The 72,089-nt window shown below is 40.3% G+C and overlaps 1 protein-coding gene across 7 annotated transcripts; it reads left to right on the forward strand.

The window, feature by feature from the left end:
- The first annotated feature begins 26,538 nt into the window (after positions 1 to 26,538).
- On the forward strand, positions 26,539 to 40,804 carry LOC103101350 (zinc finger protein OZF-like). 7 transcript variants are annotated; one of them, XM_016432942.2, is made up of 5 exons: positions 26,543 to 26,988; positions 27,697 to 27,817; positions 30,679 to 30,805; positions 35,848 to 35,943; positions 36,792 to 40,804. In XM_016432942.2, the coding sequence occupies exons 2-5, from the start codon at positions 27,785 to 27,787 to the stop codon at positions 38,462 to 38,464; spliced, it is 1,929 nt and encodes a 642-aa protein (XP_016288428.1). In that variant the 5' UTR covers positions 26,543 to 26,988; positions 27,697 to 27,784; the 3' UTR covers positions 38,465 to 40,804. The 7 variants fall into 7 exon arrangements, with proteins under 7 accessions (XP_056676345.1, XP_016288428.1, XP_016288426.1 ...); XM_016432940.2 differs by having other exon boundaries at positions 26,543 to 26,776; XM_016432939.2 differs by having other exon boundaries at positions 26,544 to 26,761.
- The last annotated feature ends 31,285 nt before the right edge of the window (positions 40,805 to 72,089 follow it).

Raw genomic sequence — 72,089 nt, forward strand, 5'->3', positions numbered from 1 at the left:
TAATAGAGAGTAGTAATCACTGAAACCAGCTGGTATTGTCTAAGAAACCCAGGTTAGTTGATGGAACAGATGAGCCATCCAATATATTGAAGCAAATGAATCACAGTATCCTAAGTCTGATAAACCCCAGCTACTAGAGGTAAGAACTTACTATTAATAAAGCTTCCAGGAAAACTGGAAAATCGTCTTGGACATTCAAGGTATAGGACAAAATTTTATATGAAAAGCTAATAAAATCTAAAAATAAGTACAGACATAAAGGATGATATAAAAAAGACATTTGAGTAGCAAATAGAAAAATGCTTTTCAAATTAGTTAGGGAAAGAATTCATAACCAACCAGAGGATCAATAGGATCATAGAAAATAAATGGACACTTTGATAACGTAAAAGTATAAAATTCTCAGAAATAATGGCATTTAAGATAAAATGAGAAGAGAAATAGGTAATTGGTCAAGAAATCTTTGACATAAACTTCTTGGATAAAAGCTTCATTTTCAAAATATTTGAGGAATGGCTTCAACTTTTTAGGAAGAATATTTATTACCCAATTGATAAAGAATTAAAGGATGCAAACACACAGTTTTCAAAGAAAGCCATGGGGGGGGGGGGGATCATCAAAATCACAAACAATGAGAGAAATGTAAGGGAATGCAAAGTCAACATTCTACCTTATGTTTATCTGATTGGCAAAATTGTCAGTGAATAAAATGACTGATGTTGGAGGGGCTATTGGAAAGTGACACATTACTCTGGCACGGAGGAAGGGTTTAGTTCTTCTGGAAAGCAATTTGGAACCATTCCTCAAAAGTTACTAAATCAGGGGGCAGCTGGGTAGCTCACTGGATTGAGAGTCAGGCCTATAGACAGGAAGTCCTAGGTTCAAGGTTGGCCTCAGCCACTTCCCAGCTGTGTGACCTTGGGCAAGTCACTTGACCCCCATTGCCTAGCCCTTACCACTCTTCTGCCTTGGAGCCAATACACAGTATTGACTCCAAGATGGAAGGTAAGGGTTTAAAAAAAAGTTACTAAATCATGCATGTTCTTTGGAAAAAAATGACAATACTACTCAGCATGTACTCCAGCGATATCCAAAAAAGGAAAAAGATCCATGTGTAGCAAACTGTATATAGCAGTTCTTTTTCTCTTGAACAAGAACAACTAAGGAGAGCCCCATCAATATGAGAATGACTGATTCAGTTATGCTTTATGAATGTGATGGAATATTATTGTTTTGAAAGAAATGTTGAATAATGTAGTTTCAGAAAAACATGGGAAGTCTTGTATGAACTGACACAAAACGAAGCACAGAAAACCAGAAGCACAATATATAGTAGCAGTGATATTGTAATGATAATGAGCTCTGAGAACATTTTGTCAACACGATGACCAACCACAACTCTGAAGGACTCATGAGGAAATATACTTGTCCGTTTCCAGAAAGCAACATGATGAAATCAGATACAGATTGAAGCATGTTTTGTTCTATAGCTTTGTTTTTCTTAAAACACTTAAATTGGATGCTTAAATTTGTCTTGCATTTCCAGATATATTTTTAATAAATGTTTTCATTCTCAAACAGTAGTGGAGGCAGTGGAGAGAGGGTGACAATCAGAAATTAAAATAAAGAAAAATTAAATTTAAAAATAAAATAAAACCAGTGGTTCAAGTAGTATAGTTTCCAAAAATGGAGAGGGAACGACAGAGACCTGATTAATCAACAGTTCATTTGAACTAGCTTGGGGGCTCTACCACAAATTCCATATCTTGAAATATTATCCTGATACAGTTTTTATGTTTAATGTTATTTAACATATAGAAAACCTTTTTACATTCTAAACAGATACATGCTAAATGTATCTAATTGAATTCTCACCTGGAAGAAGCAACTAGTTTCATTTTTGAGGACAACTTGGGAAGCTGGCCAGAAAGGTTTATCTTCCTGGGATGAGAGTGTGACACGGTGCAACACAGATTATGCCCCTGTCAAGCCAGCAGAAAGCCATGGGGACAAGGGCAGCTTCCAGAGCCCTCAGCCCAGTGGTAGAAAGAGGCTGGACAACTGGTCCCACTATTCCAGAGGAACCTTTCCTATTATGGAGCAAAGGACTTAGTTTTATCCCCTAAACACATCTTAGTCAGAGACTCACATCAAGGAGGATCCCTAGTCCTCTAGGAATGCTGCCACAGTAGAGCATGGACCTTTATCTCAATTCCAGGGTAGAAAGAAGTGCTTTTGGTCATTCACAATTGAAATCAATGGTCAGGAGAATAATAACTACACCTATCCTTTGTAAAAATGGAGATTTCCCTATAATATCACCAGAGTCCTCACCTGGCCCAAGAACAAAATGGGTATTTAAACTGACTACCGCCTACTTTCTCTCTGCTTCTGCTTCTAGCACATGCGTCTCTCTACCTAGAAGGCAGGATGTTGTGAATAGGTTACACATGTTTTTCTTATTCTGTCTTTCTTTAATTCTAATAATCTTTAATAAATCTCATAAAACATAATACTTTTAGTAGAGAAACTAATTTAATTTTAACACCTAAGATCATATTTCCTGGGAAGAAGGAAAGACGTACACATCCCCAGATATAGTTCTAAAAACAAGAATATTAATAATCTGATGATTGGGACAGTGACCCCTTCATCCCAGAGGCAGAGTCCAATGATAACCTGAAATTAAAAATCAAGATAAAGACTAGAAAAACAAGTAAACAAATAAAAAATCCTGACCATAGAAAGTTACTATGATGATAGGGAAAACAAGTCAGCAACTTAGAATAAGACAATAAACTCAAAATAACTGGGGCCCTATTGGCATGGTCATCCAAAGGGAACTAGATGGCTGCCATACTGATGGGGAGGAAAACTGTCGTGTTTCAATTGGTAGAACTACCAGGAGAAAAAAACGCTAAGATTTGGGAGGCAGTTAGGTGGCTCAGTGGGTTGAGAGCTAAGCTCAGAGAGAGAGGGTTTTGAGTTCAAATCTGGTTTCAGATACTTCCTAGCTCTGACTGTGGGCAAGTCACTTAATCCCCATTGCCTAGCCCTTACCACACTTCTGGCTTGGAACCAATATACAGTATTGATTTTGAGACAGAAGATAAGGGTTAAAAAAAAAAAAGAACTACCAGGGGGTTCTAGTTGAAGTACCTAGGATTAAACACAGACTGGAGATTGAGCCAGTGTAAACGGGGATTACATCTTTCCCTGAATTATAGAAACTGGAAAAACTAAGCCCAGGAAATAAAATGGCGAAATCTGGGGCATTATCATCCACACCCCAGGAACAAAGTCAAACTCTAGCAATGAGTTAACAATTATTTCTATTGGTTTGGCCATTGATTAAAAAAAAAAAACAAACAAATAAGCCAACTTATGGTCAAGATGGCAGCTTAGAGGCAGCAAAAGTTCAGACCTCAGAAAACCCTTCCTTACAGATCACAAACTGAATGCTCCTAGGGCACTGAAATTCAAACTGAACAACAGGACAGACCCTGGGAATACTCCTTCTGGACTCGGATCAAAAGGTATGCCCCCCAAAAGCCAGAATCCTAGAACACTTGGATCTAAGGGGAAGGCAGAAGGAAAGTCCCAGGACCCATCCCCCCCCAACCCAGAGTGCTGAGCCTGAGGCAGCAGCGGGAACCGCAGGGCTGGCAAAATGGCCTCAGGGCCTGCTATTCTGAAGGACGCACCTTGAAAGCAACCTGGTCCAGTCTCGGGGGCCCCCAACACAGACAGCAGGGAAACAGAGAGAGATGGGGGGAGCCTGTAGCCCCCTGGATGGGTCGTTCCATCTGAGTCGGTTCCTGCTTCCATCTGAGCAGATTCCTGCTTCAGGGCACATTCAGTTCAACCCAGCTGAACCTAATCCCATCAGGAGCCCTCAGAGCTCCTGAAAAGACAGAAATCTCAGGGCCAGCAAAGGAGTTACTCCAAAGGGTGAAGGGCTTACCTTGAAAGTAACCTGGGCCAGCCTCAAAGCATCTAACACAGACTGCAGAGGAGGTTTCCTTTGGTTCAGGGCTCATTCAGCCCAACCCAGCTGAACTTAATCCCATCAGGAGCCCTCAGAGCTCAGGGAGGCCACCACCCCTTCCCCCCCCCCGCCCCCCCTTAGAGTGCATGGTCTTCTGAAAGAACAGAAACCTTAAGGCCGGCAAAGACATTGAGGTACCTTGCAGACAGTGCTGTGCCAGGCTCAGAGCGTGGAAGTAAGGCAGTGGAGAAGCAAATAGAGGGAACTGAGAGCAGTAACACCCAAAAAGCTGGCAGGCAGGGGAGGTAAGGCTCTGGGCTTCCCTGGGAAGACAGAACAGCTGTGGAGAAAGGACAATCTGCCTGGGGCTAAAGCCTCGGACCATCAGAAAGATACATGAAGAGCCAGTCCTCCTCCCTCAGATAGAGATGGCAAACAGTACAGAAGTACAAAAGCCTTCAAACACCAAGAAAAGCAAGAAGAAGGGGGTGACTTTGGACACATTTTATGGAGCAAAAATACAAAATACAGAGGAGATAGAAGAGGAAACACAAGCAAATGCTCCAAAACCCTCCAAAGGGAATGGAAACTCTCCACAAACTCTTGAAGAATTTGAATCGGAAATGATCAAAAAGAGGGACGCCTTCTGGCAGGAAAAGTGGGAAATAATGCAAAAGGAAATCAACAATCTGAAACACAAAAAAACGCAACTACAGAAACAGTGTGACCAAACTGAAAAGGAAAAATCAGGATTTAAAGGTCAGAATCAGGCAACTGGAAGACAATGATCTTGCAAAAGAGCAAGAATTAATAAAGCAAAGCCAAAAGACCAAGAAATTAGAAGAGAACATAAAATATCTCACTGACAAGGTGAGAGACCTGAAAAATAGAGGAAGGAGAGACAATTTGAGACTAATTGGCCTACCTGAAAAGCCAGAAATAATCATCTCAACCTCATAATACAAGAGATAATCAAAGAAAATTGCCCAGAGATTCTAGAACAAGGGGGCAATACAGCCACTGACAGAGCTCACAGAACACCCTCTACACTAAATCCCCAAAAGACAACTCCCAGGAATGTAATTGCCAAATTCCGAAGCTTTCAAGCAAAAGAAAAAATCTTACAAGAAGCCAGAAAAAAGACAATTTAGATATAAAGGAATGCCAATCAGGGTCACACAAGACCTTGCAATTTCCACTCTGAATGACCGTAAGGCATGGAACATGATTTTCAGAAAGGCAAGAGAGCTGGGTCTTCAACCAAGAATCAGCTATCCATCAAAACTGACTATATACTTCCAGGGGAAAGTATGGGCATTCAACAAAATAGAAGATTTCCAAATTTTTGCAAAGAAAAGACTGGAGCTCTGTGGAAAGTTCGATTTCGAAAAACAAAGAGCATGGAATATCAGAAAAGGTAAATATGAAGGAAAGGGAAAAGGAGAAAAATGTTATCTTTTTCTTTTATTCAAACTCTCTTCTATAAGAACTACATTTATATCAATTTCTATATATATATTAATATGTGGGGGAAATGTAGTGTGTTACTCTCAAAAATTTCATGCATCATTAGAGTAGTAAGAAGAATCATGCATAGGGTACATTGGGAGCATCAAGATGATATGGAGGAAGGGGGGGATAGAAAGAAAAAGGGAGGGGGGAATCTTGATGGTACTAAGATATACTCCAAGAAATGGGGGGGGGAGACTAAATAGAATAATCTTTCTCACAAAAAGATACACATGGGAAAGGGAGGGGAAGAAAACCCCTATAAGAAGGAGGGGAAGAGAGTTTTTACTTAAACCTTACTCTCAGTAAAATCAACTCTGAGAGGGAAGAGCATCTAGATCCATTGGGATCTTGAATTCTACCTTATCCAACAGGGTAAGGGAGAAGGGAAAACCAAGGGGGGTAGCGGGGAAGGGAACACAAAAAGGGAGGGAAGGAGAGGGAGGGAGGGAACAAAACGGGAGGGACAAGAAAGGGGAAAATATCAAGGGAGGGGACTTGGGGGACTGATTTATAGTAAATCCCTTGCTTAGAAGGACATAGCTAAAGAAGAAAGGTCAGAATTAGGGGAAGATATCAAAATGTCAGGGAGTCCACAAGTGACAATCATAACTTTGAAAGTAAATGGGATGAACTCACCCATAAAACATAGACAAATAGCAGAATGGATTAGAATCCAAAATCCTACCATATTTTGTCTTCAAGAAACACACATGAGGTGGGTAGACACTCAAAAGGTCAGAATTAAAGGATGGAGTAAGATCTTGTGGGCCTCAATGGATAGAAAAAAGACAGGAGTTGCAGTCATGATATCTGACAAAGCCAAAGCAAAAATAGACCTGATTAAAAGGGATAGGGAAAGTAAATATATTTTGTTAAAAGGGACTTTAGATAATGAGGAAATATCACTGATCAGCATGTATGCACCAAATAGTATAGCACCCAAATTTCTAATGGAAAAACTAAGAGAATTGAAGGAAGAAATAGACAGTAAAACCATATGAGTGGGGATTTGAACCAAACACTATCAAATTTAGATAAATCAAACCAAAAAATAAATAAGAAAGAGGTAAAAGAAGTGTTAGATTTAAAATGGTTGAGGTCTTAAACTGTAGTGAGTTAAAATGGTGGAAGATACAAATTGTGATAGATATAAGAGAGGGTGAGTAAATTTGACCGCAGAAAATATGTTTCACTACAGTGTCTTGGTTTTTAAATCAAATATAAGGTGGTCGCCAGGGAAATATTCCCAATTATTCAAATACCCAAGTCAACTGGGTTTTATAGAGATTTTAATTAATACAAATGTGGAATTAAAGAAAAGAGAGAAAGAGAGAAAAAGGAAATAAGTATGAAGGGTCTTAAGCCAACATGGCCTAGACCTGAGTCTTAAGAGAGAGAGATCAGTCAGTCAGTCTTTTAACACTCACCACAAGGTCTGCCTAAGCAAGAATTCTAGTGACACCAGGCCAGCATCATCTCAGCTGCTTTTACCAGCTCCCTCCTCCATCTGCATGTTTCAGAATCAGTCCTTCCTCAATCTGAATGTTTCAGAATCAGTCCTCCTCAATCTGAATGTTCAGAATGACTTTCAGCTCTTCTCTGAGCTGTTATTTTTAAGGGCAAAATCTCCTATTTCACCTCCCCTAAGTCCTTACATCTACCAATCACTGTAGATGTTTCTAAAGGACCGCCCATTTTGAATTCACAGCTGAGTAGATTAATCTCTTTAGTAAGTCAGAAAAAAATGCTGCTGTGTCAACTAATTTCATTAAGAGAAAACCTCTGAGTAAGTTTTCACCTTTTAGGTCTAAGTAGTTTACAAGTTGCCCCACCTTTATAGGCACTTAGCATCCCACTGTATCAATTCCAAAAATAGGCATGGCTCAAAGAACTCCTTTCCTTTATAAGTATGGTTTTCAAGTACTTTCATTGTTTAGCAAGGAGTTTTCTGCCCTAAAGCATTCTTAAGTACGGGTGGAATAGAGGTCCTCCCATAGCAAGGGGTTTTCTCCCCTAAAGCAGTCCCAAGTAGGGATGAGGTAGAGATTCTCCCATAGCAAGGAGTTTTCACATTCAAGTAGAGTTCTCACTATCTGGTAGGGAATTATTTCAAGTAAGGAACTGGAGGATTCCTCAATGTGGAGTAAAATTTTTAACATTCATAACTCTGTGAAATTTTAAGGTTTACAATAGTGAATGAAATCTTAGAAAAATTAGAGTTAATAGAAATATGGAGAAAAATAAATGGGGACAAAAAGGAATACACCTTCTTCTCAGCACCACATGGCACATTCACAAAGATTGACCAAACACTAGGTCGCAGAAACATGGAATACAAATGCAGAAAAGCAGAAATAATAAATGCAGCCTTTTAAGATCACAAGGCAATAAAAATAATGATCACTAAGTGTACATGGAAAACCAAATAAAAAATTAATTGAAAATTAAATAATATGATACTCCAAAATCGGTTAGTTAGAGAACAAATCATAGAAACAATCAATAATTTCATTGAAGAAAATGACAATGTTGAGACATTCTTTCAAACCTTATGGGATGCAGCCAAAGCAGTAATCAGAGGTAAATTCATATCCCTGAGTGCATATATTAACAAACTAGGGAGGGCAGAGATCAATGAATTGGAAATGCAAATCAAAAAACTAGAAAGCAATCAAATTAAAACCCCCCAGAAGAAAACCAAACTAGAGATCCTAAAAATTAAGGGAGAAATTAATAAAATCAAAAGTGATAGAACTATTAAACTAATAAATAAGACTAGAAGCTGTTACTTTTTAAAAAACAGACAAAATAGACAAAGTACCGGTAAATCTAATTAAAAAAAGGAAAGAAGAAAAGCAAATTAACAGCATCAAAGATGAAAAGGGGGACACAACCTCTAATGAAGAGGAAATTAAGGCAATCATTAAAAATTGCTTTGCCCAATTATACGGCAATAAATATACTAATCTAGGTGAAATGGACGAATGTATACAAAAATATAAACTGCCTAGACTAACAGAAGAAGAATAGAATTCTTTAAAAAATCCCATATCAAAAAATGAAATCCAACAGGCCATCAAAGAACTCCCTAAGAAAAAAATCCCCAGGGCCTGATGGATTCACAAGTGAATTCTATCAAACATTCAAAGAACAGTTAATCCCAATACTATACAAATTATTTGACATAATAAGCAAAGAGGGAGTTCTACCAAACTCCTCTTATGACACAAACATGGTACTGATTCCAAAACCAGGCAGGTCAAAAACAGAGAAAGAAAATTATAGACCAATCTCCCTAATGAATATAGATGCAAAAATCTTAAATAGGATACTAGGAAAAAAACCTCCAGCAAGTGATCAGAAGAGTCATTCACCATGATCAAGTAGGATTTATACCAGAGATACAGGGCTGGTTCATTATTAGGAAAACCATCCACATAATTGACCACATCAACAAGCAAACCAACAAAAATCACATGATTATTTCAATATACTGTAAACCTTAAAATTTCTTAGACTTATAAATGTTGGAAATTTCACCATTGGGAAATTTCATACTTGGAAAATTTCTTACTGATAGTGTATTGGAATGTGAACCCCATTGGCATGGGAGGTTCCTTCTCCTCCCTTCTTAAGATTACTTTAGGACAGAAACCTTTTGCTGAACAATGGAAAGGACTTTGACCTATGCTTAAGCACAGAACAGGAATTTCTTTGAGTCATGATTGATTTTAGAATTGATACAATAGAGATACTTGGAATGACAGAATCAGGTCTTGGAAAATACAATTTCCACCCCACTCAGTCCTAACTTTTTTTTAGGAAGGGCTACAGCATAGATCAAAATTTAATTATTTGAGAATATGACCTCCAACAGACATGTGCAAAGCCCAGACCTCTGGGTGGTCCTGGGTTAAGCTAGAGCCTCCATTGGCACAGGGAAAATGATGGACAGTGATTGGTAGATGTGAGAACTGAGGGGAGGGAACTTGGATGGTTTCCTTAAAGAGAAAGGGGTCTGAGGACTGGGGGGTGGTTGGAGAGTTTTGGCTCTGAGTGGTTGGAGAGGTGCTCTGAGAAGCTTGCTCTGAAGGAAGCTGAAGGTGGGGGCCTCTGAGACTGTTTCTCCATTTTGGTCACGTGAGTAATAGGGACTGATCTCTTTTCTTTGCCCCAACTATCTAAGGGCTTGGGCCTTTGGGCCCAGCCTAAACAGAAGGGGTATTTAAGCCCTATTCCCTTCTCTCCCCTTTCTCTCTCCCTCTCTCTCTCTCTCTCTAATTCCTTTCTTCCTCCTGTCTGTAATTAAACTCTATAAAAGGTTGACAGCTGACTTGAGTTTTCATTTAGGAATTACATAGCTGAATTCCTTGGCGACCTTAAATTAATATATATCAGTCTTTTAAAAGTGATTTCCTTGTCACAATACGCAGAAAAAAGCCTTTGATAAAATACAACACCCATTCCTATTAAAATACTAGAAAGCATAGGAATAGAAGGGTTGTTCCTAAAAATAATAAACAGTATATCTCTAAAACCATCAACTAATATCATCTGCAATGGGGATAAACTAGATGCATTCCCAATAAGATCAGGAGTGAAACAAGGATGCCCATTATCACCTCTATTATTTGACATTGTACTAGAAACACTAGCAGTAGCAATTAGAGAAGAAAAAGAAATTGAAGGCATTAAAATAGGCAAGGAGGAGACCAAGTTATCACTCTTTGGGGATGACATGATGGTCTACTTAAAGAATCCTAGAGATTCAACCCAAAAGCTAATTGAAATAATCAACAACGTTAGCAAAGTTGCAGGATATAAAATAAACCCACATAATTCATCAGCATTTCTATATATTTCCAACACAGCTCAGCAGCAAGACCTAGAAAGAGAAATCCCATTCAAAATCACCTTAGAAAATATAAAATTCTTAGGAATCTATCTCCCAAGACAAACACAGGAACTATATGAACACAACTACAAAACACTTTCCACAAAACTAAAGCTAGACTTGAGCAATTGGAAAAACATTAACTGCTCATGCGTAGGACGAACCAATATAATAAAAATGACCATCCTACCCAAACTCATTTACCTATTTAGTGCCATACCTATTGAACTTCCAAAAAAATTTTTTACTGATTTAGAAAAAACCATAACAAAGTTCATTTGGAATAACAAAAGATCAAGGATATCTAAGGAAATAATGGAAAAAAATACAAAGGAAGGGGGCCTTGCAGTCCCAGATCTCAAACTATATTACAAAGCAGTGGTCATCAAAACAATTTGGTACTGTCTAAGAGACAGAAAGGAGGATCAGTGGAATAGACTTGGGACAAGTAACCTCAGCAAGACAGATAAACCCAAAGATACCAGCATTTGGGACAAAAATGCACTATTCGATAAAAACTGCTGGGAAAATTGGAAAGCAGTGTGGGAGAGATTAGGTTTAGATCAACACCTCACACCCTACACCAAGATAAATTCAAAATGGGTGAATGACTTGAACATAAAGAAGGAAACTATAAGAAAATTTGGTGAACACAGAATAGTATACATGTCAGACTTTTGGGAAGGGAAAGATTTTAAATCCAAGAAAGACTTAGAAAGAGTCACAAAATGCAAAATAAATAATTTGGAATACATCAAATTAAAAAGTTTTTGTATAAACAAAAGCAAGGTAACTAAAATCAGAAGGAAAGAAACAAATTAGGAAGCAATCTTCATTAAAAACCTCTGACAAAGGTTTAATTACTCAAGTTTACAAAGAGCTAAATCAATTGTACAAAAAATCAAGCCGTTCTACAATTGATAAATGGGCAAGGGACATGAACAGACAGTTTTCAGCCAAAGAAATCAAAACTATTAATAAGCACATGAAAAAGTGCTCTACATCTCTTATAATCAGAGAGGCAAATCAAAACAACCCTGACGTATCACCTCACACCTAGCAGATTGGCTAACATGACAGCAAAGGAAAGTAATGAATGCTGGAGGGGATTCGGCAAAGTAGGGACACTAATTCATTGCTGGTGGAGTTGTGAATTGATCCAACCATTCTGGAGGGCAATTTGGAACTATGCCCAAAGGGTGATAAAAGACTGTCTGCCCTTTGATCCAGCCATAGCACTGCTGGGTTTGTAACTCAAAGAGATAATAAAGAAAAAGACTTGTACAAGAATATTCATAGCTGCACTCTTTGTGGTGGCCAAAAATTGGAAAACGAGGGGATGCCCATCAATTGGGGAATGGCTGAGCAAATTCTGGTATCTGTTGGTGATGGAATACTATTGTGCTCAAAGGAATAATAAAGTGGAGGAATTCCATGGAGTCTGGAGCAACGTCCAGGAAGTGATGCAGAGCAAAAGGAGCAGAACCAGGAAAACATTATACACAGAGACTGATACATTGTGGTACAATCGAAGGTGATGGACTTCTCCATTAGTGGCAATGCAGTGTCCCTGAACAATCTGCAGGGATCTAAAAAACACTATCCATAAGCAGAGAATAAACTGTGAGAGTAAAAACACCGAAGAAAAGCAACTGCTACAGGGGTGGAGGGGATATGACTGAGGAAAGACTCTAAATGAACACTCTAATACAAATACCAACAACACGGAAATGGGTTCAAGTCAAGAACACATGTGATACCCAGTGGAATCATGGGTCTGCTATGGGAGAGATGGTGGGGGTGGGAGGAAGGGAAAGAAAATGATTTTTGTTTCCAATGAATAATGTTTGGAAATGACCAAATAAAATAATGTTTTAAAAAAAAGGAAGAAAGAAAAATCAGTAGCTAGGAAAATATATCAAGGAGTGGCAACAAAAAATTTTCGGGGAACCTGGACATTATGATTTTTAAAAGGGGATTTATACAATACTCCAAGAAGTCATTAAAGAAATTAAGCCTGGAAACTCTAGAAATGAATGGTAAACTATAAATTGAAATAATTCATTCATTCATCACCCCTACAAAAGGAGCCTAAGAAGAACATAAATGGACAGAGATATCATTGCTATGTATCATAGTCCCCAAGTTAAGGAAAAAATACTACAAACCAAAAGAAAACAACACTTTAAATACTGTGGAGTGAAAGTAAACACAAGACATTAATTTCAACATTAAAAGGATGATAAGCATTGGAAAACAGTACTTTCAAGAACAAAGGAGCTAGGTTTGATACCAAAAATAACTTACCTAGAAAAGTTGAGCATAATTACACAAGGGGGAAAACTACTTATTTAAGGAAGTAGCTGAGACTTTCCTTTTTTTACCCCTAAAATTGTTTCTCCTCTGTTTTGGATAGGTTCAGGTCAAAACTGAAACCAGTGTTACAGCTTTACATTCCTGAAAGTAATCTCAGAAGTCATCTAGTCCAGCCCCTAATTAGATTTGAATACTGTGTGCAAATGCTCTGTTTATACTGAAGCAGCTTTTCCTTAAAGATGGACATTGAAGGAAACACTCTACCTGCCAAGGCAACCTCTGCCCCTTTGGGCTGGGTCTGGTCTTTAGAAAGGATTTCTTGTTATTAAATATTAGAGAGGTGAAGCCAAGAAGAGAGCATAGCAGAAGCAGAAGCTGGACCTGCCCTGAGAATGGCAAAGCAACATTAAAATGTGCTTTTTTTAATGACTAGAGTCAAAGAACAACCTGGGTAAGAGTGAGGTGACTCTCCTGAGGGAAAACAACTTAATAGTCAGAAAGGGTGTGTTTTGAGGAATAAGGAGGGAAATGGAAGTAAAACTGCACACAGAAGAGTGGTATGAACAAGGTGGTGGTCAGCAACACCCTGCTATTATCTGGGGTCCTACAAGGGTCCTGTAATGGAAAGTAATGATTCCTGCCAGGGATGTGGCAAAATTGGGACATTAATCCATTGCTGGTGAAGTTGTGAATTGAACCAGCCATTCTTGATGGCAATTTGGAACTACGTCCAAAGGGCTTTAAAAGACTACCTGCCCTTTGATCCAGCCACACCACTGTTGGGTTTATACCTCAAAGAGATAATAAGGAAAAAAGATGTGTACAAAAATATTTATAGCTAGGCTCGTTGTGGTGGCAAAAAATTAGAAAATGAGGGGGTGTCCCTCGATTGGGGAATGGCTGAACAAATTGTGGTATATGTTGGTGATGGAATACTATTGTGCTAAAAGGGATACTGAACTGGAGGAATTCCATGGGAACTGGAATGACCTCAGGAATTGTTGCAGAGTGAAAGGAGCAGAACCAGGAGAACCTCATATACAGAGACAGATACACTGTGGTACAATCAAACGTAATGGACTTCTCTACTAGAAGCAATGCAATGATCAGTACAATTCTGCTGCACTTATGAGAAAGAACACTATCCACATCCCGAGAAAGAACTGTGGGAGCAGAAACACAGAAGAAAAACAACTGCTTGACCACATGGATCAGATGTATGGGGATAAGACTGGGGTTGTAGACTATAAGAAGGGCAACTAAATCAAAAGGATCACTGACACAGATAGTAACTCATGGCATCGATGGCAACTTTATATTTTTTTAGCTTAAACATTAATTTATTTGGTCATTTCAAACCTTATTCATTGGAAACAGGCCATTTTCTTTTCTTCCCCCACTCCCCCCTCCTAGCACCCATCTCCTAGGTGACACGCGATTCCACTGGGTATCACAAGTGTCTTGGATTCAAACCCATTTCCATGTTGTTGGTATTTGCCTCAGGGTGTTCATTTAGAGTCTCTCCTCAATCATATCCCCTCAACCACCATAGTCAAGCAGTGGCTTTTCCTCATTGTTTTTACTCCCACAGTTTGTCCTCTGCTTGTGGATAGTGTTTTCTCTCCTAGATCCCTGCAGAATGTTTAGGGACATTGCATTGACACTAATGGAGAAGTCCATTATGTTCGATTGTACCACAATGTATCAGTCTCTGTGTATAATGTTCTCCTGGTTCTGCTCCTTTCGCTCTGCATCACTTCCTGGAGGTCGTTCCAGTCTCCATGGAATTCCTCCACTTTATTATTCCTTTTTGCACAATAGTATTCCATCGCCAACATATACCAGAATTTGCTCAGCCATTCCCCAACTGAAGGTTATCCCCTCATTTTCCAGTTTTTGGCCACCACAAAGAGCGCAGCTATGAATAGTCTTGTATAAGTCTTTTTCCTTATTATCTCTTTGGGGTACAAACCCAGCAGTGCTATGGCTGGATCAAAGGGCAGACAGTCTTTTATCTATTGCCCTCCAGAATGGTTAGATCAATTCACAACTCCACCAGCAATGAATTAGTGTCCCAACTTTGACTAAGGGTCCAACAAGCAGGTGCCTATCTGAGTAGTGCTGACAATCCATCCCCCAACTACTGCTCTAGGGTCTGCACTTGGGCACAAGCTAAAAGGGAGACTCTGTTAACTTTCTTTAGTCTAAGTTATTAGAGCCTTCTATGCCCAACCCTTGGAATACAAAGGCCTGGCACAAGGCTGTAGTAAGGCCCCAAAGTCACTTGGCCAGTTCAAGCCTGTTCTAAAGCCTGTAGCCTCAGGGCAAAATAGGTCCCAGTTCTCTGAGCCCTACAAGCCATCAGCAGTCTCTCAGAGGTGAATAAATCAGCAGCTTTCAAAGTGCCTTGTGCACTGGCCATGGTACCACCTTGGAAGAAATGAAAGTAGCAAAAAACCTGAACTTTAGCTAAGAGGAGAAGCTAGGAAAAACAAGTTAAGGAAAATATTTATTTGTAAGTATTAAAATTATTCTCCTTATCATAGTACTTTGAAGAAGCATAGGTCCACCAGTGGGGGTGATACTAAAGTGTTAAGGAACATAGGCAAAAAAATAAAAAAATCAATGGATAAAAAAGAGGATAGCATGTAGAGAAAAAAGAGAGAAATTAAATGGGGTATATATTATATGAAATAAAGAGGCCTGGGAAGGAAAACTTTTATAGTGGAGAGGACATTGAGTATGGTGACAGGCAATCAGTAAAACATTCTCATGGGGAATAACAGACTTATTTGGGTATAGAGTATAGAATCTTATCTTACTCTATACAGCTGAAGAAGGAGAATAAGAAAGGTGGTGGAGGGAGGGAAATGATATAAGAAAGGTGGAATAGGGGGAGTGATTAAAAGGCCCTACAGAGAAGTAGGAGGAGAATAAAAAGGGTGGTGGTAGAGAGGGGAAATGGGGGAGTGATTAAAGGGGAGCCATGTGGACAGACAGTGAAAGGCCAAAGTGTAGGATCAAAAGAGGAAAACAAAGGGCAATACAGAGATGGTCATTATAACTACAGTTATAAAAGAGATGGACTCGCCTATAAAAGAAATAGATAGCAGAGTACATTAAAAATATGAATCCTGTGTGATGTTTTTTACAAGAAACATATTGGACATACACAAGTAGATATATAGAGAGTAAAATAAGGCGATTCTTGTTTTAAAAAAAATTTTTAAAAATATGAAACTAACTCAGAGCCCCTCTTTCTGCCTACTCTCACTGATTTATTCTTATTCCTCTTTCATTCTTCCCTCAAATCTCAGACCAGATTTTAGGAATGGAAAGAAAGGGAATAAGTATTTCAAAATACCTGCTCTTTGTCCTCTACTGGGTAAATGAGTTCATAATTATCATTTATTTCACAACATCCCTGTGAGTTTGATAGTCTTCTTGTCTTGAATTTATAGTTGGGAGGCAAACTGAGGTAAAATTACTAGCCCAGAGGCACCCATGTGGATTAAATTTGCTTTTCTAACTCCCAAGTTCAGATCACTTACCCCTTCATTACCAGCTGCCTTTAATTTCTAGAAAATGGAGGTTGTGGACTGTGATTAAAGATGGAATTTTCTTATTACAGGTGGTTTCCAAGATCTCTGCCCTCCTGCAGATGGATGCCCCAACAGTGAATAAAACAGAAACTATTCTGTAGGCCTTACCCTTTCCTTTAAGAGGACCATATTTGTATTTTTCTCTCCTGATCCCTTCCTTCTTTCTTATGCCCAGGGCTTCCAGTAACTAGAGAACAGTTAATCTCCTGTTTTCAGCAAGGGAAAGCACCATGGCTGCTAGAGCAAAAGGGCGGAAGGAGCTCCTCTCCAGGTGAGTGAGTTGAAAGCAGGTATATAAGGACTATTATCCCCAAAGACTTTTATCTGTTGTGGTGATGGGAGTGCTACACTTTGGGGCCTACACACCAATGCTGAAACATGCTGCTGTTCATTTCCTGTGAAATGGATGTTAAACTCAGTATAGGGCATGAGACATAATTTATGTTAGATTGTAAAATAAGATGAATCCTATTGTAATTAAACTCCATAAAAGATTGAAAAAAGATAAAAAAAAACTATGTGACAAGGGAATCACTTTAAAAGACTGATATATATTAATTTAAGGTCGCCAAGGAATTCAGCTATGTAATTCCTAAATGAAAACTCAAGTCAGCAGTCAACCTTTTATGGAGTTTAATTACAAACAGGAGGAAAAAAGGTATTAGAGATAGAGAGAGAGAGGGAGAGAGAAAGGGGAGAGAAGGGAATAGGGCTTAAATACCCCTTCTGTTTAGGCTGGGCCCAAAGGCCCAAGCCCTTAGATAGCTGGGGCAAAGAAAAGAGATCAGTCCCTATTACTCACGTGACCAAAATGGAGAAACAGTCTCAGAGGCCCTCACCTTCAGCTTCCTTCAGAGCAAGCTTCTCAGAGCCCACACGAACCACACTGACCAACTACTCTCCCACCCCTCGAGTCTTCAGACCCCCTATCTTTAAGGAAACCCTCCAAGTTGCCTCCCCTCAGTCCTCACATCTACCAATCACTGTCCATCATTTTCCCTGTGCCAATGGAGGCTCTAGCTTAACCCAGGACCGCCCAGAGGTTTCTGGCTTTTGCACATGTCTGTTGAAGGTCATATTTTCAAATGATTAAATCTTTGCTCCTTTGCTACAGCCTTTTCTAAATCCTGTTAACCTGAGTAGGGTAGAGATTGGAATAATTAAATTTTGATCTAGGCTGCAGCCCTTACTCAATCCTATTAGGACTGAATAGGGTGGAGATTTATTCCAAGTATCTCCATTGTATAAATTCTAAAATCAATCATGACTCAAAGAAATTCCTGTTCTATGCTTAAGCATAGGTCAAAGTCCTTTCCATTGTTCAGCAAAGGGTTTCTGTCCTAAAGTAATCTTAAGAAGGGAAGAGAAGGAACCTCCCATGCCAATGGGGTTCCCATTCCAATAGACTATCAGTAAGAAATTTTCCAAGTATGAAATATCCCAATGGTGAAATTTCCAACAATACCCAATTCAGTCTGGTATTTTATGGTAATTTAATAACTATAAAGGGAAGAAAGGGGATATAGGATTTCTCCCGCCTGGCCTGTGCCAGGGGCAATTTAAAAAATCCCTGCCTCTAGGTCTCTGAAGAAGATTAGAAGTTTCTAAGAGGATAAAGTTGGAAAGTAAAGGAGGAAAACTCAGCCAGAAACTCACCACTGAACTGGACAATAGTTTGTAGCCATGCTAAGATGCCGAGAGGCTTAGCACTCTCCTCTCAGCTAACTCTCCACTATCAATAAGGGAAAGAGAGTCATTTCGATCAAAAACTACCTTGGAGATAACAAGGGAGCCAAATATATAGACTTTCATCCTTGTGTCTCCTCCTCTAAATTTTCACATCTACCAATCACATCAAAGGCTTTCTCCAGGACTGTCCACACTTTTAGTTCTCACCTTCTTTGATTAGATTATGTCTTTAGAGTTACTTCACACTTCTTTGTTAACTTCACCTTTTGTCAGTTACTTGACCTTTTGGTGATTAATTTAACCTTTATAGTTACTTAACACCTTTTTGTATTAGGATACTAAAAATAGACTTAGCTTAAAGTTCTAGCTTCACTATAAAGTGAGAACTAAGTATCTTCATTGTTCAATCAGGAGATTACAACTTTCTCTTCCCCCAAAGTAAGGGTTAAATGAATTCTATCAAACATTCAAAGAACAACTAATCCCAATATTAGAATAAGTCAAGAAGGGGTTCTACCAAATTCTTTTTAGGACACAAACATGGTACTGGTCCCAAAGCCAGGCAGATCAAAAACAGAGAAAGAAAACTATAGGCCAATCTCCCTAATGAATATAGATGCAAAAATCTTAAATAGGATACTAGCAAAAAGACTCCAGCAAGTCATCACAAGGGTTATCCACTATGATCAGGTAGGATTCATACCAGGAATGCAAGGATGGTTCAATATTAGGAAAACCATCCATATAATTGACCTTATTAACAAGCAAACCGACAAAAATCACATGATCATCTCAATAAATGCAGAAAAAGCCTTTGATAAAATACAACACTCATTCCTATTGAAAACACTAGAAAGTATAGGAATAGTTGGGCCTTTCCTAAAATTATTAAACAGTATATATCTAAAACCATCAGCAAACATCATCTGCAATGGGGATAAACTCGAAGCCTTCCCAATAAGATCAAGGGTAAAACAAGGATGCCCATTATCACCTTTATTACTTAATATTGTACTAGAAACACTAGCAGTAGCAATTAGAGAAGGAAAAAGAAATTGAAGGCATTAAAATTGGCAATGAGGAGACCAAGCTGTCACTCTTTGTGGATGATATGATGATTTACTTAAAGAATCCTAGAGAATCAACCAAAAAGCTAGTCGAAATAATCAACAACTTTAGCAAAGTTGCAGGTTATAAAATAAACCCGCATAAGTCATCAGCATTTCTATATATCTCCAACCCATTTCAGCAGCAAGAATTAGAAAGAGAAATTCCATTTAAAGTCACCCGAGACAATATAAAATACTTAGGAATATATCTGCTGAGACAAACACAGGAACTATATGAACACAACTACAAAACACTCTCCACCAATTAAAACTAGACCTAAACAATTGGAAAAACATTGATTGTTCATGGATGGGACCAGCTAACATAATAAAAAAATGGCCATCCTACCCAAACTTTTCTATTTAGTGCCATACCCATTGAACTACCAAAAAACGTTTTTACTGAATTAGAGAAAACCATAACAAAGTTCATTTGGAAGAACAAAGGATCAAGGATATCTAGGGAAATAATGAAAAAAAAAATACAAAGGAAGGTGGCCTTGAAGTCCCAGATCTCAAACTATATTATAAAGCAGCGGTCATCAAAACAATTTGGTACTGGCTAAGAGACAGAAAGGAGGATCAGTGGAATAGACTGGGGGTAAATGACCTTAGCAAGACAGTTTATGAGAAACCCAAAAAGCCTTTGATAAAATACAACACTCATTCCTATTGAAAACACTAGAAAGTATAGGAATACTTGGGCCTTTCCTAAAATTATTAAACAGTATATATCTAAAACCATCAGCAAACATCATCTGCAATGGGGATAAACTCGAAGCCTTCCCAATAAGATCAAGGGTCCCCAGCTTTGGGGACAAAAATCCACTATTTGATAAGAACTACTGGGAAAACTGGAAGACAGTATGGGAGAGATTAGGTTTGAATGAACACCTCACACCCTACGCCAAGATAAACTCAGAATGGGTGAATGACCTGAATATAAAGAAGGAAACTATAAATAAATTAGGTGAGTAGTCGTAGTCTCTCGGAAGCCAAGAATGAAGATTGTCTTTGTGTATCATCATCTATTGATGTACCCTCATGTGGCTTTGAAGTCCAAAGGCTGAGGCGCAGAGTTTGTGGCACATGGGGCATGGGACGCCAGTTGTTACGGGAAGTACGGTTGTGGCCTGGTGTCGGCGTTCATACTCAGTGGCAAGATGTCAACGTCGCTCATCTTCAAAGGTGGCAGCGGCATGGTTAATGTGGGTTCGCCAGCTGCTTCTGTCAGAGGCAGCGAGTTCTAGTTGCTTTGGTGTCCTGCCAGCCCACTTCAAGTTGGACTTTAGCTGATCCTTGAATCTTTTCTTTGGTCGGTCTTGTTTCCTGAGTCCAGCTGACAGTTCACCATAGAATACCTGTCTTGGTATTCGCTGTGGGTCCATGCGGATGACGTGTCCAGACAATTGTAGCTGGGTTTTGAGGACCAGGACTTCGATGCTGGTGGAGTTGGCTCTGTCGAAGACTTCCTGGCTGGTGATTCTCTCCTGCCATCGGATCCTCATGATTGACAGGAGGGAGCGTTGGTGGAATTGCTCCAGCTGTTTCATGTGCTTCCGGTACAGTGTCCATGTCTTGCAACCGTACAGGAGCGAGCGGAGGACCACTGCGTTATACACTTTGAGGTTCGTCGCAGTGCTTACACCTCTGTGTTGGAGGACTTTGGAGCGCAGCCACCCGAGTGCCTGGCTGGCCTTTTGGATCCTGGCATTGATCTCGTGGTCTAGGGACCCGTCGTTGGCGATGGTGCTGCCCAGGTACTTGAGAGTGTTGAAGTTAGAAAGCTGCGTGCCGTCGATTGTAATGCACGGCTGGTTAGTTGGCCTCCCTGGTGCAGGTTGAAACAGCACCTCTGTTTTGCTGAGGCTGATAGTCAGGCCAAACAGTTTTGTTGCAGTAGAGAACCTGTCCACAATGGTTTGAAGATGATTTTCTTTGTGGGCCATGAGAGCACAGTCATCTGCGAAGAGAGCTTCCAGGTGAACACAGAATAATATACATGCCAGACCTTTGGGAAGGGAAAGACTTTAAAACCAAGCAAGACTTAGAAAGAGTCACAAAATGTAAAATAAATAATTTTGATTACATCAAATTAAAAAGTTTTTGTACAAACAAAACCAATATAACCAAAATTAGAAGGGAAGCAACAAATTGGGAAACAATCTTCATAACAAAAACCTCTGACAAAGGTCTAATTACTCAAATTTATAAAGAGCTAAAGCAATTGTACAAGAAATTAAGCCATTCTCCAATTGATAAATGGGCAAGGGACATGAACAGACAGTTTTCAGCCAAAGAAATCAAAACTATTAATGAGCATGTGAAAAAGTGTTCTAAATCTCTTATAATCAGAGAGATGCAAATCAAAACAACTCTGAGGTATCACCTCACACCTAGCAGATTGGCCAACATGACAGCAAAGGAAAGTAATGAATTCTGGAAGGGATGTGGCAAAGTGGGAACACTAATTCATTGCTGGTGTAGTTGTGAATTGATCCTACCGTTCTGGAGGACTATTTGGAACTATGCCCAAAGGGCGACAAAAGACTGTCTGCCCTTTGATCCAGCCATAGCACTGCTGGGTTTGTACCCCAAAGAGATAATAAGGAAAAAGACTTGTACAAGAATATTCATAGCTGCGCTCTTTGTGGTGGCAAAAAAATTGGAAAATGAGGGGATGCCCTTCAATTGGAGAATGGCTGAACAAATTGTGGTATATGTTGGTGATGGAATACTATTGTGCTCAAAGGAATAATAAAGTGGAGGAATTCCATGGAGACTGGAACAACCTCCAGGAAGTGATGCAAAGCAAAAGGAGCAGAACCAGGAGAACATTATACACAGAGACTGAGACACTGTGGTACAATCAAACATAATGGACTTCTCCATTAGTGTCCATACAATGTCCCTGAACAATCTCCAGGGATCTATGAGAAACAAACACTATCCACAACAGAGGACAAACTGTGGGAGCACCGAGGAAAGGCACCTGCTTGACTACAGGGGTGGAGGGGATAAGATTGAGGAGAGACGTTAAATGAGCACCGTAATGCAAATACCAACAACAAAGAAATGGGTTCAGTGCAAGGACACATGTGATACCAAAGAAATGGGTTCGGAGCAAGGACACATGTGATACCCAGTGGAATTGCGCATGGACTGGGGAGGGGTGGAGGGGGTGGAGGAAAAGAAAATGATCTCTGTTTCCAATGAATAATGTATGAAAATGACCAAATAAAATAATGTTAAAAAATAAATTAATTAACTCTTTCCTCTCTCTCTCTCTCTCTCTCCCTCCTCCTCCTTCTTCATTCCTTCTCTATATATAAATTAAAAACACCATAAATTCCAGCTCACTTGGGTATTTTATTAATTAAGATATCCCATGGCGACTAATAATTAAATATAGTTTAGGTCACAATGCTAAAATTATCTTTACAGTTTCCTACCTGGACCTTATTCTTCCTAAAAATGGTCCTTATGGTGAATTCTCTAAAGGATCCTACATGATCACATTGTTCATGATCAGTGATATCACGGTGATGAACAATTCCCCCTTGACCAGCCTACTGGGAAGACCTTCAGAGGAGCCTTGATGAGAATTTCTTTACCCAGAGGGCCATCTTTATTAAATAGGTGCAATCCAGGACAAGCATTTTCTTACCAGGATGCAGAATACAAATATACAATCAATAATAATATCTGATTACATTACTTTGAAGTCAAATCTGTAGGAATATGTTAGAGATAGAATAATTTTAGGGATTAGTTAAAAGAAGGGAATTTTGATACAAGCCCTGGGAGAGGATGCTGCGAAGGAGAGAGGAATTGTGGGAGTTTTGACTGTTTTAACTGTCATCGCTTCCTACTTGGATTTCCTCTGAGTTGGAAGGAGGTTTTACTCTCTGCCTGGATTTCCACCAAGCTGGAGGGAAGTTTTGCTCTGAGATATTTTCCCTAGATAGTCGTGATTTAGTGGAGAAATTATTGATTTCTTGGTAGAGAATTTACTTTGGAGAGAATCATTTTCCTTGGGTCATCTGCCAGTGATCCATCTGCCAGAAATCCTCTTGTGCTAATGTAATCCAAAGATTTTCTTCTAGGACTTTGGGTTACTTGGGCAGCCAAATCCATGTTTTTCCCTTTCCTTTTTTGTTAATTACTAGTGGGAAGATCAGGTTAGAGTCAGGTAGAGTGTGGAGTTTTTTAGATAAGAACAGGGAGCAGTAGGCAGGACCCAGAGAAGAGAAAGAAGGCTCTCCTTAAGCAGGAGATGTAGAAGTTGGGTGGAGCTTAGTTTTTAAGAATGTTAAGGTCTTACCAAACAGTTTCCCTTACTCCCTTTATAAGATAAACTTTGTTTTTATAAGCCAAGGGTTTGTGCTTTACTGGCCCCGGGAATTTCCTAGGTGGGTTGTATCATCTCAAATCCCTCTAGGATGGTTCTCTATTACAAATCCAAATTGTCTTCTGTCAATGTTGTGTTTTGAATCATGGCTTGATAGAATGATTGAGCTACCTTTGACTGATGTTCAAGTCTATATGCGGAGTCTTACCTTTCATTTTCATTAAAAAAACCAAAACTTTTCATAGCATTGAAAATGGCTTTAGGACTTGGGTCTTGCTCTGATGAGGAAGTGTCCAGCATCTGAAAAATTACCCCTAAGTGCTAAGATCTATTCTATATGCCTAAGGAAACACTAACACACATCAGGCAAGCCTCTGTTTGGGACAGTGAGGAAAAAAGGGAGTTCTTAAGCATCACTGTTTCTTAGATCAGACATTTTCCCTCTTAATGTTCTTGTTTTGATAGTGGACAGGTGCCTGGATTTTTCCTCCCATCAGACTTCACCCTCAGCCAGGGAGAAGCTCTGGGGACCATCTCTGCCTGAGGTATCTCCAGATCTGTTCCTGAGTCCAAAGGGAGAAACAAAAAAGAAGTGGAAAAATATGTTTTTGAATCTCTTTCCCTGTTCCTGGTAGAGCTCATGGGACCAAAGATTCTTAGAGTTTCTGAAGATGCTTATTTTCCCTATTTCTAAAGTTTCCTCCTCAGCTTGTGACATATGTGTGTCCCTTTATCAGCAAGGGAATAGATGGACTCTGGGGCTAACACATTTCATGTACAGAATGAACTTTTCTAGGTTTGTCCTTGGTTGTGAACTACTTACAAGCCCCCCTCTCTTCCTATCCCAACTGCTCCATTGCAATTGAGTAGTAAAGATATACAGATATACAAGAGAATATTAGACATGACAGGGCCCTCCAAAATTATTGGGTCTATCCCATAGAAGGTTGGAAATCTCCTTTCATAAAGCTTTCTCAAGAGGCCTGAAATTTTGTGCCAAAGTCACTATATCAGAGAAGTGAAATATCCTTGAGGATTTGAAAGTTGTTAGGTGATATGGATGAATGTTTACAAAAATATAAATTGCCTAGTGTAAAGATTAAATTTAACACTTCCCTGATTGTGAAAACAAAATTAATTAACTCTCCACTGATTGTGAAGATTAAATTAAATCTCTTCTGTGATTATGAAAATTAAATTCATTCCCCTGGCCATTTTTAGACTTAATCACCAAAAGTGTAAACATCGCACTTAATCATTGAGTGGGAGAGATCTGTGTCCCACGTGTTCCTGGAATCGATGGCAGACCCACGAACCAGCCCAACATCATTGATGATGCTCTCCCCCTGAACCACCCCATTTGGGATTTTGATTAACCTGAAGGTAGGGAGCATTTCCGAGTCTATCGCCAGACTCTCATGGCCAGTCTCTGTGCTGTGGCTCCTAAGTCCGCCAATTTGGCCAAGGTAAATTTAGTTAGACAGGGACTAGAGGAGAGTCTTGCCTCCTTTCTAGAGAGACTGCAGGAAGCTTTCCACCAGTATACCCCAATGGACCCCCAGGCAGAAACAAGCCTTGCTGCTGTACTCTTGGCCTTTGTTAGCCAGTCAGCTCCCGACATTCATTAGAAGCTCCAAAAAGTCAAATGACTGGGTGACCAGTCCCTCAGTGACCTCCTAAAAGTTGCCGAGGGAGTGTTTAACATTCATGAGACCCCAGATGAACAGGAAGAGCGCCTCCAGCAGGAGGATCAGGAATATAAGGGCAGATAGGATTGCAAAAACCAGAAAGACCTCTCCAGAATTCTGGTGGCTGGGCTAACCCAGCACCCCATGACTTGGCCCCCTCCTCAGGGATCCTCTCAAAATCATGGAGGATACCCCCACTTCCAACTCTAAATAGCTATTAAGTGGACAGAAAAGGCCTGGGCTCAAATTCAAAGGGCAGTGAAATTAAAGTACCTACATCTAAATCAGCATCCCACTTAATCATTAAGTGGAAGAGATCTGTGTCCCACCTGTGCAATGGTGGGTGACGAATCAGAATCAAACTGACTGCCCTAGGCAGTCCTAAAGCAAAGCTTCAACAGTAATTGGTAGATGTAGAAAGTGGAGGAAGGCACAGGAAGTGATGCAAAAGAAAGTGTCTTTAAAAGGAATTACAACCTCCTGTGAGGGACAGTTCTCCATTCTTTGGAGTTGAAACTGGTGGAGAATCTGCTGACTGGACCTGAGACACTGTTCCTGGTGAGATTGTCCTTAAATTTCTCCCTTGTGGACTGACATGTGGTGAGTGAAAAAACTGACTCCTTTCTTGGATTTTCTGAAGAGAGTAGCCTCAGGAGAGAATTACCTCTTAAGAGAGGCATCCTGTAACCCCAGGTCCTTGACTACAAGGGCTAAGGCCTCTCTGATTAAGGACAAAACTCCCCTGCCAGTTTTAAAGTCTGGGGCTGGGAACAAATTACTTGATGCTTAGGCTAGATATCTTACTCTATCCTCTATGATTTTCTTATTTCAGTCTTTTTTTCATTTTGTAAATAAATCTCTTTGTAATTCAATTAAATTCCTGGTGACCCTATTTAAAAATAATCCAGTCCAATTTTTTATAATTAACCTCTTTTCCCCCTTACACTAGATTAACAGAAGAAGACTTTTGTCAGAGTGTTTTGTTATAAAGATTTTTCCCAATATGTTGCTTCCCTTCTACACATACACGAAAGGGAATTGTGGGAAATGCAGTTCTGGGCACACATTTTAATTAATACACTTCTGCTTCGGGTTCCTTCTGTGTCAGAATCCTAGCGCCACCTTCTCAGGCCCTGGGGAGCAGAGATCTATGGATTGATCAACCAATCAATAGACACTTATTAGGCACCCACTCTGAGGCAGCTTCCAGTCTAAGGAAGAAGCAGCTGGCAGGGCACGAAGTGAAAATGGGGTTGGGAGGAGAAGGCTGCAGTCCCCCAGGGTGGGGAACAATTCCTTTATAAAAACCTCCCGCACCAACCAGGAGCCCAGGCAGAAGGACTCCATTTCCCAGAATGCTTGTGTCATGACATCATGCAAGTTTTGGCCCTCCTCGGCGGAAGACTCCCCACTGAGGCAGCCTCGGGGCATGCTGGGAAACCTGAGGTCGATCTCAGCTCCTGGAAGACCCGCTCCTGTGCTTCTTGGACCTTTGCTGCGTGAGAGAGGGAGGCGGAGAAGTAATTTGCGGTGGGTGGTGGCGGGCTGCGGCTCGCTGCTCTGACTGCTGAGACTTTGAGCTCCCCAACTCTTGGCGTATGGGAAGAACCAGGTAGACCCGCTCCTGGTTAGTGAACCTGAGTGTGCGCATGTGCAAGAAGAGCCGCAGGGCAGCGACAGTGTTCTGCGCTGTAAAAGTGTGGCTGGGGGAGAGGAGAGTCTGGGGGTCCCGGGATCTTCGCGCCACCTCTCCAGGCCCGGGGGCGCATAGACACATTGATCCGTCCATCAGTCACCTGCTGTGTCCCAGGCTAATGAGGAGGCTGGGTAGGGCTGCAGGTGAGGTCTAAACCCAGGGGCCGAGGCCGGAGGACTCCATTTCCCAGAATGCCTGGGTTCTGACCACATTGTTATGGTATCGCCAGAGGCCTTCTGGGAATCTCACCCAGGCCCTTTGGCTCACAGTTGTGGTTCCTGGACCTTGGGTGGGGAAGAGCGAGAGCGGAGGGAGTCAGTGCGCAGGCGCCTTCCTGGCTCCCTACTCTGGCAGCTGAGACTGCAGGAAAACTGGTGGAGTGCGGGAAGACTGCCTGGACCTGTTGGAAGAGTCTGAGCTGGGGGGAGGGGGGGAGTGAGCCCATGTAAAAGAAGAGAGGCGGCATCAGCCTGCTCAGGGGGTGGCAGTTGTCCAGATCCACATGCCCTGGGGAGGGCCCTGATCCCGGGCACTGAAGAAATGCAGCGCACTCTCCCTGACCCCACCTCGGACCTGATGCCCTTCACCCCCTCCCCCCCTAGTAACTACCCCTCCCCCCAGCAGTTTCCCTCCATCCATCCAGTGCAGCTTCTGAATGGAATGAAGCCATAGAATGGGGCAGAGGTGATGAGGAGGCTTCTGCCTGGCCAGTCCAAGGCTCTTTCCCACTCTGAGGCTCCCTGTCTCCACCCCCACCCCCAACCCCCTTGGGTGAGAGTCTGCCCTGAGGAATCTGCTTCAGAGGGGCCTGGGCGCCCATCCGAACCCTCCCCCTCTCTCCTTCCCCACAGGCTCTAAAGAGGAAGTCTCCCCCCCTCAGGGCTGCCACCCCCTGAAGGACCCCAGGGTGGCCCCAGCAGAGAACCTGCAGCCAGAGAAATGGACCCCGGGACCCCGAGGCCCCCCTTCCAGGTGAGTGCAGCCCCTCCCCAGGCTGGAATCCAGCAGAACTGAGAGCTGTGTCTTTGCCAGGCCTCGAGGGGCACCATCACTGCTTGTGCTCAGGGGGAGCTCCAGGGTCAGCCTTGGGTGCCCACATCCACGGTGTTCTGGGGTTTCCTGGCCTCGGTAGCCCCCGCCTGGATGAGCTGCCCAGGTTCCAGACAGACAGGCCCAGGAGCTGCCATTCCTTCATCCAGCCTCCCATGTGACCCCGTCTCCGTGGTATACAGACAAGTGCCCCCCCCCAATCCATGTGGCAGGACGTTCCCCACAGAGCTGACAAGGCCCTGAGATTGCTGCATTATTAGGCAGCACTTCAGTGCTAGGAACTCTGATGTGTTGTTATGATGAGCAGGTGAAGTCTACTGGATATGGTTCATGCCTGTGTTTGGGGCCTACATTTGGTCCCATCTGGCAGCTGAACTGGATAGACTCAGGTTCGAGAATTCCTCTTGCCAATGAGATAATGCATTCCAGGCCGAGGTCTTGGTGTGACATAGTCTAAGAGAACGCACAGATTTGGGATAGAACTTTTAAGGGTAGAAGGAAGGAGAGTGAGGGGGAAGTTTTCAGGGTAACCAGCCTTGTTAGGTGGCTGCCCAGGTGAAATATCAAGCCCTGGGGTGGTTTAGATGCCTAGAAAAAGTCTAGCTGAAGAGAGCTTATTCTGGTAGCTATGGTATTCCAGATAATAGAGAACAGGGTTCAGGGTGGAGAGGCAGGCAGGGTCCTGCAGTCCTGGACTTGGGTGCCTTTTGAGGACCTCCTGATCTCAGGACTTCAGAGGCAGAGCAGTTAAAGCAGTGGGGACTACCAGGAACCATCCAGATAGATGACTTTCAAATAAGCAGCTGTCTGTTCTTGGGACTGAGGTCTCACTGTGTTCTCCCCTTTGAGCCCAGATTTCTCTGCTTTCCTTTGGGCCATGTATCTTTCTGTCTTCTGATTCTATGTATATCTGAATGAGGACCATTTGCTGTCCCTGCTAGTCGTGATGACTGCCCTTTCCACTGGACCTCATCTTTCCTATCTGAACTCTTTGATTGTCCTTTAGATGTATCAAGAGCAATTCACATCAAGGGCAAGACCTGGCTCCAGAGGCAGCTTTCTGCCCCTGCTACTGTTGTGGAAGAATGAATTTTGTTGTGAGAGAGGGAATGCTGGTTCTAGCCCAAAGAACTGTATCAGACTGTACCTCCTAAGACATGATAGTCCATTGAAGGATAGTGAATATAGTGTCATCATTGGGATAGACAAAGCCATTACAGGTGGCGGAATAGCCCTCGGACGTGTGTAGAAGACAGTGGAATGACCCTTGTAGAGTTCAGGTTCCAGATTGAGGATCTAGGGAATTGTATCTTCCTATGTTTGGAAACTCAGCCCTTCCTCAGACTATTCTTCCCTTTGATGTCCCAGGGGCATTCCAGACTGAAAAAAAGGGAGTGGGTTAGTAAGGGTTAAATATATGGTGTGGGTGTGTGTGTGTGTGTGTGTGTGTGTGTGTGTGTGTGTGTGTGTGTGAATATGTGAGAGAGAGAGGCATAAAAGACAAATGACCTGTGCTAGAAGAAAGCACTACCATTTTTTTTTCCTTTTAGGTCATTCACCCCTAGTCTATTCTATTGATCCTCCCTTCTACCTGTTAGCCAGGACCATAATGTTTTGATGATTATTGCTTTATACATACTACAGATTATGATTTGGTACTGCTAGGCTTCCCTCCACATTTTCTTCATTATTTCCCTTGATATTCTTGATCTTTTATTCTTCCAGATGAACTTTGCTATAAGTTTTGTTTTTTTTTTAAACCCTTACCTTCCATCTTGGAGTCAATACTGTGTATTGGCTCCAAGGGAGAAGAGTGGTAAGGGCTAGGCAATGGGGGTCAAGTGACTTGCCCAGGGTCACACAGCTGGGAAGTGTCTGAGGCCAGATTTGAACCTAGGACCTCCTGTCTCTAGGCCTGGCTCTCAGTCCACTGAGCTACCCAGCTTCCCCCTATAAGTTTTTTTAAATGACCAGTTAATAAATTATTTAAAATGAAGAAATTGTGCCTCTTGAGAATTGCAGTCATTACACTGTCAGTATCTTTCTTTTGAATTAGCTCAGCAGCTCTACTTTTCCTCATCATACTTGTTCTTATTTCTATGTAACTAAATGTGAAATGAGTGAATATATTCCAATAATAAATGACATCATAAAACAAACATAGAATGTTTTGGCTATAGCAAATCATATCCAGTAGTTCCCTAAACTCTCAATATAACACCCGATGGTGCTTCTTCACTTAGCTAGAATCAGAGTCTGATCCCATATAAACTCTATGGAATCCTCCTTATGCTTTCACCTAAATAAGAGTATTTCAGCCTTTTAGGAAATTAAGTAGAGAATTTCTTCTTTTCTTTGTTTTCTCCTCATTGATCACTGGTAATATTTACCCTCTAGAATACATAATACATGCTACCTTCTCAGAAACTTAAAAAAGAATACTCTTACCAGATCAACTCTGACACTTGTGATGAGGAGGAATTTCAGATCACCTTCTCTCTTTCTCCACAGAATCTCATACTTCACTCAGAGAGTACTTCCATCTCCCTCATTCCTCAGAGGGAAAAACATTTCAGAGTAATGCACTTCTCCAGGTTTTACTCTTTATAGCATGATTCTCACTTCAGAAACAAAATGTCTTTATCAATATTTAATTGGACTGTGAATGACTGGTCTGCCAGTTTGGGTAAATGCCTCGTGTGCTTCAGTTTCCTCCAGACAGTTGATGAGGGTTGTACCAGATGAATTCTGAGCTCCAAATCTTGTGACTTTTGCTGGTTTAGGGTTCAATAACATTCAAGGATGTGGCTGTGGACTTCACCCAGGAAGAGTGGTACCTTTTGGACCATTCTCAGAAAGAGCTGTACCTGGAGGTCATGCTGGAGAATGTGCAGAATCTACTCTCTGTGGGTAAGGACCATTTCCTCTGTTAATGCTGAATCTGCCATAAAGGTAATGACTATTCTAAGGCAGATGTACAGGATTTTGAGCCTTTGTCAATGATTAAAAAAACAAAAGTGATGATCTCTGCCCAGGGAATCTCCTTGTGCCTACTTTTCTTTAAAAAAAAAAAAAGTCTTTGAATTATGTGATCTGAAGCTGGGACATTCCTTTCTTGCCTCTAAAAATTGTTTCTTCTGGATAGCTTCAGTTGAAAACTTAAAGTAGTGTTACAGATTTACATTCCTGAAGGTAATCTCAAGTCATTTAGTCCAGCCCCTAATTAGACCTGAATTTTGTGTGCAAATGCTCTGTTTATTTCCAAGTAGCTTTTCCTCAAGGATGAGCATTGAAGAGAACCCTCTACCTGCAAAGGCAGCCCCTTCCCCTTTGATCTGGGTCTGGTCTTTAGAAAGGATATTCTTCATAATAATATTAAGTATTAATGGGAGAGGTGAATCCAAGAAGGCAGCATAGCAGAAGCTAGATCTGCCCTGAGAATGTCAAAGCAACCTTAAAATATGCTTTTAAATGGCTAGAGTCACAGAATGAGCATGGCTAAAAGTGAGATGGCTCGCCTGAGGAAAACAACTTGAAAGTTAGGCAGAAATGGTTTATTTTAAAAGAAAAGAAGGGAACTGGAAGTAAAACTGCACACAGAGGAGCGATATGAACAGGGGGTTGGTCAGCAACACCCTGCTGATATCTGGGGTTCTATAAGGTCTTCATTGGGGTAAGGAGGTGGAGAGGATCATAAGAAGGGCGCCGAATCAAAAGGGCAACTGACACAGATAGTAACTCATGGTATGAATGGCAACTTTATTGAGGAAGGGCATGATTTTATAGGAAACGGAGTTGTTACTGTATTTAGCAACCAATCATATTGAGTGGTTACCCCAAACATACCCATCCATATCGTTACTAACATGTTTACGTGACAACAGATAACCAAGGATATCCATAAGATACAGTAACACAAACTAAAGATGGCATCTTTTCTATTAGAGTCTCCAGGAGTATGATACACAAACCTAGAGTTTCCAGGGTGCTACTGTCAAAAGAGTGTTTGCCTTAAATTGTGACCACCAAAATATGGTTTCAAATCAAAACTATAGTGGTGGCCATAGGAAAATTCCCAAATATTAAATATACCCAAGTCAGCTGGGTTTTATAGAGATTTTAATTAATACAAATTAAGGAATTAATGAAAGGGAGAGAGAGACTAAGAGGAAATAATGAGAAAAGGGCTAGGCCAGCCTAGGCTTAAGTCTTAAGAGAGAGATCAGTCAGTCTTTAATCCACTCACACAAGATTTGTCCCAAGCGAGATTCTAGTGTTCAGAGAGACCCACCAGTTCAGCTCCTCAGCTCAACTAAGTTCAGCCACCAAGCCCTTCAATTCAGCTTTGGCAAGCTGACTTTTTTTAGAGGCCTTTCTGACCTCCTTTTAAAGAGAATTTTCTCCTTTGTCACCTCCCCTAAGTTCTCACATCTACCAATCACAGTAGACGTTTTCACAGGACTGACCATTCTTAATTCACATCTTCTTTAGTTCTCAACTTCTCTGGGTAGACTAAAACTTCATACCTCTTTTGTTAAGCTTGTCCCTTGCAAGTTTGCAAGTTGCCTGACCTTTTAGTGATTAATTTGACCTTCATAGGTACTTAGCACCTTTTTGTATTAGATCTAAAAATAGACCTAGCTTAAGGACTTGGCCTCACTAAAAGTATGGGTTAAGTACTTTTTCATTGTTCAGTAAGGAGTTTACAACTTTATCTTCCCCTAAAGTATGCTTAAGTATGGGTGGAATAATGTTAGAGTTCTCCCATTCCTGATCAAGTACCTTCATTGTTTAAAATAGGGAATGGTCTTAACCAAATGTTCTAAGGTAGAGTCTGAGAATTTTTAACATTCAGAAGTCTGAGAAATTTTAAGATTCACAAGGGCAAGCAATATCACTTGGGCTAATTCAATGTATTCAGGCCTATTCAACATACTGTATTCCTTTACCTAAGGGTCCAACATCTGGGGAGGGATCCTATCAGAAGAGTATAGACAATCCACTCCCCAACTACTGCTCTAGGTTCTTCACCTGGAAACAAGCTAAAATCAAGACTCTGTGAACTTTCTTAAGGCTACATTTTTAGTGCCTTCTAGGCCCAAACCTTGGAATACAAAGGCCCAGCACAAGCTGCCCCAAAGTCACTTGGCCAGTTCAAGCCTTCATAAAGCCTGTAGACCCAGGGAAAAATAGGTTCCAGCTCTCTGAGTTATGCAAACCATATAGCTGAGGGAAGGAGCAAGGAAAAAGTGAAGTTGAAGAGAATGCCCCCTTTACCTAAAAACAGAAATAGTAGGCAAAGTGGGAAAAAAAAAGTCTTGGAAAATGAGGAAATAATAAAACAAACATCTACCCATAGAAAATGTCTAAGGAGGCAAAGAAGGATGTAATAAAAAAATACTCTTTCCTTTTGAACTTAATAGACTATATTTTAAAAAGCCTAGATATCATTACAAGAAATTATTCAAGAAAACTGCCTTGATATTCTTTGAATCATAGGTTAAAAGAGAAATTGAAAGATTCCACAGATAACCTCTTGCATTAAATCCCTAAATGACCACTTCCAGGAATTTTATAGCCAAATTGAAGAAATCCCATGCTAAGGAGAAAGTACCACACTAAGCCAGAGAGAAACTATTCAAATATTATGGAGACCTAGTGTTGATTACACAGGATTTGGGAGCTTCTACATAAAAGGATCTAAATGCTTGGAATATGATACTCTGGGAGGCAGGAAAAAGGGGTTTACAACTATGAATCATCCACCCATCAAGATTGACCATATTCACCATATTCTTTCAGGGAGAAAAATCATCATTTAATAACAAAGGGGATGTTCAAGCATTCCTAATAAAAAGAGCAGATGTCCCAATAACCAAATTCAAGCAAATCATAAAAAGGTAAATAAGAAAGAGAAAATGTACAAGACTCAAGAAGCTAAAATTTACATATGCCAAGTGGGAAGATATTTGTAACTCTTAAAATCGCTCTCCTTATAGTAGTTAGAAGTATATATAGATAGAGGGTGCAGTACTAAACTGTTCAGGAAGATATGCAAATAAAAAATCACGGGGTGAAAAACAGGATAGCACTGAGAAAAACAGGAAGAGAGAAGTAATATGAAGTAAATTATATCGAATAAAGAGGCATAGGAAGAAAACCTATTACAGCGGAGAAGACGATGAGGGTGGTGGCAGGCAATCAGTAAATCATTCTCATGGGGAATAACAGTATATATTGGGGTATAGAATGTTATCTTACTTTCGAGCTATAGAAGTAGAATAAGAAAGGTGGTGGCGGGAAGGGAATAACATAAGGGAGGCATAAGAGGGGGAGTGATTAAGAGGCTCTATGGAGAAGCAGGAGAGGAATAAGAAGGATGGTGATAGGGAGGGGAATAATATAAGGAAGGGGAAATAGAGTGATTAGAGGGGAACCATGTAGATAGAATGAAAGAAAGTATAATATTACAAGAGAAAAACAAGATGAAGAAGAATACAGAGATGGTCATCACAACATCCCTGTGAGTTTGATAGTCTTTTTATCTTCAATTCATAGTTGAGGCAAACTGAGGTGGAATTACCTGACCAGAGGCACCCATGTACCTTCTCTTTGACGTTGGATTAAATTTTCTTTTCTGACTAGAAGTTCTGATCTCGTATCCCTTAACTACCAGCTGACTTTAATTTCTAGATAATGGAGGTTGTGAATTGTGCCTCTCCTATTAGAAGAGGTAAATAAAGATGGAACTTTCAGTTTGCATGATCTCTGCCTCCTGCAGATGTCCCAACAGTGAATACAACAGAAACAATTCTGTAGGCATTACTTGCATGGCCCTTTCCTTTATAAGGACCATATATTTTATTTTTCGCTTCTAAACTGTAAAAATAATAAGCAATGAATTGATTACAGATATAAACTGATTAGATACTCTGCTGTGCTTACAAAGTATCTTCAGTTTATATAAGTGAAAAGAAGCTCATAAGTGAACTTCTCTTTAGGGTCAGGTGCAAGAATGCTAAGGAGAGTCTTGCTATACAAAAATAAGCTATTGAGAATATGAGGATATAAAAGGATTTAAAAAAAATAAAACCATTACCTTCCATCTTGGAATCAATACTGTGTATTGGTTCCAAGGCAGAAGAGTGATAAGGGCTAGGCAATGACTTGCCCAGGGTCACACAGCTGGGAAGTGTCTGAGGCCAGATTTGAACCTAGGACCTCCCATCTCTAGGCCTGGCTCTGATTCCACTGAGCTACCCAGCAACCTCAAGGATTTCTAACTCTATAGGATTCTAACTCCACCCAAATAAAACTCCCTGGTTTCATAAGGAACCACAGGCTACACTAATCTTTTCTGATCTGACTAACTCAAATTTTCCCTATTCTATAATAAACCAACACTATAATCCTCATACAAAGTATATAATTCTTAACTTTGTCTCCAAGTTCTACAAATAACAATGGCTAGCTGGCTGAGCAAGAACCATGTTAGAACTCTGAGCCTTAGTAGACGCAAAACAATAACCAGGTCTTTCTTTGGTCTTCTCAGAGATAAAACAATTCATGAAACAAGAATAGACAGTCACTAGTGTTTCCCAAGTTGAAAAAGGAAATAATTTGGCTCCTTCAGGTTTTTCCCAACTTTCTTTCTACCTCCCACAGTGAGGAGAGAGTAAATGATGATACACCTGCTTCCAGCATTCACAGAAAGCCACAGTCACTCCCAGAGTCTAACTGCCATACCCAGAGAGAGTAACTACCACAGAAAAACCATTATACTTCCCCTACACACTGTCAACATTTGAAACTGACCCTCTGTCTCAGATCTGTTTCAGACTCCAATTCTTTCCCAAGCCAGATTATCTACTTCTTTATCTCTAAATTAATATAATAAGACTTAATTTCTAATATCATCCTTATAAGATCTCTTCCTTCTTTCTTATGCCCAGGGCTTCCAGTTCCTAGAGAAAATTTTATTTCTCATATTCAGCAAAGAAAAACATCATGGCTGCTAGAGCAAAAAGGCCCAAGGAGTTCCTCTCTAGGTGAGTGAGTTGAAAGCAGCTGTCTAAGGACTGTTATCCCAAAAGGCTTTTATCTGTTGTGGTGAAGGGAGTCCTGGACCTTGAGGCCTGCACACCAAAGCTGAATCATGCTATTCATTTCCTGAAAAATGGATGTTAAACTCAGTATAAGGCATGAGACATAATTTATGGTAGGTTGTAAAATAAGGTGAATATTTAGTATATCTGCATTTAATGCTATACAATCTTTGCATCTGTAGAGAAAAGAAAACATGTATTCCACTTTGAAAATTACTGCATGAGAGTTAGAAAGAATGAAGTTGGGTTTTTTTTAGCATACAAAATTTTCCAAGATTGACCATATGATAGTGCAACCAAAATGATGAGAACAGAAAATCTGGAAGCTTGCCTGAGATTCACAAAATAGAATAATGGACAAATGACTTTTTAGAAAAGATAGAAAGGGCAATGGAGAAAGACTGTCCAATCCTTCAGACCAAGCATGCTCAGGCATAGGGTTTGAGATATAGTCTACTTGCAAGATTGGTTAGGTCATTCCTCCATTCCTTACTCATGATATGAATTTTGAAATATGAGAATCTTGGACCTTCCTGATTCACATGTCTGTTGTGAGGGTTTATAGTAATTGTATGTGAAAGTCTTTCTAAAGTCATCCATCTTGTACATATGGCCAAATGGTATATACAAAGCGTAGTTATGCTTGTTTCAATTTGAAAACTCCTTTTTGCCTGGGCAAATAGAATAAAAATTAGTTTGCTTTCTTCCATAAGAGGAAATATCTTATATTTCTCTGTGTGTGTCCTCCTTCCTTTTGTGTTTATATCATTATTTGTTTTCTTCATTGATAGATTTTGAAGTGAAAGAGGTGTCTGCAAAGCTGAGCCATTTTGTGGAAGGAACTGGCCCCCAAAGATGCATGAATGAGGTTGCCCATGACTTCATTTTTAGCGAAATCTGTAATGCTACTATTAAAGAAATTAAAAATCCAAAGACTGACTATGAATTTGATGAAACTGCCACAAAATTCAGCCAATATACAGTCCTCAATCAGTATATTAAATTTACCTTAGGAAATGACTGTTGTCATGATAGTAAACATAGGAAATGCTTTCCTGAAGAAGTAGGACTTGTTCAGTCACCTGAGAAACCTGAAATGCCCATGTATCAAGGTAACGTAGGAGGAATGGCTTTTGGCTGGAGTTCAGACCTCATTAGACATGCAAAAAATAAAGGTGTAAAGATACATTCTGTGAGTGATAATGGTGGGAGACCATTTAATCAGAACTCTGAGTTTGCTGCACATCAGAGAATCTACACTAGAGAGAAACCTTATGATTGTAAACAATGTGGAAAAGCTTTTACGGAGAAGGGATCTCTTGCTGCACACCAGAGAATTCACACTGGAGAGAAACCTTATGAATGTAAACATTGTGGAAAGTTTTTCAGACAGAGGGGCTCTCTTACTGTACATCAGAGAATCCACACTGGAGAGAAACCCTATGAATGTAAACACTGTCGAAAGGCTTTTACATGGAAGGACTCTCTGGTTGCACATCAGAGCATCCACACTGGAGAGAAACTTTATGAATGTAAAAACTGTGGAAAGGCTTTTACACGTAGGGCATCTCTTGCTAAGCATCAGAACATCCACAATGAAGAGAAACCTTATGAATGTAAACAGTGTGGGAAGGCTTTCAAAGAGAAGGGATCTCTTGCTGCACATCAGAGAATTCACACTGGAGAGAAACCTTATGAATGTAAACATTGTGGAAAGTTTTTCACACAGAGGAGCTCTCTTGCTAAACATCAGAGAATCCACACTGGAGAGAAACCTTATGAATGTAAACAGTGTGGAAAAGCTTTTACATTGAAGTACTCTCTGTTTGCACATCAGAGCATCCACACTGGAGAGAAACTTTATGATTGCAAACAGTGTGGAAAGGCTTTTACATGTAGGGCATCTCTTGCTAAGCATCAGAGCATCCACATTGGGAAGAAACCTTATGAATGTAAACAATGTGGAAAGGCTTTCAAAGACAGGTGTCATCTTGCTGCACATCAGCGAATTCATACTGGAGAGAAACCTTATGAATGTAAACAGTGTGGAAAGGCTTTCAAAGAGAGGGGCCATCTTGCTACACATCAGAGAATCCACACTGGAGAGAAACCATATGAATGTAAACACTGTGGAATGGCTTTTCTATGGATGGACTCTCTGGTTGCACATCAGAGCATCCACACTGGAGAGAAACCATATGAATGTAAACAGTGTGGAAAGGCTTTTACACGAAGGGGATCTCTTGCTAAGCATCAGAGCATCCATACTGGAGAGAAACCTTATGAATGTAAACAGTGTGGAAAGGCTTTCACGTTGAGGAGCAATCTTGCCAGACACCAGAAAATCCACACTGGAGAGAAACCTTATAAATGTAAACAATGTGGAAAGGTTTTTACATGGAAGGAGTCTTTTTCCAGACATCAGACAATCCACACTGAGGAGAAACTTTATTGTAGGGGATAAAAATCATACTTTATTCTCCAGCATGCATTAATTAGTATTAGTAATTGTAAAAATTAAATCTTTAATCTCTAATAATAGAAATATTATATTTTATGGAGATTTATTAAAGATCATTAGAAATCAAGAAATAAAGAGGATACAAAATAGAAACCACTTGTCCATGGCTGGTTAGCCATTTTTAGCCATCCCCCGATTCTACATCAGAGAGGAGGAGCCTTAATGCCCACTCCCATTATCCTCTGTATACAGGAAGAACATAATGACAGGAATTCAGTGGGCTCTTCAGATATGTAGTTCTTTTTTAGGGTAACAGATTTTCAATTTTACGTAATCTCTGATTTTGATACATAATCCTACAGAAAAGTTGTGAAAATTTGGTGCCCTTCAGAAGGGAGACACTAATTTCTCCTTATGAAGAGAAGAGACATCCCCCTCTCCAGCAGCTTTTTATATATACATATACACCTTTAATTCACTCTTTTCTAATGTGGCTGACCTCCCCCTTTAAAAAATTCAGATTCAGAATTCTGAAGGGAGTCATGGAGTGCATTTAGTCATGAGGATAGAATGGCAGCAGGAAAAAGGCAGCAATAGAGTCAAGAAATCAGGAGACAGAGTCAGGGGGATGTTATTTACCCTACCCCCTGGAATGCCTTTCTGGGAGGCCCAGGGGAAATAGAAAACCACAACTGGCTCCTGAGTCTTGATGAGTGAGTGTTAGTAGGAGGAAAAAAGTTTAATAAACTGAGGCAGGAGCAGATTTCACTCTCTTCTCTTTTGGTTTTGTTGCTTGCTGGACTTTCCTGTGAGCATGGCTGTGGGGCCCTGATGCCAAGGACAGAATAGCCAGCTAAATGGAACAATCAGGAAAGTAACTTGTATATCTCTCCTCTTTTCCTCTCTTCTGAGGCCCCAAGACACAAGGAACAGCCATGAGGTCACTGCTTGCCTGCCACCCTGGCATCCTCAGTATGGGCTTTTCTTCCCAGAACTGCCTCCTAGTACTAGGAGACCCTGCTCCCTTACTTAGGATCTCACAAACGAGTGCACTGCCACCATTGTATTGGCATACAATGAAAATGCAGGCAATTTAAAAGCAAGGTAAAACAAAATGCAATTAAACATAATTATATAAAATAAAGTGAAATTAAACAAAATTTATAAAATAAAGAAAAATACACAAAATTAGTTAATTTGGTGCACCAATTCAGTAGTCCATCATTTCAAAACTTAGTTCTTTGCATTGATTTATTATTTAGCCCTAACACCAATGTCCAGCTTTGTTGGCTTTTAAAATAAACTTAAAGGAAGTTGTGTCTATATTTTTTATTAGAGTATTGTAAATATTTTGGAGTTCTTTAATTGGTTGATTTCGTGGAACTCACTGCTGGGCTCAAGTCTCAGTACCACATACCTGTGGCAGGTGCCATAACTTTTACTTCCCCACCCCAAGTTGAGGCAGGAACCCCAAACAGATAGGGAAGAAAGACTGGGGATTTTTTCTAAATTTTGGGAAGAAAAACAGCTTCTGGCCAGATAACCAATTAACAATTCCCTCATTATGGGGACTATTAATATGAAGAAGTCAAGTCGAATTCCCCAAGGTTCACCATTGTATAAATTACTAAGTTATTTGGATGAACCAGGATTTCCCAAGGATCATTGGATGTCACAAAAGGAGGCAGGCTGTGTGAAGCCTGGACATTGAATCTTTTACCTGGTACTACTTTGACTCTTTAGACTTTAAAATTCTAAAAGAATTGAAACCAGCCAATGGCAGCAAGATTCCAGAGAATATTCCAATTTGTAGCTCTGGGCATATCACCTTGATGATTCAACCAAGCTGAGTATTACCGATAACCTTTAAGTTCAATCTGAAAAAAAACTGAACCCCTGGCTTCCCATCTTGCCTGCCATGAGGCTACGCCTTGTCTTGATTCAGGTCATCCTGACTCCTTTAGCACTTCCCCCTAACATTCCTCTCTTACCTCCCAGCCAACTTTTGATACCATTTCTCTGTTCCCACTCACTGGTAACTTGTGCCCTGTCCACTCTTTTTCTTTATGTGCTGTAAAAATGGACTTGAATCCAGGACTTCAATCCCCAGAATGCTTTGTCATATCACTGAATTCTCACCTGAGCTGAGAGTGAGATGGGGTATTTAACCTGGTTGTGAATAGGCTCTGCACTCTTTTTACTTCTGCTTCGGAGCACACACGGCTCTCCACTTAGCAGGCAAGATGTGAGTGGTCCTGAATAGGCTCTCTGGGCCTAGACACGTGCTTTTCTTACTTGTGTTTTCTTTATATTTTAATCTTCAATAAACCTCTAAAAATATAATACTCCTTGCAGAGAGAAATTGATTTCTACCTGCCTCAGTTTCCCTAAATTTTAACTGTAACAGTGCCTAGCCTCTGCCTTGCCCTGCCCACATTCTCTTTCCTTGCCCATCCTCCCCCTTCCCTCTCTCTTATTACTTCCAGCCTCACTCTCCTCCCACTCTTCTCCCTCTCCTGCCCTTGCCCAGATATTCCCCTCCCTCTCCCTCTTGTTTTCCCATTCCTTGTCCTTCCCTACCCTTCTTCTCCCTCCCTTGCTAACCCCTCCTCCCTGTGGACTTTTCTCACTACCTCTCCTCCCCTTTCCCCCATCACACCTTACCATTGTGCTTCATTTCCACCCAAACAACAAGCCAAGCACCAGGAACCACAGACAAGTCCAATGTATCCATTTCCCACTTAGAGATGTTCCCACTTAAGAAGGATGTTTAAAACCCTTTCCTTCTGTTTTGAAATCATTACTGTGTGGTGGTTCCAAGGCAGAAGAGTGGTAAGTGTAACAGTTAAAATTTAGGAATATGGGGAGACTGAGGCAGGTAGAAATTAGTTTCTCTCTGCAAGGAGTATTATATTTTTTTAGAGGTTTATTAAAGGTTAAAGATTAAAGAAAATACAGAATAAGAAAAAAACACGCGCCTAGGCCAGAGGCCTAGGCCAGATAACCTCACATCACAGAAGAGATGCATCTGCTCCAAAACGGAAGTCCATAAGACGCCCAAAAACCTTTGCCACCAGCTTAAATCCTTCCTCGATCTCGGCCCACCTCAGAATTCCCGTGAGATTACAAAGCATTTTGGGGAAGTGGAGCAAAGGCTTGTGGGGATTGTAGTCCTGTATTCGAGTCTATTTTTTACATAAGGGCTAGGAAATGGGAGTTAAGTGACTTTCCCAGGGTCACACAGCTGGGAAGTATCTGACGTCAGATTTAAACCTAGGATCTCCTGTCTCTAGCCTGGTTCTCAATACACTGAGCTACCTGGCTGTCCCCACAAATTGTTTTTAAAACAAGTCTCTCTAATAAAGGCCTCACTTCTCAAATACATGGAGAAATGATTCAAATGTATAAGAGTCCAAGTCATTAAACAAAGTAATTGAAGCTCTCTGTTGTTATGTGAAATAATGGAGATTACTATTGATGTTGTTGAGGAAGATGTTATAGTAAAAATAGTTTGTTGATGATCACAAAAGTATCTTTCAGCTCTCCCCTCAGAAGGAAAGCCAGGAGTGACTTTCCTTCACCAGGCCGATTTGTAACTTACTTGGAAACTATTGTGAAGATTGGATTTGGCTCTCCCCTGATTGTAACAATGAAGGTACTTAGCTCTTCCTTGATTGTGAAGATTAAATTGTAATCCCCTGTCTATTTTTAGTTTTAATCCCCAAAGTTTAAAGCACAATACTTAAAGTTGAGTCTGGAGATCTACCCATTTTGGATTTTAACCACAAAAGGTGTGAACACCTATTTCATACATTGAGTGGGTGGTCTGTGACCCATATATGAAAGAGTGTGCAGTCCTGGAGTGAATTGTCAGATGTGACTGGTACATGTAAAAATTCAGGGAAAGTGACACAAGAGAAAAAGGTCTTTAAAAAGTGGAAACAAAGAAACACATAGATGGATTTGAAGGGAGTGAAGAGTCACTTAGAGTGAAGAGGGACATTTGGAGTTTGAAAGAGACACATTTGGAGTGGAGCCTGCTGGAGCTGAGGCTGATAAAAGAATCTGTTTATTGAACTGACAAAGTGGTGAGTGTAAAGGTTGACTTCCTTCCTTGCCCTTTCTGGAGGTGTGAGCCTCTGGGAAAGGTCCATTGTCTTGAGACTTCTTTCCCCTGGCTGGGGCCTTAGAATTTCTACCTGGCTCAGAGGAAGCTGGAGCTCTTTCTCTCTCGACACTCTGTCTGGGGAAGGGGGGCTAGAGGGGAGGGAAAGACATGAATCATGTAAACATGGAAAAATATTCTAAATTAATTAATTAAATAAAAAATTTTAGTTACAAAATAATGGTGCTCTATAGCTAAAATGGACTGAATACCAATCTTGTAGCTTTTTAAATGGCATATCATGCAATGTTTGGGGTGTACCATATAAAAGTCATAGGATGGCTATACCATAAAGATGAACAGAGATTCCCAAGTGCACCTCTTACTGTGTGTCCACCAGACTTGTTTTTCCTCTTAAGTGAGGAGCTCAATCTGTGAACTTAATGAAGACTCAGAAAGGCTGATTTAGATCTGTTCTGAAAATTTCCTCTAACAGTTTAAAATATTTTCTCTTTTGACTCTTCCTTCAAGCCTTTCACCCCCAGGAAATCTGCTGGGAAACTTCATGATCCTCCAAGATTAAATATACCTCAATATTCATCAGTCTCTTCTGCCCCTCTAATTGGACCTTTTGACTGGATGGCAGCAGGTCCATCGGCATTATGTTTTTTTTTTTTAAATAATAATTGCATTATTATTTTAAAAGAATAATTGTATTATTTTTAAATATTTTCCATGGTTACATAATTCATGTTCTCTCCTTCCCCCTCTTTCCTCCTTCCCCTCATAGTTGAAAAGCAATTCCACTGAATTATACATGCATTATCACTCAAAACCTATTTCCATAGTATTCATTTTTGTAATAGAGAAATCTTTTAAAACTAAAACCCCAAATCCTATACTGTAAATCGTGAAATTTCTCAGACTTGTGAATGTTAAAAATTTCCACATTGAGTAATCCTCCACTGGAACAAATTCCCTACTGGGAAACATTCCCCATTTTGATGTGAGAACTCACCAGGATCAAAAATGGGAGGACCTCTACTCCACCTGTACTTAAGACTGCTGTAGGGGAGAAAACTCCTTGCTAAACAATGAAAGTACTTGGACCCATGCTTATAATAAGGCAGGGAGTTCTTTGAGCCATGCCTGTTTTTTAGAATTGATACAATGAGATGCTAGGTACCTAAATGTTTTCTCTTAATGAGATTAGTTGACTCAGCTGTGTTTTCACTGGTTCAGACTTACTGAGGAGATTAGTCAACACAGCAGCATTTTTTCTGGTTCAGACTTACTGAGATTAGTCGATTTAATTCAGATGGGCAGTCCTTTGGAAAACGTCTACAGTGATTGGTAGATGTAAGGACTTAGGGGAGGTAACATAGGAGAAAACCCCCTATATAAGAAAAAGCAGAATCTCTTGAAGAAAAAAAAAATCCTTTTGGAGGATCTCTGATGAGGATCGCTTGGGAAGAATCTCTTGAGAGAGGCTCTGGAGAAGGGAAGCTCTTGGAGGACAATCTCTAAGGAGGTCTCGCTGGAGCTCCTCTGAGGGGACTCAGTCCCTCTGGAGGCTCTGGAGAGAGGCCCTTTGGAACAATCTCTGGCTGGAAGGCTCTTTAAGGAGGACTCTGACTGGAACTCTCTCTGGTGAAGTCAGCTGAGATGGAGCTGGCCTGGTGTCACTAGAATCCTTGCTTAGACAGACCTTGTGGTGAGTGTTAAAAGACTGACTGACTGATCTCTCACTCTCTTAAGACTCAGGTCTAGGCCATGTTGGCTTAAGACCCTTCATACTTATTTCCTTTTTCTCTCTTTCTCTCTTTTCTTTAATTCCACATTTGTATTTAAAATCTCTATAAAACCCAGTTGACTTGGGTATTTGAATAATTGGGGATATTTCCCTAGCGACCACCTTATATTTGATTTAAAAACCAAGACACTGTAGTGAAACATATTTTCTGCGGTCAAATTTACTCACCCTCTCTTATATCTATCACAATTTATATCTTCCACCATTTTAACTCACTACAGTTTACAACATCACTCTTTTAACTATTACAGTTTATGGCATCCACTATTTTAATTATAACAATACCCATATAAACAAGTGATAAATCATGTTTTTCTTCTGCATTTCTACTACCACAATTCTTTCTCTAGATACCAATAGCATTCTTTTTAAAAAGAAATCTCCCTTCAAAAGGAGATAGATTGATTGGGAAGGGCCTAGAGGGACTGATGATGGAAAAATTCAACTAGCACCCTTCCAGGGCCAGTAAAGCACAACCCCTTGAAATTATAGAAAACCAAGTTTATTGAGGTTAGGGAAATGATAGATAAGGTCCTAAATCTATACAGCTCTTCCCACCTTCCCACATGTCTTCTCAAACCCTTCTTACCAACTCCATGATGTTATCTAGAACCCAAAACTACCTGACTACCTTACTTAATCTAAATATGATAGATTGTCTCTAAAAGGCTAAGGAAGAAAGACTCACAGATGGACTGAATACTTTCCCAAGCCTTTGGTTGGCTTCCCAAGTAAACTCAAAGTCCCAGATGAAAAACCCTTGAGTTTACCTTAACCAAGTTGCCTCAGCCAGAATAGACTCAGCACTACAGGGAAACACAGATCTCATCCAAGGTATGTCTCCAAACTATAGTAAACAAAGGAAGATTGCAAAAGGATTCTGCAGAGTGAACTGCATTTGATTGACAGGGACATGTGATGCAGAATCACAAGGGATTCTGGTCAAGATTCTAAGGTCCCAACTGAAAAAAAAAAAACAGCCTCCTGGGGGAAGCTTTTGGAGATAGCTGAGATTTCCATCTTTCTACAAGGTTTCTGGCCCTGTGTAAGATACCAGATTAATAGGAGAAAAACTGTTTTTACTGGCTGCTGGCAGCTGGACAGAAGACCAAGGAAGAACTACTTCTCTGTTGGACCCATTTTGGACATTTCCTCTGGGATCTTGGCTCATTTACTGGACTCTGTTTTGTGAGGCTCTGTTTGGGTGAACTTAACTTATTTAGCCCAGATAAGTTAGTCATTAGGATATTATTAAGGGAATTTAGGTTTGGGAATAAGATTAAGTACTTCCTTCTCCCTTGTTACCCTCCTTCCTCTCCCTTTTCCCATCAATAAATTTAAAATATTTATATGTTTTCACCCTTGTCTCTTTCCCTATAAACAACCCCACTATAACAAAACCCAGAAACTTCCTAATCTTTCCACAAGACCAGTGAGTTCCCAGATGATAGAGCAAATTTCTTCTCTTCTAGCTCAGAGAGAAGCAAGATCAGAAGTGACTGTTAATCTCAGTTAACTCCCAAGATCCTCCTTTCCAAAGCCTTCTCCTTCCAGAATCTTCTCCCAGGGTTTGTGTCTAAATTCTCTCTCTTCTTAAAGATAATCTTTGTTTTTTTTTTCCTATCCCTTATCCCTTATCCTTACACTTTCTCCTAAGTCCTTCAGGATTGTCCTGGATTTTTATTAGTAGCAAAGTATCACATTTGACTGTCCCACAGTGTTTCTGTCTCTGGGTATAATATTTTCCTGGTTCTGTTCATTTCACACCACATCAGTTCATGTAGGTCTTCCTAGTTCTTATAGAAATCAAGTAGTTCATCATTCCTTATAGAACAATAGTATTCCATTTACCGTCATATACCACAATTTGTTCAGTCATTCCCCAATTAAGGGGGACCCTCTCATTTTCACTTTTTTGCCACCACAAAGAGGGTGGCTATAAATATTTTTGTACAAACAATTTTTTAAACCCTTACCTTCCGTCTTGGAGTCAATACTTTGTATTGGCTCCAAGGCAGAAGAGTGGTAAGGGCTAGGCAATGGGGGTCAAGTGACTTGTCCAGGGTCACACAGTGTGATATTGAAATCACTTTAAAAGACTGATATATATTAATTTAAGGTCGCCAAGGAATTCAGCTATGTAATTCCTAAATGAAACACTCAAGTCAGCTGCCAACTTTTTTATGGTGTTTTAACTACAAACAGGAGGAAGAAAGTATTAGAGGGAGAGAGAGAGAAGGAAAAGGGATAGAAGCAAAGAGGGTTTAAATACCCACTCTGCTCAGGCTGAGCCAAAGTGGGCTTAAGGCCCTAGATAGCCAAGGCAAGGAAAGAGATCAGTCCTTATCACTCATGTGACCAAACTGGAGGAAAACAGTCCGCAGGCTCCTCCAACTCCAAGCACCAGCCTCCAACTGACTCTAGCCCTCCTTACAGGAAGTCCTGAGAACTCCAGAGGCTGTTCTCTACCTCACTTCCTGCATCTCACATGTGCCAATGGTGGCTCTAGCTTGACCTAGGACCGCCCAGAGGTCTGTCCTTTTTTTGCACATGTCTGTTGAAGACCATATTCTCAAATAATCAAATCTTGAGTTTTGCTGCAGCCCTTCCTAATCTTGTTACCCTGAGTAGGGTGGAGATTGTAGTTTTCAAGACCTTATTCTGTTATTCCAAATATCTCTATTGTTATTGATCAGGAAATAGCTAAATCCCATCTTCTAAAGAATGGTCTGAATAGGGTGGAGTAGTTTTGAAATTCACAACAGCTGGTAAGTGTCTGAGGTCAGATTTGAACCCAGGACCTCCCATCTCTAGGCCTGACTCTCAATCCACTGAGCCACCCGGCTGCCCCAACCAGCAGTGGTATGGCTGGATCAAAGGGTATGCATTGTTTTAAAGTGCTTTGGACATGATTCCAAATTGCCTTCCAGAATGGTTGGATCAACTCACAACTCTACCAGCAATTCATTAGTGTCCCAATTTTGTCACATCCCCTCCAATTTTTAATATTTTCCTTTACTGTCATATTGGCCAATCTGCTAGATGTGAGGAGGTACCTCAGAATTGTTTTGATTTGTATTTCTCTAATAAGGAGGGATTTAGAACACTTTTTCATATGATTATTGATATTATTTCTTCATATGACAATTGCCTATTCATATCCTTTGATGGCCATTGGCATTAAAGGGGATCACCACAGTCTTCTCTCTTCTCTCTACTAACTACACTGCTTTTGTACTTTTCCATCATGCCCCCATTCTGGGTACTTTCTGCACTCCCTTTATTTCCTCCTTTCCTCTTCAGCTTCTTCTTGTGTGTTATCTTTCTCCAGCTAGATGACCACTGGGGCAACTAGGTGGCACAGTGAATTGAATTCTAGCCCTGGAATCAGAAAGAACAGAGGTCAAATCTGGCCTCAGACAGTTACTATCCATGTGACCTTGGACATCTCACTTAACCCTGTTGCCTCAATTCCTCATTTATAAAGTGAGCTAAAGAAGGAAATGGAAAGCCACCCCAGTATTTTTGCCAAGAAAACCACAAATGGAGTCAGGAAGAGTTGAACATAATTTCACACTACCAATAACAACTTCCTCCAATACATCTGTGAGCTGACTGAGAATAGGGAATGGTTTTTTTTTTCATATTGTGCTACCAGGGGAACTTAGGAGAAAGGAAGGTTTTAAGGAAAGGAACACACAAGTATATAAATAGTTTTATTAGCTAAAAGGGATGGGGATGGAGGGGGATAAGGGGACTTAACTCAATAAGGTTTCTACTCTAAGCTTAACCTAACTAAACTAAAACTAAACTAAAAGGGAGCCCAGATTATCACAAACTTCCAGAGTCCTTGGTGTAGGGTTAAACTGAAGAATCCAGTTTTAGATCCTGGAAAGGGAAGAGTTCACACTCAAATCACTTCTGTCCACCAGAGTGAATGGGGAACTCTCACTCAACCTTTTTTCTTGAGGATAATCCAAGGCAGGGAGCTTCAAATATGATTTATTCAGGAATACTCTCAGACTCACAGCCTCTGTGTCTGAATCCCAGCTTCAGAGAGTCAGTTGAAAGTTTTCCAACAACTTAGAATCTTGACCCAGCCAGCTCTACAGAATCTTGGCTTGAGGGCTGTCAATCAACTTTGCAAATGCCCTAGCTACAATTAATATCCCAATGTTTAGTCTATGCCAGGCACATAGTAATTTAAATGTTTATTGACTTAAAACCTTAAAAATTAAAAAAAAAAACCTTAAAAAAAGATTAGGATTGCAAACCTTAAAAATTTCCCAGACCCTACTTCATAAGGTTGGGTTAAGACCATTCCCCATTTGGGCAGTGAAGGTACTTAGATCAGGAATGTGAGAACTCTACTTAGATCAGGAATGTGAGACCTCTACTCCACCCACTTAAGCCTGCCCTAGGGGAAGATAAAGTTGTAAACTCTTTGCTGAACAATTAAAAGTACTTAAACCCATACTTATAGTAAGATAAAAAAGTTCTTTAAGCCATGCCTATTTTAGGACTAATACAAAAGGGTGCTAAGTACCTATAAAGGTCAGGCAACTTGTGAACTTACAAGGAGCAAAGAGGTGAGAACTTACTCAAAGATTCTAGTCTACTCAGGTGTGAATTACTCAAAAGATTAGTCTACTCAGGTGTGAACTAAGAATGGTCTGTCCTTTGAAAAACGTCTACTGTGATTGGTAGATGTGAGAACTTAGGGGAGGTGACAAAGGAGAAAATTCCCTTTAAATAGGAGCTCAGATTCATTCGGAGGCTAATACATTCAGATTCAGGCATTGAGCTGGTGGAGTCAGCTGAAATGAAGCTGGCCTGGTGTCACTAGAATCCTTGCTTGAACAGATCTTGTGGTGAGTGATTAAGGACTGACTGATCTTTCTTTTAGGGCTTAGGCCTGGGTTGGCCAGGGCTGCCCTGGGCTGGCTTATCTTTTTCTAATTATTTCCTTTTTCTCTCTTTCTCTTTTTCTTTAATTCCACATTTGTATTAATTAAAATCTCTATAAAACCCAGCTATTTGGGGTATATTTAATAATTGGGAATATTTCCCTGGCGACCAACTTATATTTGATTTAAAACAAGACACTGTAGTGAAAACATTTTCTGCGGTCACAATTTACTCATCCACTCTTTTATCTACTATAATTTAAGTCTTCCACTATTTTAATCACTACAGTTTATGAACTCAACTATTTTAATTATCACATGACTGACTAACCTCTACTTAGTAATACATAGAAATCTTTTAAAGAGAAGTAGTATTGGGACAAACTTTGGGTTTCCATTAGGAATTGGAATTCAAGATCTAACCACAACATTTAATTTTTGGTTGAAAACAATTGGGGCATAATCTACTAAAATAATTTTGTTTTTTTATTTAACATTAATCCAAGTCACTTCCCATTTAGAGACATATCTAAATTGCCATAGTTCCCTCATGCCCTCCAACATATCTCTCTCTTCCAAGATAAGTTGAGATAACATTATAGGAATCTTGAATAAGGAAAATATGTTAAAATATAATTTTGTACTTTTGAAAATCCTGTGGGGTGGGCCAGCTTCCCACAGGCAATGGGGTCTTGGAGGTGGGACAGTGTTGGCGAAATGATGGATGGGTACTCAGCTTTCACATTCAACCCATAGCACAGGCTTCACAGGATAAACTGCTCCACTTTGGCTGAGGTCTGGCTTTATTTTATACCCTCATGATCACACATCTACTTGGCACATAGTTTCATTCTCAACATACATGTTTCCATGGAGCCTAACAACAGACAGGAAGCCTAAGGAGATAGTCAATGAAACACTGTTGCTAAGGGCAGGATCAGAGGGTAGAATCAACATGACCCAGATATAGGTAAGGGAATTCAGAACACAGATTTGCCAGAAACTTTTATGCCTAGAAAAGAGGGTCCTACCTAAGTGTGTATATAAGAATCCTTAGGTTTAATTTTGTAAGTGGGCTCTCCTGGTAATACGCTGGGGGAACAGAGTGGGACATCTGTATTAACCCTGCAAACATGCTGCTCTCATCTATTTTTCCTGGGGCTAAGTAAGAATAATAATCATAGCAATTCCAATAATAAGGGGATGTTAATAATTAATGTCACTTTGTGGGGTTTCAGTGAGTGTTTCCATCCTTCCTGGAGGCTACTTTGAAGTCCTTGGTTTCCACATGTGTGAATCTTAAAAATTCTCAGACCCTACTTCAGAAGATTCAGAAGGTTAAGACCATTCCCCATTTTAAACAATGAAGGTACTTGATCAGGAATGTGAGAACTGTGCCCCACCCATACTTAAAGTAAAGCTAAAAAACCATAAGCTAAGTCTATTTTTAGATCTAATACAAAAAGGTGCTAAGTCCCTATGAAGGTCAAATTAAGCACTAAAAGGTCAGGCAACTTGAAAACTTGCAAGGGGAAAAGAGGTGTAAACTTACTCAGAAGTTTTAGTCTACCCAGAGAAGTTGAGAACTAAAAAAAGTGTGAATTAAGAATGGTCAGTCCTTTGGAAAACGTCTACTGTGATTGGTAGATGTGAAAACTTAGGGGAGGTGACATAGGAGAAAATTCTCTTTAAAAGGAGGTCAGAAAGGGCCCTGAAGGTGGAACTTGCCAAAGCTGAATTGGAGGGCTTGGTGGCTGAACATAGTTGAGCTGATGAGTTGAACTGGTGGGTCTCTCTGAACACTAAAGTCTTGCTTGGAAGAATCTTGTGTTGAGTTGATTAAAGACTGATTGATCTTTCTCTTAAGTCTTAAGGCTAGGCTGGCCTAGGCTGGCCTAGCCCTTTTCTCATTATTTCCTCTTACTCTCCCTCTCCCTTTCATTAATTCCTTAATTTGTATTAATTAAAATCTCCATAAAACCCAGCTGACTTGGATATATTTAATATTTGGGAATTTTCCCATGGTGACCACTATATTTTTCATTTGAAACCATATTTCCGTGGTCACAGTTTATGGCAAACACTCTTTTATTTGTCACAGTTTATGGCTGACCACGAAGTTGGTGAAAAAACCCTCAAAAATGTCTGTGAAATCTCTTTCCTTTCTTTATTACTTACTCTGTCAGTCCGTCTTTTTAAACATTGCTAACTCAGCTTCAAAATACTGCTGCAAGAGCGGGTGAGTAAAAAACATTTTGATTCTCCTTAAATTAAATAGAATACAGCTGTTTTAAATTTTAGCAATGGAGCCCTAAGGTCCTGGCTAGGAGAGCTGTTTCTAAATCTTCCTTTAGGGAACAACTGCCTAAATTAGGACTAGGGAAACCTGGGGAAAGTTTTGGCCTTGTCCTGCTCCCCACGTGTTTACTTTAGAAATATGTGGATACAGCCAGTTCACAACATACTTAACAACTGGCTATTCAGCTCCATGACCAACTTTGTAAAATTGGCATTTGTTGCCTCTCTGAGATTTCTCATACCATGGGGCTTATGGCAAAGTATAATCAACACGGTACTCCTCCTTGGGATTTTGATTGTTATAGCTGTAATATTGTATTTCCTTACAAAACCCACTTCTCAGTCAAACCAACCAAGTGTTCCTTCTACTACTCAACAAAATGCAGAACTAAATTCTCGGCTTGAGCTTATGGAGGAAAGTCAGGGAGAGAATGTAGCTTTTATGAGAAGCATTAAAAGAGAGTTAAGAACATTATCAGAATCTCTGTCCCACCCTGCTCTGTACATTAACCTTCCTAGCCAACCCACTGCTCCTCCTGATAACTCTACCTTAGAACCCCCTGCTCTTAACCAATCCACCCCTCCCCCTGCCCCATCAGCCTCAGAAAACCCTACTTCTAACCAACCCACTCCTCCCACTGCCCATGCTTCAGATCCCACACCCTCCACTCTGAGTTCACAACCTGCCCATGCTTCCAATCCCACACCCTCAACTCTAAATTCACATCCCACCCATTATTCCGACCCTACCACACCTTCCACTCCAAGTTCACACCCCACCTATGCTTCCAACCATCCTAATACCTCCACTCTAAGTTCATACCCTACTGATTCCTCCAACCCTAACACATCTGTATCTTTCCCCCCAGTTACTAACACTTCTTCCTTTGCTCCTCAATCCCACCCTCCCCAATTCAATTCCCAGATCTTTCCTACCTCTGATCTTTCTGGCACTATGGGACAACAACAAACCCTCTCCCTCAGTGTGCTCAACTCTTCTTTTTCTCATATCTACCCCACTGATAATGGATTAAAAAGCCTAGAAACAGAAACAGGAGTACCAAATACTTCAGATAGGTTATTTCCTTTAAGGGAAGTACCCACTTTTAATAAAAAATGGAAACTTGGTATCTGTAAGACATCATACACCTTTTAGCCCTGAAGATTTAAATAAATTTAAGGAAGATATTCCATCATTTGAGGAAGAACCAATATTAATTATAAAAAATTAGAGAATATATTCAGAACTTTTGACCCCACTTGGATGGATGTTGAGAATTTATTAGAAACATTTTTAACAAAAAGAGAAAAAAAACAATATTGTCTCTCTGGCGAATCAGAAGTGAGGTAGAAGAGGACATTATTGGCCAACTGAAGATCCACGTTGGAACCCCAATGTTGAACTAGATCACACAAAACTAAACCAGGCCAGAGAAGCATTATTGACAGCCATGAGAGTTTGCTCTGATAGACCTGAAAAATGGTCAAAATTTGAAAGAACCTAATAAGAAATTGATGAAACACCGTCCCAGTTTAAGGACAGACTTATTGACATAGGAAATACATATATGGACCTTGATTTATCCAGAGAAAGGGACATTAGGCAAATACATAGGCAATTCGTTGAGAATTGTTGTTCAGTGGTAAAAGACTACTTTCAAACTAGCTGTCCTAATTGGGACTCTATGGACCTTGAAGAATTGAGAAGAGTAGAAACCTATGTTTATAAGGGATGTGTAAAAAGACCTGAGGAACACAATACGTTAGTGGAAGACTTAAAGAAAGAAATTGAAATGTTAAAGAGACGATTGAAAAATAAGGGAGAGACTATATCCCCTTTGCGGGAATTCACGAATAAATCAGTAACCTGCCACTTCTGTGAGAAGAAGGGCCACAAAATGAAAGAATGTAGAACCTTTCTCAAGATTATTGGAAGGAATGAGCAGTTTAATAAAAAGTTTATGAATAATAACTATAGAAATGATGACAATCATAGAAACCAAAATTTTAGAAATTTTAGAAATTATAATAATGATTTTGGAAATAACTATAATAAGTATAGAAACAAGAACTTTAGAAACCAAAATTATAGAAATAGGAATTGGGAAAATAATGACAATGCCCCAAATGAAGAAAATTATAATACCCAATAATATATAAGAAACAGTACTCATGCAAAAAATACTTGAGATGCTAATGACCCTCAGAGGGGTGCCCTTCAGGGGGGTGCCCAAGGAACATCCCAAACACAATGAAGGTGTGTGTGGGGGGGGATGAGGCACAGGAATCAGAGGATACAACCTTTGATTTTCTGGACCCTGATGTCCTACTACCCATTGTCCCTATCCACTACCCTCCCCATACTAATGAACCTCATGTTACCTTAAAGGTGGATAACACCTATTATGATTGTCTCTTAGACACTGGAGCTACCAGGTCTGAATTAAAGAATGTACCAGATTTAAATTGTTATTCCATTGACTCACAAAGTGTAGTGGGAGTATCAGGAATACCCCAAAGAGTTAAAAAAAAAAACTTCCCCCTAGAATGGTGTCTGTAGGACCCCTAGAGGTACAACATTCCTTTCTTTTGATGCCTGTCTCCCCTTTAAATTTTCTGGGGAGAGACCTTCTATGCAAACTCAGAGCCACAATAACTTGCTCCCAGATATACCGGAATCTCTTTGGGCCACATCTTCTTCCGATGTAGGCTTACTTAAATCTGCTGTTCCTGTGCAGATAAAAACTAAATCTAGTCCACCTCCTTCCATTCCTCAGTATCCCCTCTCAAAGGAGGCAATTGAGGGTATTACCCCAGTTATTAACTCATTAATTAAACAAGAAATAATAATCCCTTGCAAATCTGAATACAACACGCCAATCCTGCCAGTTAAAAAACCAAAGAGAGAGCCCGATGGCAAGCACCTCTACAGATTTGTACAGGATCTGAGGGCGGTGAATAACCACGTTATAAAAAGACACTCCGTAGTTTCTAATATAAATACTATTATTTCCTCTATTCCTAGCACAGCTACATACTTCACAGTAGTAGACTTGTGTTCAGCTTTCTTTTCCATACCTATATATGAGCACTCCAGACATATTTTTGCCTTCACCTGGAGGGGCTCACATTATACATTGAGTCATCTGCCACTGGGTTATGTGGAAAGTCTGAGTTTATTTGAGCAAATTTTGAGCCAAGACACATACAATATAACATTTAAAAATAGTAAATTAATCAAATATGTAGATGATCTACTCTTGGCTTCAACAGATGCAGAAACATGTCAGGAAGATAGTAAATACCTTATTTTGGAATTGCACAAAAGAGGACATAAAATCTTGAAGGATAAGGTTCAGTGGTGTCTCCCTAAAGTTGAATATTTGGGATTCGTCCTGACTGCTGGTGCTCATTATATTTCTCCAAAACGAATTAAGAATATTCAAATTTTAAGTGCTCCTACTACTAAGAAACAGTTGAGAGCAATTTTTAGGAGCAACAGGATTTTGCAGACAATGGATTCCTTGCTATGAGGAAATTAGTAGTGGTAGTCTCTCGGTGACCAAGAATTGCAAGACTCCTCCACAGGGTCGGCCAGTCCTGTGAAGTCTTGCCTGGGGTAACGAGAAATGAAGAATAACAAAAGAAGAGATGGACACTATATGAAAGAGAGAAATAGTGCCAATTTTATTTGCTTCACACAGAACTTTTATAGGTAAAGACTACTTAGACAAAAAACCTACAGGAATTTACAACTCTACATTCCAGAAACCCTAATCTTGATCAAGGGATAGTCAGGTGTTCAAAGGTCAGCCTACATTCTTCCTTTAATGCAAATACAAACAAAGGGAAAGGGGACAGATGAGGGGATAGGCGCCCACCTAATCGCAATTAGCCCTTCATAAATTTTATTCCACAGCCTTCTTGTTTACTGTTCCATCCTTGGTCCCAAGATGGGCGAAGGTCAATCCTCATCTTTGTCTGAAGCAAAGATAAGTAAGTCCACAACTTTATCTTAGGCAAATACAAATAAAGAAAAGAGGAGGTATTCCTCGACTACAATTCCCCCTATTTGTTTTGCAAAAGACTTCTGTAGAGAGCCAAGATTCGGCCAATTTTTCCCAAGCTGGACAAAAGGATTTGGAACAGACAGGGAAGAAGGACCGCTAAGATAACTATGAACAATATGAAGGTTAATATGGTTATACTCATTTGAGCCAAAGGAGACAGCCAACTTTGGCCTGACTTGATCCAATTGTATAACGAATCAGCGATATGTTCGGGGCGAAGGTCCTCAGCTAAAGAGTTATCCATCTCATCAATGATATGGTTCAATTGTTGGATGTCCTCTGAGATGTTACTCTTTAACCAAAGACCTTGTAAATCATTTCTAATTTTTTTGAATGCATCAGACGTGTTAGCTTTAACAGGAAGAAGGCAAAAGGCTGAATAGCGATAATCACACCTTAATTTACCCTTAATAGCTAAAATTTCTACTTGATTGGTTAATAACAATACATCTTTAGATATTTGTTGTAAAGCATAAAAAACCCTTGTATTAATATCCTGCTGCAAGTGTAAAACCTGGGTTACATTCTGTGCTAGCCCATGTAAATATTCTGCATCATGTTCCAGGGTCCTTACATTAGCTACACTTTGTGCTAGAGAAACACTACTGACAGTTGTGGCTGTTATAGCTGCTATAAGAGCTACAATTCCTAACATTGAACAAGAAATACATCTTCTCTTCCTAGGGCTAATTAATTGAGACAATTTTTCCATTGCTCTATCTGCCGGTGAGTGATACCACCCCCCTGAATGTTTAGCTATTAGCAGGGCTAAAGGAGGCCTACGCACCACTAAAACCGTGTAACCCTCAGGAGTCTGTGTTATGCACTCAGTAATGTTGCAGTGGAGGCAAGAAATATTCCAAGCTTGTCCTTTCTGTTCAATCTTAATACTATTCTGAGGTCCTATCATGAAGGCAAAATCTTCTGATAAACAAGCAGTGATGTTATAAGAGCCTGTCATATAATGATGTCCTATGTTAGTACTATATTCACTTGTGCTAAATGTATTTAATGGTATCTCTAATACCCTATAGGCCATAACTACCACACCTTTCATGGCTATAGGGATTTTAGCATAATTATACCCTAATCTGCGGTTGTTATAGGTCTTGGGAGTTCTCCACCCTGGTGTAGCAAACCCTCCAATGAAGCAACCAGGATTTCGTTTATCTGGGGCTTGGGGAAAAGAATCATTGTGACATACAGAATCGTTATGCTGAGAGAAAAAGGTTAGGTTATGAAATTGAATCATGTCAAGATCATGGCGATCGCACTCTAAAAATGGGGGAAAGACACCATGGCTCTGTTTTCCTGAGAAAGGAAGTTCCCACTCCTGAATATAAGGACAGTATTGGGTTTTCTGCTCTATGAAAGTTCTGTTGGTTAGGTACCCATTGTCCTGTCTAGTATTTTGTGTTTTCCCTTGCCACCCATAATATGAAATTTTCCCCCAGGCTGTGAAAGTCCACCCTTCATTTTCCCGGTGGGGTCCCATTTTATCTGTATCATTAGGCGCACCATAAAAATGATCGATCAGATTGACAAGGGGAATACAGGTAGAATGTCCAAAGCACACAGGTGGTTTTTTGGTAAGTCCAGTCCAATTAAATGGTATGTTCAAGTATGATACCCGTTCAGGCATAGCCTCAAAAGGCGGATGCAAGCTATTGTATGCAAGTGTTCTAGTTTCCCCCCTCTTTGCAGTCCAGTTCCATCCGGGCCCAAATTGGCGAACGTGAAGGGATACATCAGGGAAGTCTTCTTCTAGTTCTACAAAGTTAACCCATGGGGGTTTCTCCCATAAAACCCAGTGAGTCTGTGTTTCTGCATTAGCCATGGTGAGAGAGTTCATCAGAGTCGTCAGGAACAGGAGCAGCTGTTTCTTTCTTCTCTGTGGAGCCTTTTCCTGCCCCTTAATCGGTGTTGAGATTTCTTTATCTCCAGGTGGCAGAATAGGCCTGGTCCATCTGCAGGGGATCCATAGTTGTCCTTGGCCTGTGGAGACACAAAGAAATCCTTTTCCCCTGATTAGAACTCTATCAGGACCATACCAAGTGTTATTTCCATCCCTCCACATAACATAGTCCGAATCACCTGCTGGGACAAGAGTATCATCCCGCTGAGCCGGTACCATGTGGTGCCAATGTTCAAAAAAATTTTCAGCTTTAGTAATTTGTTGTGTCCAAATAAGATTATTAATAGTAAAAACTGCTGTGGCCAAACGATCTTGAGGGGACCTCCAGGCTCCCCCTTTTTGTTTAACAAGCACCATTTTCAGGGTCCGGTTGGCACGTTCAATCAGTGCCTGACCAGTAGGATTATATGGGATGCTGGTTATGTGCGTAATATGCCAATCTCGGCAAAAGATGGAGAAGGCTTCAGAAGAGTAAGCCGGGCCATTATCAGTTTTGAGAATCTCAGGGGGGCCTTGTGTTTGAGAAGTCAAAAGGTGGCGAGTTTTCACTGCCTTGGCAGATTCAGATCGTAGAGCCGAAGCCCATAAGGACCCAGAGTATGTGTCCACAGTAACATGGACATACTTGGCAAGGCCAAAAGAAGGGACATGAGTGACATCCATCTGCCAGATGTGCAGTGGATGTAATCCTCGAGGGTTCTGAGCACCCTCTTTGGCGTGCTCCATACTGTATCCATAGTATGACTTTATCACGCTGGACTACAGCTGCTGTAGGAACATGTGGTGTTCGTAAGATTTTGACCTCCACAGGCTGCTGAGGGTCAAAGCGCGTCAAAAGAGCTGTATTAAGAGCTTCTTCAACATTCTTTAAGGCAGAGACAGCCTCAGGGGTTAATGTTCTGGGGGATTTTAGATTAGCATCTCCCTCTAACAGATGGAACAGGGGACGCAATTGTTCTGTAGTGAGTTTAAGGAAGGGGCGTATCCAGTTGATATCCCCTAACATTTTTTGAAAATCATTTAGAGTTTGTAATTTGTCCATTCGAATTTGTATTTTCTGAGGTTTTATCTCACGAGGCCCAATTAGGCTCCCCAAATAACTAATCTCTTCCCCTTTTTGAATTTTTTCTGTAGCTATTACAAGATGGAATTCAGATAGGTGTTGTAGAAGCACAGGGAATAGTGCTTCAAGCTGCTCTACAGTAGGTGCTGCCAACAGAATATCATCCATATAATGAATCACTGTAACATTTGGGCAACTACTCCTAAAAGGTCTGAGGGCTCGGTCAACATATTGTTGACACATAGTCGGGCTGTTTCGCATTCCTTGAGGCAGGACTACAAATTCATAACGATCCATGGGCTCTTGGAGATTAATACTAGGGACTGAAAAAGCAAAGTGCTTGCAGTCCTTTTCCTGTAAAGGGATAGTGTAGAAACAGTCTTTCAAATCTATAGCCCATATTTTCCAATTAATAGGTATCCAAGAAAGAACTGGCAGCCCCGGCTGTAGGACCCCCATTTCTTCCATGGACTCATTAACCTGGCGTAAGTCAATAAGCATACGCCATTTGCCAGATTTCTTCTGTATTACAAATACAGGAGAATTCCAGGGACTAGTACTTGGTCTAATATGTCCCTTCGTTAGCTGTTCTTGTATTATTTCTTTTAATGCCGAGAGCTTGGAAGCTGTAAGGGGCCATTGATCTACCCATATGGGCTTGTCATGTTTCCATGTTAGTGAGACAGCTCTCAGCTCTTCAACGGCCCCTATGAAAAATCCGTGCTAATAATGCACTTCATGCCCTGCAAAATGTCCCTACCCCACAGTGTGGTGTCTAGTTCAGCATTGATTAAAGGTGTAATTAGTCCTTGAGAATTCCCACAACACCAGGAGAGGGGGCTAGGGGTCTTACCCCTAGTAGTGACTCCCCCCACACCTGTCACTGAAACTTCTATGATACCCCCTGACCATGGAACTGACTTAAAGTCAGGCATGCTAAGGACTGTAGTGTCTGCCACAGAATCAATTAACCCTTCAATCTTAATACCTTCAATTTCTACCACTAGCATAGGTCTGTGTTGACTAACCCTCTCTGTCCAGCAAACAGTGGTATTTGGTCTCACAAAGGCTAAGACATCCTGAATAACTACTAAGGTCCCTACAAGATTTGTAAGCTTTAACTGTATTTTGGAGTCTTGCCACATATCCTTGTCTATTGTTTCTGGCAAAATTTTAACATTATTAACAGCAGAACAAAGTTTCCCAGCCATAGGTACTCCAATGCCCCAAACCTGAAGGGTTTCTAAAGGCAGTAGAAGTACAGGCTTCTCAGGTCTTATAGGGAAATCCTGTTCTTGCCCTTCTATCCCTGAAAGGGTTGATCTGGGGATCGGAAAGGAGCTTGATGTTTTTCCCAATCGAGGGAGGTCTGGTACAGGGCAGGGAAGGCTCGGGGATTGTTTGAAGGGGCCTCCCAAGGGCCCCTCTGCCCATTTCCCGATCTGCATTCACGGGCCCAGTGATATCCCTTATGACACTTTGGACATTTTTGGGAAGGCTTACCAGTCCCTAATAACTTGGACTTACATTCCTTTTTCATATGCCCTAGCTTCCCACATCTATAACATTTTATCTGACCTTTGTCCTGATTTTTCATAGCCTGTTGTACTGCTGCTCCCACCATAGCAGCCTGGGCTTGAGCCTGATGGTTAAAAGACCCTACTTCAAGAGCCTTAATGACCATTTCCTCGAGAGTTGCGGAAGCTGGTAGATTAATTAAGACTTGCCTATAGTCAGGGGTAGCGTTCTGTTTAACTATGGTCTTTATTAACTCCTCTAATCCTTGCACAGTTCCTGGGGTTCGTTCCACTGCCTTCTGTACTTCTGCTACATAATCTTCAAAAGTCTGGTCAGACTTCTGCCTGAGTTTATTAAAGTCCATCTTTGGGACCCCTTCCATCCTTTTCCATGCCTTTATTGCTGCAGCGGCAATCACAGGGTATAGCTGAGGAATATACCCTATCTGATGTTGAGGTAACTGATTCAACCCTTCTCCTATGAGTTGGTTCAATGTGGGGACTCCTCCAGGCATCATAGTTTGCTGCATCCTAATCTGCTCCTGCTCTAATAAGTCTTTCCAAATGGCTTTCCACTGTACTACCTGTCCTGGAGAGAGTGAAACACTGACTATCTGTTTCCAATCATGGGGAGTAAGATTCTCACCAGCCATGAGATCCAATAAAGAAAGTGTATAGGCTGCTTGAGGACCGTATTTGGTACATGCCTCTTTCAGTTCTTTTAAGGCTTTCAATGGCAGGGGAGCAAAACTCCTGATCTGCGTGAAGGCATCTTCTAATACAGGGAACAATTGTGCCTGTCCTGCGTCCAATTCTTCCAAAGCCCTTTGCAAGTCAACTACACGCATGTACCTCCCCACCTGTCCTTGTTTCACCTCACCGCTAGATGTCACTGGTGGCCTATCTGCACCCACTGCCCCCATCTCAGACCCTTGGGGAACAAATTCTTGACTTAGGGAAGGGTACAATCGAGCCCTCGGGATATAGGGTGGACAAGGGATATCTTGTTTCTGGTGCCCTTTCTCCACATTCTCGTCTCCTTCCTCATCTTCTTCCTCAACCTCCATTTTTAAAACAGCCTGCATTTTCTTATTGGCTTCTGGATCCTCAATACATAGCTTTATAACATTATAGATAACTAAAAAATCGGGAGGTGGTATCTCCCCATCGGAACCAAATTTTGATCCGACACGATCCCATTCTAAACTAGATATATTCTCCCCTTCAGGAAACCAGGGAGCTAATTTTCTTATATAAAACACAAATTTTTTTAGCACCTTTGTCTTTACTTTGACTCCATGGGCCATTAGGGCGGCATGTATGATATGTTGTGCCTGCCAGTCCGTATCTTTTAAGAGGACTGGGATAGAATTGCCCATAATATTACTGAAAGGTGAACTAGAAAGTAAAGGATAGAAAGATAAAGAAAGAGGGGGAACAGAGGAAGCCCGCAAAAAAGGCGGCACTCTCTTTTAGCTCTGTTCGATCGCCCTCCTTACCCGAGCTATAGTCTCATGGAGGGAGTTGTTATTCTTCGTCATCCTAAGACCAGCAAAGGTATCGGGGTTACGAATTCAGGTCCCAGTTCGGGCGTCCAATTGCAAGACTCCTCCACAGGGTCGGCCAGTCCTGTGAAGTCTTGCCTGGGGTAACGAGAAATGAAGAGTAACAAAGGAAGAGGTGGACGCTGTATGAAAGAGAGAAATAGTGCCCGTTTTATTTGCTTCACCCAGAACTTTTATAGGCAAAGACTACTTAGACAAAAAACCTACAGGAATGTACAACTCTACATTCCAGAAACCCTAATCTTGATCAAGGGATAGGCAGGTGTTCGGAGGTCAGCCTACATTCTTCCGTTAAAGCAAATACAAACAAAGGGAAAGGGGACAGATGAGGGGATAGGCGCCCACCTAATCGCAATTAGCCCTTCATAAATTTTATCCCACAGCCTTCTTGTTTACTGTTCCATCCTTGGTCCCAAGATGGGCGAAGGTCAATCCTCATCTTTGTCTGAAGCAAAGATAAGTAAGTCCACAACTTTATCTTAGGCAAATACAAATAAAGAAAAGAGGAGGTATTCCTCGACTACAGAGAATGACAATTGTCTTCGTGCATTTTGCACAAAGATACTTGTGCGTGAAGGAGATTTAAGTGGAAAAGCCGATGCACAGAGACGGTCCCTCTCTCGGCGTTGGAAGCCTGGGTCCACTGGTACGAAAAGTCATTACACCTGGAGACTTCCTCAGCTGCATTGGATGGCCATGTTGTCTTTTGTGCTCCAACACGCCCTAAGCACTCCACAGTGCTTTGCTGTGTCGCCATCTCAGCCGTTGAACCTTCTTGTTGGTTTCTTCCGTCTGTTCGGCCAAAGCAGTCTTCACATGCTAGGTGAGAAAGGCCCTGATTCACCAGGGGTCGATGACCCAATGGCTACCCTCACAAGGTTTAGACGGCCTGTCGAAGCCATTGCCCAGGGTGTGGCCGCTGCCGCATGCTAGCAGCTACTGGGAGCCACAAGTGAGAGCTGGGTGTCAGGTGGGGGTCAGAGGCTGGAGAGCTGCCCTAAGAGGGCACGACAAGCCCTCCATCCCAGAGATACTACCAATTACTAAACCCCTTATAGCATTAACAAAGGATTCGGTCCCTGAACCCCTCAAATTAGAGCCTGAACACTTGTCAGCTCTATCAGAGCTAAAAAAGTCTGTCTGCCCTGCTCTAGGCATCCCAGATTACAAGCCATTTACTTTGTATGTACATGAGCAAAGAGGGGTAGCTTCTGGTGTTTTAACTCAGACTTTGGGACCTTCTCAGTGCCCAGTTGCTTACTATTCTGCCCAACTGGACCCAGTAGCATCAGGAGCATCACCTTGTCTTAGAGGAGTAGCTGCTACAGCCTTACTAGTGACAAAAACTGTTGATCTAGTATTAGGATGCCCATTAACAATAATGTGCCCACATGAGGTAGAAGCATTGTTGCTAAAGCATACAACACAGGCATTCTCGGATCAGCGAATTACAATGTATGAAATAACGTTGTTAAATAGTGAAAACATTACCTTGAAACGCTGTACCATCCTTAACCCTGCCACCTTGCTTCCAGATTTACCAACTTCAGGAGAACCATTACACAATTGTGAAACATTAGTGTCCATGGCAGAAAAGCCTCGAGATAATCTCTTGGACACTCCCTTAGACAATCCGGATCTGGTCTTATTTATTGATGGATCTTCTTTTATAAAGGATGGCATATGCTACACTGGAGCTGCCGTAGTCTCAGAATTTGCCACTGAGTGGTCAGCTTCACTCCCCTCTAACATTAGTGCTCAAGAAGCAGAACTCATTGCTCTGAAGCACACTTGTTGCCAAGGATAAAAAGGCAACAATTTATATGGATTCTAGATATGCTTTTGGCATTTGTCACTCAGTCGGAATGCTATGGCTCCAGAGAGGATTTTTAACCTCAACTGGAAAATCTATAGCTAATGCAGAAATTATTAATGAAGTTCTGCTCTCTAGCTTCCTGAAGCCCTACCTGTAGTTCATTGCTCTGCCCATACAGGTGGCACTTGCCCTGTCTCTAAGGGAAATGACCAAGCAGATGCAGCTGCAAAGCTAACAGCCATAGAAGGACCTGAATTAATTTTAACACTAACAACCACTGATGATTTAAATTTGTCACTTTCCTATAATGAGAAGGAAGTGGAAAATGGAAACAAAAATTCAAAGCAAAACAGATTAATGGAGTATGGGTGTCATCTGAAGGAAAACCCCAGCTCCCTAGAAGTTTCTATCCCCAAATTTGCCAATATATACATAAGAATGGTCACTTTGACACCCAGGGCATTGTGGACTCTATCAAGAGAGTATGGATAGCCCCTGGTATAACTACTATAGCCCCTAAAGTGTGTTCAGCCTGCTCTACGTGTCAAGCATATAACCAACAAGCATTCCCTGGAAAAGCCTTTGGTGGACGTCCTCTGGCTTACACACCTTTTGAACATCTATAGATAGATTTCATAACAATGCCAAAGGCTGGACGTTATAAATTTTGTCTAGTCATTGTAGATCAACTGACCAGATGGCCGGAAGCATTTCCTGCAACCTGATTCACAGCGGATTTTGTTGCAAAGACACTTTTAAAGGAAATTATTCCTCGCTTTGGACTGCCAGCACGTATTAATTCAGATAGAGGAAGTAATTTTGCTGATTCTGTCCTAAATCAGATATATTCTTGCTTGGGGACAACTCCCAAATTCCATGTTCCATATCATCCCCAGAGCTCAGGCCAAGTGGAAAAGATGAACAAAGAATTTAAAACTATGATTGGCAAATTATGCACTGAGACCCATTTAAAATGGCCTGAAATTCTCCCTCTGGCCCTATTTTATCTTAGAAGCAGGCCTAGAGGAGACTTACATATTTCACCATTTGAGATGCTTTTTGGACATCTGCCTATACAGGCTAAACCATTTTCTCCTGCATATATATCACTATTAGGGGGAGATACTACTATTGCTTCCCACATACAGGAATTATAGCATAAATTATGTGAACTTCATGAATCCAGAGCTGCAGTACAAGCCGAACCACTAGACTTTTCTCTTCATGACCTGAACCCAGGAGATAAAGTGTATTTTATTAAATTTAATTTTTTATTTATATTTCTAATATTTATATTATATTTATGTATTATATATTTATTATAATATTATTGTATATTATTATATGTAATATAATACGTATAATATTATTTATTTATAATAAAATAAAAATTTTATTAAATTAAAATTTTCAAGCGTACTGGAGCAACTCAGCCTTCATGGGAAGGACCATTCCAAATATTGTTAACTACTCCAACATCTATAAAGGTTGGAGAAAAGGACTCTTGGCTTCATTGCACACATGTGAAGAAAGCATCTTCTGTTGAGACTGATTGACTGTACCCTATCATATGCATTGGAGATAATAATCCATAGACAAATGGACGCTGTTTTTTGAGAACACATTGAATTACTGGTTTTTTCCTTATTTTTTATTATTGCTTTTCTTTTCTTTTGATAAGAATATTTGATTCTTTCTTTATTTTTCTTATTTCTTGTACTTAAGGTACATATAATTAATATTATTTTTCTATAGTAATATAAGTTTAATATATACATATATATTCTTGCTATAATATCAATGCATATCCAAAAGCTTTAAACTATGGGAACCTGCCATTTATTGATAAAATATTATGGGACTGTGATTAATGTTTGTATCTGATTCTAGGAAATGGGATAAAAACAAGGAGCACAGACTTAACCTGAAAAGTGCCAAAAAGAACACACAGGAAATACTAATGTGAGACTCGAGGTTGAGATGCTTGACATATGTTAAGTCATAGGACATCCTTGTATCTATACCTTTTTGTGAAGTACTTATACAAGTACAAAATTTGACTCTCATGCTGGCTTCCTATATCCCTGAGAATGACAAAAAAGTCAGACGGGGGAATGACACTTCCCTATCAAAATAGAATTCTAGTTCTTTTCCTTCTTACATTATGGCAACTTCCTGTAGTCTTGGCTGCAAATGGGTAAGTGAAATATCACTGCATTCTGTCCTACAGACTTGTGGGATAGAAATTACTTTAAATTTGACCTGTACAAGGGCGTATTTTGGATTTTTTTCTTTATATTTTTGGTTGTGTTTTTCTCTTCTTTTGATAATTGTCTCATACACCCCGCCATAACTCAACATTGCATCCTGAGCTGAACTGGATGTTTTTTAATACCTACTTCAGTGGGGATTGTGTTCTAATTTAAAATGTAAGATTTTTTATCTTTTGTTTGAGATTGTATTTTTATAAAAATCCAAGATTTTGATTTTTGTTCAAGAAAAGATCTTCAAGGAAGAAACTTGCTAACTCCTAAATCCAGAGAATGAATTGTTGCAAAAAGATGCCAGAAAACCCACATCAAGAAGATCAAGAATGAACTTTGGGTGTGGCTGATTGAATGGAAGTTTGATTGAACATTTATTGTAAATATACACATTTATGCCAAAAGGGACTGCCCCTAATTTGGCTTTCTGTCAATGCGCCTAGCAAAACATTGGTTTTGCTTTCCTTCTTTTCTATTCCTCCCTCACTACTATAATTTCCTCTTAGAAATTGAATATTGTATATATCTATAATTAGAAGTGTGTTTAGGACTACAAGATAATTATGTTAAATGATCAATGGGGAGACTAGTCTCCCAATGATCGTCAGGGGGGATTATGAATCTTAAAAATTCTCAGACCCCACTTCAGAAGATTTGTTTAAGACCATTCCCCATTTTAAACAATGAAGGTATTTGATCAGGAATGTGAGATCTCTTCTCCACCCATACTTAAGCATTCTTTAGGGGAAGATAAAGTTGTAAACTCTTTACTGAACAATGAAAAGTACTTAACCCATACTTAAAGTAAAGCTAAAAAACCTTAAGCTAAATCTATTTTTAGATCTAATACAAGAAGGTGCTAAGTACCTATGAAGGTCAAATTAAACACTAAAAGGTCAAGGCAACTTGCAAACTTGCAAGGGGCAAAGAGGTGTAAACTTACTCAGAAGTTTTAGTCTACCCAGAAAAGTTGAGAACTAAAGAAAGTGTGAATTAAGAATGATCAGTCCTTTGGAAAATGTCTACTGTGATTGGTAGATGTGAAAACTTAGGGGAGGTGACATAGGAGAAAATTGTAAATCTTGAAATTTCTCAGACTTGTGAATGTTAAAAATTTCCCCATCAGGGAATTCTCAATTGGAACAATTCCCTACTGGGAACATTCCCCATTTTGACTGTGAGAACTCGCCAGGATCAGAAATGGGAGGACCTCTACTCCACCCGTACTTAAGACTGCTGTAGGGGAGAAACTCCTTGCTAAACAATGAAAGTACTTGGACCCATGCTTATAATAAGGCAAGGAGTTCTTTGAGCCATGCCTGTTTTTAGAATTGATACAATGGGATGCTAGGTACCTATAAAGGTTGGACAGGTTTTCTCTTGATGGGATTAGTCGACTCAGCTGTGTTTTCTCTGGTTCAGACTTACTGAGGGGATTAGTCGACACAATAGTGTTTTCTCTGGTTCAGACTTACTGAGGGGATTAGTCAATTTAGCTGGAATTTAGATGGGCTGTCTTTTAGAAAACATCTACGGTGATTGGTAGATGGAAGAACTTAGGGGAGGTGACATAGGAAAAAAAAACCCTATATAAGAAAAGGAATCTCTTGAGCAAGAGATCCTTGGAGATAGATCCTTTTGGAGGAGGCCCTTTGAAGATCTCTTGAGAATAAGTCCCTTGGGAGGCTGACTCTGGCTGGAACTCCCTCTGGGGAGACTCTGTTCCCCAGACATCCTTGCTTAAGACAAATCTTGTGGTGAGTGATAAAAAACTGACTGATTCTCTCTCTCTTAAGACTCAGGTCTAGGCCATGTTGGCTTAAGGCCCTTCATACTTATTTCCTCATTATCTCTTTCTTTGATTACTCATTGTATTATTAATTAAATTCTCTATAAAACCCAGTTGACTTGGGCATATTCATGATTTGGGAATATATTCCCTGGTGACCACCTTATATTTGATTTAAAAACCAAGACACTGTAGTGAAACATATTTTTCTGTGGTTAAATCTACTCACCCTCTCTTATATCTATCACAATTTAAGGCTTCTACTCTTTTAACTGCCACAGTTTATGGCAGACAACTATTTTTTTTAAACCCTTACCTTCCGTCTTGGAGTCAGTACTGTGTATTGGCTCCAAGGCAGAAGATGGTAAGGGCTAGGCGATGGGGGTCAAGTGACTTGCCCAGGTTCACACAGCTGGGAAGTATCTGAAGCCAGATTTGAACCTAGGACCTCCCGTCTCTAGGGCTAGCTCTCAATCTACTGAGCTACCCAGCTGCCCCTCGTGACAACTATTTTAAATATTACAAAATTCTCTTTAAAAGGAGGTCAGAAAGGGCCCTGAAGGTGGAGCTTGCCAAAGCTGAATTGGAGGGCTTGGTGGCTGAACTTAGTTGAGCTGATGAGTTGAACTGGTGGGTCTCTCTGAACACTAAAGTCTTGCTTGGAAGAATCTTGTGTTGAGTTAATTAAAGACTGATTGATCTTTCTCTTAAGTCTTAAGGCTAGGCTGGCCTAGGCTGGCCTAGCCCTTTTCTCATTATTTCCTCTTACTCTCCCTCTCCCTTTCATTAATTCCTTAATTTGTATTAATTAAAATCTCCATAAAACCCAGCTGACTTGGATATATTTAATATTTGGGAATTTTCCCACAGTGACCACTCTATTTTTGATTTGAAACCATATTTCCACATTCACAGTTTATGGCAAACACTTTTATTTGTCACACATGGACCGTGTCAAACAGCATGGTCTTTGATGGCTCCCAGCATAAAAAAAGTCAATACTCAGTTCTTTCCCAGACTACTCCTCTAGTGACCTCCAGAACAGAAAAAGGGATCTATTCTCAGCATTCCATTTCTAAATCATACCTCTTATAGAGATATTGTACAATCTCAGCATATAGACAAAAGGGAGAGGATCCTTAGATGGCTCAATAGCTCAAAGACTTTAGTGTGAAGAAGACAATGAGCTAAATAAGAGATACATTTACTTTTTTGTTTTGGTTACTAGCTAGGATAAACCAGATCCATTTTGCTAAGAACTTTGGTTTTCCACCTAATCTATATTCAAAAAAGGAAGTTAGGGAAAGGTATTCAGACCAGAAAAAATATTAATTTTTAACATTTTCAACTTTTCTACAAAAAGTTTTGAAAATATTTCCACATCTCCCCTTCTGTGCTAGTTTTTGCAATTTACTCAAATTAATATCTAAAGTTATTATTTTCAGAATCTCAATTTTATGTTAATCAGGAGCAAGATACATCAGCTTATTTGTCCAAAATTAACATCAGGTTTATGCATACGCTTCCATTTTTATTTTATTTTATGCATTTATAAGCAATATTGTAAAACAGTGTTCATAGACTTTACCAGATAGCCAGAGGAGTATGTGACAAATGGTAATAACTTATTGTCTAACTTGTCAACATGTACTCAAAGTTTGTTGTTGCTTTGTGCCCTTCAAGGGGCTCTGCCTTGAATTCTAGTTTGAAAAATTTATAAGAGGAATGTAATGAGATTTCTCAAATAGGTGGGGAATATAATAAGAAAATGTTGTTGATTACTATGTATTTTCCAGAAAATCATGAAGGGAAGTACAAGTATCTCTGAATTCCAATGACATTTTTTCAGTTCTGCTTGATCTCTTTGCAGCCTTGGTTATGGGTGACTACTCTCTCCTACCTGATATTCTTTTCTCTCTAGGTTCCAGAAAACCACTTTTTCATGGTTCTCCTCCTCCTATCTGACAATGCCTAGTTACTGTAATAATGTTTTCCAATTTTCCCAGCAGTTTTTGTCAAATGATGGGTTCTTTTATCAAAAGTATAGGTCTTTGGATTTGTTAAACCCTAGGTTACTATGATCATTTACTACAATGTATTATTGAGTGCATAGTCTATTCCATTGATCCACTACTCTATTTCCTAGCCAGTACCAGATTGTTCTCATGGTTGCTGCTTTATAATACAGTCTAAGATCAGATATAGTTAAGCCAATGAACTGTGTGTGTGTCATACACACACATATGTATATATATACATATGTATTGATATATAATTTTTTTCATATATTCCCTTGATATTCTTGACCTTTTGTGCTTCCAGATGAATTTGTATCATTTAGTTTAGCTCTATGAAATAATTTTGGGGTACTGTAATTGACATGGCACTGTGCTGGGGGCCATCATACCATGACTGGATGACAAGATCACAGCCTGAGGAAATGAGGTCTAGAAAGCATCCCCCAGAAATTGGGGCCCCCACTGATCCCCCTCTATGACTTCTCTCCTCAACTTCTCCCACTAATGGACTTGCTATGATTATTATTCTCTCCTCGATACAGGAGAAACAATATGAGAGCAAATATTTATAGGACCAATAAATATATACCCCACTTTAATCCCCCTAGATTTGTACCCCCAAAAGATTGCAATTATGCCACAGGTGGAGTATAGCCTCACTTGCAACTCCAGGGGTTCCCTTCTGGTGGCAAATAATCAGTCAAAATAAATAACAAATGGAAGACAGCTTAATCATTATGGTCACTTGCATCTGATAGCTGCTCCACCATTCCCAGACTTGGTTTTTATTTTTATACCCATTTTCTTAGCATGCAGATACACATAATCAAAGAGAGATCATTGGAAATGTGATACATTAACTTTTAACAAATCACTTGACTAACATTCTATATTCTTATATTGTGATTACAGACAGCATACAAGATAAATGATTTCATCACAGGTGGCTTAATTTTCTCATTACCTTGTGAGAAGTTTTGAGCTTACAAACAATCAAGGAAAATTACTTGTTGCTTTTAATTAAATGGATTAATTAATCAGAAGTTCTTAAAAGACAATTCAACAATCATATCATTGAGGTTGAGGGGTACTGGGAACACAATTCAAATTTAGACTGGTGGCTTACTAGGGATTTTCTGAGTTACTGATTTGTGTAATCGAGTCACTGAGGCATACTAAAGCTTGATGTACTTGTACTTATCACATGGGCCTCTATGATTGATTTGTGTGCTGGCTTCATGAGAATAGATTTCTGTGAGTGGGGAAGTTTTTTGGGTTTGGCCTGTAGCTGAGGTTTTCCTGGGAATTATGTACCTAAATAAAAGTTAACCAATGAGTGTCTTTTGGGGACTGGGTTTAAGGGTCTGATCTTTTGGTGATGTTTTGGGGAAATTAGGGTACAGGTGTTTTGCTCTTGCATTATTTCTTTTGAGACTAGGGGGAATAATAATCATGTCAATTCATAAGTAAGGGGCATTGATGAAAGAGGTCATGTAAAGGGGGACTGGGTGGGCAATCACATCTCGCCAAGGATCACTCAGTGGTCTCCCCAGCTCCCATGTGTGACTGTCAAGGCATTGTGGCCTGATGGCTCTCAGCACAATTACAGAATCAAAGCCCAAAGATTATTGCACATAAGCTCTCCTTTCTCAAGCACAAGATACTCTTCAAGGCCCTACAATAAATGCTGACCAAAAGTTTGAGCACTATAATAAATCTTTCCCTACAGTTATTACACTCCAATGAATTTACTTATGAACAGAAGCCAAGAAGCACTGCTAGGCACTTCAAAGTAACACAAGAAAAACAGAACATGTAAATTGAAGAAAATCCCAAAACTTGTCTGTTTTAAGTCTTCACACCTAGATATGAAGATGTTTTGTTGTTCATATCCCAAGAAATTATGATTGATAGTGAAAGCTGACCAAAAATACAATGATCCTCTCAACAAGTCAAGGGGTACTAACCTAAAAATGGCTTTATTTACATTAATCATATTGTTGTAGTGTTGTAGAAAGCTAGTAAATGATCACAGAATTCTTTGTTGTAGTAACATCACAAGAGTATTGTTTAGGTGATTTGATAATATCCAGCACGCAGCTTTCTAACGTCAACACTTTCAAGTACCTAGGCAGCACCATTGCCAACGACGGGTCCCTAGACCACGAGATCAATGCCAGGATCCAAAAGGCCATCCAGGCACTTGGGCGGCTGCGCTCCAAAGTCCTCCAGCACAGCGGTGTAAGCACTGCGACGAAGCTCAAAGTGTATAACGCAGGGTCCTCAGCTCGCTCCTGTACGGTGTGAGACATGGACACTGTACAGGAAGCACATGAAACAGCTGGAGCAACTCCACCAACGCTCCCTCCGGTCAATCATGAGGATCTGATGGCAGGACCGAATCACCAACCAGGAAGTCCTTGACAGAGCCAACTCCACCAGCATCGAAGTCATGGTCCTCCAAACCCAGCTACGATGGTCTGGACAC

This window comes from Monodelphis domestica, chromosome 3 (assembly GCF_027887165.1).
Source record: "Monodelphis domestica isolate mMonDom1 chromosome 3, mMonDom1.pri, whole genome shotgun sequence".
NCBI classification, from domain to species: domain Eukaryota; kingdom Metazoa; phylum Chordata; class Mammalia; order Didelphimorphia; family Didelphidae; genus Monodelphis; species Monodelphis domestica.

What these genes read in the sequence shown, in the direction of transcription:
- LOC103101350 (XM_016432942.2), top strand. Translation starts at nt 27,785, where the DNA reads ATGGACCCCGGGACCCCGAGGCCCCCCTTCCAG. An exon ending in GCAGAATCTACTCTCTGTGG is followed by an intron (nt 30,806 to 35,847) that starts GTAAGGACCATT and finishes TCTTATGCCCAG; the next exon opens with GGCTTCCAGTTCCTAGAGAA. An exon ending in CCCAAGGAGTTCCTCTCTAG is followed by an intron (nt 35,944 to 36,791) that starts GTGAGTGAGTTG and finishes CTTCATTGATAG; the next exon opens with ATTTTGAAGTGAAAGAGGTG.